Raw genomic sequence first — 72,089 nt, forward strand, 5'->3', positions numbered from 1 at the left:
CTACGCTAAGTGAGGAGCATACATGTGACAAACAGCATACTTCAAAGTAACCTAAAGGCTTTGGTATATGGATGTTAGGTCACCCTTGACAGGGGATCCGTGATGTAATGAATACTGCAACAGTGAAATGGAAGGACATCTACATTTATGCACTGATTAGGACTGGACTCCATTCCTGTCAAGGTATGTAAAAACCTAAGCACTGGTAGAAATTAAACCAACCCATTGATTCTAAAGACAACCACAAAGCATTCTATAGCTATGTCAAGAATCTCAATGGCAACACTCAGATCTGCTCTGAGTTACACCACAATGGCACTAGATATACAGAACCAACTGATATTGCCAACATCCTGGCAGATAGTTTCACTGCTAACTTTATCCCCCCTCACCCCCTAAAGGGCCCATCTCTATACCGGAAGAATGCAAAGTTCCTGTAATCCTGGCTGCACAGGTAAAAACCACACTCTCCAAAGCCATGAACACAGCATCCATGGGACCTGACAACATCCCAGGGTGCGTTCTACATGAACTACAAAACAAACTGGTACCCTGCCTAAGTACCATGTTCAATCATAACCTCACTTTAGGCTTTGTGCCCACTGAATGGTGCACAGTGACAGTTATCCCACTCCACATATGGGGAGCCACCACAGACCCCGGGAACTACCGCCCCATTAACCTGATGAGCCTGGTCTGCAAGGCTATGGAATGTATCATCATGGAACTTATAAACAATGACATTGGTAATCTCCAAACTGTGGACCCCACCCAGTCCAGGTTTGTAAAAGCAGATCATGTCTCCTAAACCTGATAGACTTCTTTGAAGTGGTCACCAAAGCCGTAGATGAGGGTAAGGTGGTTCACACAGCCTATCTAGATCTCGCCAAGGCTTTCAACACCATCCCCCACTCTGGAATTATAGATAAACTCACTAAACTAAGTATAAATCCCTATGTCATAAGATGGGTTGCCAACTGGCTCACAGAACCCACACTGTGAAAGTAGCAGACTCCAAATCTGACTTCAGACCAGTGACAAGTGGAGTACCACAGGGTTTAGTCCTGGGTTCTAGCCTGTTTGGTATCTACTTCTCAGAAGTACAGGCTAACACAGAAGGTCTTTGGCTAATGTAGTTCACAGATGACTAAAAACTAGGAGCCATAATCAAAACTCCTAATGATGTGGACATCCTACAAAAGGGCCTCACTGAGACAGATGCCTGGTGTCAAAGCCATGACCTCAAGCTCAATGCCAAAAAGTGCATTTTCATCCCCTTTGGTAGAAACTCTGTACCCATGAACTACCACATAGGTGGTAGTCTACTTAACACCGAAAGTCTGATAAGAGACTTTGGGACACAGATGGACAGTAGTCTCTCCTTGGATAATCACAATGCCACAGTAGTCAGGAAATCCTTCTATTTGGCACACCTCATCACAAAAGGTTTCTCATCCAGGAAAAAAGAGGTCATTGTTCCCCTCTACTCATCACTCATTGGACCCATTACAGAGTACACTGTCCCTTTTGGTATGTACCTCACAAGACATCTACAACAACTAGAAAGGCCATAGAAATACCTCACAAAGAGGATTACCGGACTCAAACAGATGCCCTACGCAGATGGTCTCAAAAGACTCCAGCTTTACTCTATCGCATATCGCCTACTCAGAGGCGATCTCTGCCTAACATACAAAGCTATGTCAAACCCAGAGCTGTTGGACATGCTCCACTTAAAGAAATCCCAATCCCTCCAAGCTACATGTTCTAGGGACCTAAACCTTGTCACCACAATGAACAGAACATGCTGGAGGGACAGATTCCTGTCCCAGAGACTTTCTATACTCTGGAATAAACTACCTATCTATATCAAACAAAGCTCCTCATTAGTACTCTTCAAGAAAAATCTTGATGATTGGAGGGTAGATAGGAAATTCACCTCGGGGATCACTTCTGTGGCTCTGCTTGACAGGGGCACAGGAAAATAAAAAAAAACTCCACTCCCTACAAGCTCTCCTCACACATCAGAATACTGACATCTGGTCACTGAGAGATGACTTAAAGCCACAGAAAGCATGCCAGCAGTGTAAGGCTATAATGCCTTCCACACAGCCCAGCTACTACACAGACAGGCACTAAAGATGGAGGTGTCTCAATTTATATGAAAAATGAATATACCTCAAGGCTAATCAATTAGAATGGTGCATTTAAACTTCTCCATATTCAAATCACTACAGGAAAAATTCAATACCACTTCCTTGCAAGTTATAGGTCCCCCTCTATGATCCAGGACACCCATAACATGTATATAAACTTTCTCAAAACACACACTATCCAACCCAATACCATTTTCATGGGTGACTTTAATTACCCTACTTTTAACTGGGAATCCCATGCAGCACCAAACTTGCAGGCACAGAGATTCCTGGATTTGTAAACACAAACTCCATGGACCAGACTGTCAATATGCTGACCAGGGCTGCAAACATATTGGATCTGGTCCTCACTAATATGGGAGAGTGCTGCACACACCTTAGTTTAATGTCCTCTCTGGTATGATCAGACTACAAAATGGTTACCTCTGAAGTAAAAAGGAAACCCAGAACCCCAGCTAATCCTGGAATGTTCAGGAACAACTTTGAAGCTAACTTACTACTATTAGGTAATAACCTGGAAAAAATTCAAACCCCTATAAACCCTGAGAACACTCCTTCCTATGTGGAACTGTTCACAGAAACTCTATACAAATATTTTAACAACTGGTAAAATCACAGCATCAAAAGGGTCTACGGAAGGAAGAAATTTATGGTAGAAATTAGGAGGTATACCACCCAGCAGGATAAAAGCACTCTCATCAAACTAAAACAACTGACAGGGAAAAATAACATCTACAAAAAACACATTTGAGGTAAAATTGGCCTCCCAAGTCAAGGACAATCAGAAGGCATTATTTAGCTATGTCTGCAGCCTCGAAGGCAATACACAGTTGTGTGCAGAGCTCACTGTTAATGGAGCCACCTAAAATGAGAGAGAAGATATATCTAACCTACTGACAGACAAATTCAAATCTAATTTTACCCCTCTATCCCCCTCAATCTCCCCTGAGAAAATACCATCAAATATAATTCATCCTACTATCTGTAGGGAACAGGTCCTCATCAGTATCTCTAAGGCCAAGAAGACAGCATGGATGGGCCCAGACAGTATCATAGGATGCCTTCTAAAGAGCGTGAAACCTGACCTACCAGGGTCTCTGAAATTGCTAATCTTAGCCTTCAAACAGGCTTCATACCTCATGAAAGAGAACAGCAACAGTCACCCTCTGCATGAAGGTGGGGCATCTGCCTTAGACCCTGGAAACTGCAGACTCACAAGTCTCACTAGTCTCACATGCAAAGCCATGGAAAGAATTATCATACAAATAATCAACAATAACTGAAGAAACCTCTAGACACTGGACCCAACCCAGTTTAGTTTTGTCAAGGGCAGGTCATGCCTCCTCAACCTGGTGGCCTTCTTTGAGAAAGTCACCAAAACAATGGATGAGGGCAAAATGGTTCATACTGCCTATCCTTGATCTGGCTAAGGAATTTGACATAATACCCACTTGGGCATTCTTAACAAACTCAAGAGGTTAGGTAGAAACCCTTATGTCAACTGATGCACAAAGTAAAAGTTGCCTTGTAGCAAAAGAGAAACAACCACCAGTATATCCAACAAATTTAATGAAACTCTAACATCTCAGCCAAAGCCTTCAAGAAGTATAACACAAAGTAAAAAACTTGCTCCATATATGCACATACAAATACATCAATTAAACAATCATACAATTAAAGAAGTACTCTCTAATTGCATTCTTCATTTAGTCCCCTTGGAGACAGGGTGTCAAATTTTAAAATGTAAGTAGATTCCTTTAAAAGCAACTGTTTCGTGATAAAAGAAAGATCAAATCTAGATATTTGTATATTTCCCAAAACAGTACCGTGTAGCCCTTTACTTTCTCCATCATGAAACGAACTAAAATGTTCAGCTATAGAACTCTCTGCTTTTTGTTAGCAATATCCCTCACATGCTCTAAAATTCTAGTTTTAAAAGATCTTTTTGTTTCTCCAATATAAAATTTGTTGCAAGGACCATACCTCTTAACCTGGAAACATCAAAAATCTGGATATGGCTCATGAAAAATAGGTACAAATCTTTACACTGATTAACATAAAATTTGCATACATAATTATATAACCCTGCCCACTCCAGTGGAATTGTGGGATACCAACATTCAAATGCAAACTGAAGAACAGACAACCAAAATATGGCCCCAGACCCTGTAGTAAATGGCAACCATTTATTTTAAATGTGTAGCAATGATGTTTGCTGTGAGGGGAAAAAATTATGAACCTTAGGATTTTGGTTTTGATGACTTGCAGTATGTGGGTTTTGTGGTAAAAGTAGGGCATTTCATGGTAGGCAATACTTTAATCTTAGCAAAAGAATATTATAGTTTGCTAGGACCTCAAAAAGTCATTCTCCACGACCAACTGATCAGTGGCATAGCTAGACTTTGTGCCACCCGGGGCTGTGTTTCTGTTTGCCACCCTTCCCTCCTCGCAAAATCATGGTCGAATGGGGACCCCATACACAGCCATCCCCCTGCAGCCATTCCAATGTCCCATTACTTGGCCATTTCATCCCATTTACCAAGCACTGTAATCTGCATACTGCTTTACTTCTACAATGACTATTTGGATTTCATTTAAAACTAGAAACACTAACATACATCTGCTAAACAAAGCAATACAGTGTCACAATGAAAATAGACTTAGCATCAAAACTTCTCTGCCCTTGAAACTCACATTTGTTGGAACAGCACTGAAATCCACATTCAAAGAAAATGCAAAAGCTATCTAAATAATTCCACATTAAAGAGATCTGTAACTAATGAAGAGGTTGCTGCTAGCATACAACTTTATATGTCATTGTTTCATCTACAAATAAAGTCCCTGTTGCTCTTGAAGAATAATTTGCCTGTGTTACATTAAAAATAATAAGCTAGTAAGATTTCATTAGGGAATGGATGGCAAACTGATAAGTTCATAGTTACTAGGTATCTCTTCCAAAGTAAAAAGTACAACACAGTACATTATTAGCAATCCATCTACATACTGTGGGAGTAGAACCCACAGCCTTCTGCATCAAAAGCAAGTATACTACCTGTAATAATACAAACAGACTTGGCAATCCACTATCACTTAAAACATGCCCAAAGTTGTTCTAAAACTTCAAAAACTGTACAAAGGATTCTTTGTTCCCCCCCATACATAAATAGCATAGGTAACACCTTTCACAATGTTAGCTCTACTTAGTGCAATACTGGCAAAAGATAAACCAAAGAAGAACAGCAGCTGATCACAGATTCAAGCCTACGTTTTTAATAATACTGAAAGCTCCACATTATACTTCCATATACAAAAACACCAATCAGATAAAAGCAAATGACTTCAATGCCAACTACTCTTGCTTGTTCATTTTATGCTGCAAAAAGAAATTCCAAGTAGCAAAGTACCCAGAAAGCAGTTCGGTACAGGTTTAAAATGCAGCTATTACTTATAAAAACTAAAATTACACAGTAGTACAATAACCACATTCTAAAGAACTGCAAACACATTTAACTACTTCATAAAATTTTAAAAAATTGTGAAACATATGCTAGAGGCTGTAAATATAAAGAATACAAAAAAAATCAAACAAGTCTCAACTCTAGTGCCTAAAGTGATACCTCTAGTAGGCAGTGCGAAAGTCAAGTTCAGTAAGCCCAGGTGTAACCAGGCATACACTGTCCACTCAGGTGAGTGCTGTTTTCTTCTTTAGCACCTCTCAGAAACATATGGGTCTCAGAATCATAATTGCCAGAATATCTATAACTCCCTACAGTCACAATGCAGTTCAACACGCATGTTTATAAACACACAAATGTTCCTCTAAAAACATTTTTCTGACTGTATAGAGGAGCAGCTGAGAATGATACATTTTTAAGTTCATAGGGTGCAATATTTGCAATGTGTACTGTCACATTACCCAGCATTTAGAAAAAACGTACATACTGTGTGTGGGTACAAAACAGAAATTCCTAAGAGAAAGGACATAGTATCAATCTTTGGGTATTGTTAAAACAGGACAATTAATATAAACAGACATTTTTACTTTCTTCATAATTTCATGCAAATTAACAGATGCTGTCATATATACACACTGATCACACACATGATTTTTTGCATCTCCCCCTCAAGTCTTATCTTCTGCCAAGTAAGGCTCCATTTCTAAGCAGGTGGTCTACAATCTTCTAACCTGGTATCCAGCCATATAAACTTAATCTTCTCCCCTTAAACCATGATGTTTCTGAAAGCTACTCTGAAAATATGCTCAACTGTTGCGTGAACAGACAGACTATGCTAGTGTCACAGTTAGTCCCTTGAAGAAAATGCACTAAATAGGACCCTGACCAATTGTATACCATTCCTAAACCTACTGTCTACAAAAACTAAAGGAGATGGGTGTAAACACTTCCCTGAAAGACAAGATACAGAGGTCAGTCCCAATGTGGAACAACTGTCACCGTGTTTTGGTTACATCTGCATTATAAACTTCACTAAGAAAAAATAGCGATCAAAATGTGTCTTAATATTTCTCACGATAACCCACAAAAATTAATCTTTATAGTCACCATGCTGATCCTTCTGGGTTGCCTACTTACTTCACTTTTAGACTTAAAATTCTTATTTTGGCACTTACTTGAAAATAAAAGGTTAAGACATTTCTCCTGAATGTGCGAGTACAACTTCTTAATCCCCGGTGTGGGCGCATTCAATAAAAAAAATAATAATACAGAATAAGAACTCAAAAATCAACTCTTGAAAGACAGCTTGGACTTTCAAAAAAGAGGATGGACAAAAGTTAGACAGAAAGGATTAAACAGTGCCAGGCACAGCACATCTTGCCCTTTTTGGAACCTGGACTTTATCTTGCTAACATAAATAAGAAACAGTTCAGTTCACTTAATGCAGTGAGAAATCATTTGCATTACCGGAGCCGAAAACACACTCCACTAGGTCTCGTAAGAACAAAAAGTAACTGAACTGACATACTCCAATTTAGCTAGGCAGTAGGCAAAGCTTGTAACAACATTCAAATTGCGGCAAAAGGAAACTGACACACTCCATTTCAAAAGAAAGTGGGCTAGGCCTCTGTCGTTTGAATTAGGTCTCTCTCATTTGCAAAGGAAAGTTAGCTAGACAGTACAGTACAGGCACTCCAATTCAGCTAGGCAGTAGGCATCATCACAATGTCTCTGAGATTTAAGTTTTCTATGGCAGTATAGTTTAAAGTTAGAGAACAGCATTTTATGTATGATACTCTTACACATCTCCAGGGTGACAACCACAGTGCAAATAATCTGACAAATAATTTTAGAATAGTAACACTGGTGGTGGCCTTTTTATTGACAAGTATAGCGGGATATAAAGCTTCATTGAAAGAACAAGGAAACATAAAAGAGTAATTAGAATATGGCATTATATCATTAGCATTAGGACAGTTAAGGCACTTGAGAGGAACAGTTAAAACTGATATTTACTTAGCTTGTATCAGTCTCACTCAAGTCTTTACTTTTAGCCATCTCTAAAACAACAGAATCAGCTGTTATTCCTTGAAAAGACATCAGGTACTGTAGGGCCCTTAACAAAATTCAAATTGCGGTCTCATAAAAACATGAGGAACTGACACACACACTCCAATCGTAACAACATTCAAATTGCAAAGTAACTAGCTACCAGTGCAGTATCAATGCATCTCCACTTTCTCTCATACAACAAGATGTACACTTCAATGCATCGATAAATCAGTGCCACACATTCAATGCTGCCCATGCATAAAAAAGAATTAGTAAAGTCAATCTGAGAAAAACACCGGGTCCGGTACTAAAAATTAAGTAAATAGTTAAAGCCTTTTTTTGCTTTACTGGAGCTGGGGGGAAGAAAAGTGCTGCCTGCACTGCCTGAATAAAACCGCGGACTTGTGATGATGTCAGGAACAGAAAAAAAAATTCAAAAAACCCTGGGAAATCGGAAATTAAAGGGGCCACTCGAGAATTCATGGCACCCCAATATTTTGCCCTCAAAACCAGTATCTACTAAGGAATTCGGTATGGTTGAGAGGTATGGCAAGGACATCTCAAAGCATATATATAACACCTTCAGTATTGCAAGAAAAATGGCCACAAGTTCTAAAAGAAACATTATTTATTCTAAGAAAAGTTTTTATTACCTACTTGCAAGCCTTGCACTTGCCTCAAGCAAATGTACCACATATTGTCAAACTATATGGTATATTGGGAGATGGATACTGAATTTATCTCTTACCAAAATATTCTGTATACTTTTTCCTGATCTTTGTTCAACCACTCTGAAGCATCCCTTAAAGATGTCATATATTTCCAGAAATATCTATCTTGATCTATTATTTTGGTACTAAGACACCTGTATGTTCTAACAAAAAATATATTTTCATTTGTCTCTTTCTTATGCACAGCCCTAGTGTATTGTTCATCCTGGTTACTTTTCTGGTGTCCATTAACTCTGTGTATGAATTTCTGCCAAATATCATGTATTGTCTTCCCATCATAGCCCCTAATTTTAAACATGTTTGTAGTTTTATCTAGTTCTTGTTTGAGATACTCTTCAGTATTACATAGCTTATACAAGCGAATAAATTCATGAAAGGGAATAGCTTGCATTATATGAGGTGGATGGCAGCTTTCACCATACAAGAATTGTGTGCCTTCACTAAATTTCCTGTGGACTGAAGTTTTTAAAACATTCTCATCTGAAATGTCTACTATGACTTCTAAAAAAGGGACGCAAGTCCCAATTTTCAGACTGTCAAATTTTAGTCCAAATCTGTTATTTTGTAAGTCACCTATAAATTCATCAACTATTTCTTTCCCTCCCTCAACCAGAAAAATTAGGTTGTCAATAAATCTGTAATATTTGACAACGTTTATGAAAAAAAGAATTTCTATATAAATGTGCCATTTCGAACAAGCCCATACTAAGGTTGGCAAACACAGGGGCAAAGGCTGCCCCCACGGCAGTGCCTTGTTTCTGATGGTATAACTCGTTATTAAATTCAAAAACATTTTTTGTTAAACAGAAATGGACAAGCTCTACAATATATTCTGTAGCAGGACTGTTTCCCAAAAAGCATCTTATTGCCTCAATACCAAAACTGTACTGGATGCTGGTGTACAAACTCTTTACATCTATTGTCACCCAAAACATGTTACAATTCCACTTAATAGTGCTTATTTTTTCCAGAAAATCAAACACAGCACGAATATATGAAGGCAAGGAGCAAACTTTGGGAAACAAGTAACTGTGAAAAAACTGTCCTACTTTGTTTAAGAAATAATTACATCCGGAAACTATAGACCTGCCTGGGGGCTGCCTAAGATCCTTATGTAACTTAGGAAGGCAACAGAAATAGGCCATTTTAAAATTTTCTGCATTAAACATTTTTATGTCTTCCTCAGAAAAGCAACCTAGTCTATAGCCCTTGTGCAACAAATTTTCATACTCCTTTAATGCATTTTCATACATAAGGTTATCAACTTTTTCATAAGCATTAGTATCCATCAAATGCTCCTGGCACATAGCTAAATATTGGATGTAAGACATGATCACCAGCTTATTGCCTTTGTCAGCCGGCTTAAAAATTAAATCACTTCTGTTACTTAATGCTTTCAGTGACTTTGATTCTAATAATGTTAAATTGTAATTAATGTTACACATTTCTTTTTTAAATTTTAAATACTCATTACTCACAGCAAAATTAAGCATTTCAGAGAAATATATAATACCTTCATTTAAAAAGGTGGAATGAATGTGCTACTCTGTTTAACATGACTTGTATCAAAGAAACAGTAACCATTAGACTCAATATAAGAATCACATGAATAGAAAGTGCTAGTGCTACTATCTAAAACATTGTCTTTAACCTCATTATTTACATCTCTAAAATAATATTTCAAATGTAACTTCCTGCAGAATTTAAAAATATCACACTTCAATTCATGCAACTGTGGAAAAACCATAGGTATAAATATTAAACCCCAGTTTAACACAGCAAATTCAGTCTCAGAAAGTAAATATCCAGGTAAATTCACAGCATAGCCACTTGAAACATTGCAAAAGGGAGATTTACCATTTACCTCACTTACAGCATTGTGGTTGAGTTGATGTTGTTCATGAAATCCCATGTTGCCTTATTCCCAGTATCGCTTGGTGCCTTGCCTCCCCCCCCATAACTTTGTTGTACATTACAAAATGTTTTTTTGAAATTGTTCTGTTTGCTGAGCCACTGGCAATGATGGAAATTCTCTGTTCTCCCCTTCATCCTCTTCAAATGATGTATACTGTCCATTTGACGCTGAATAAGAGGAGTCTTATGGTTTTAACTTGTTTCCTGGTTCTGAAAACCTGACACAATTGCACGTCTTCCTGCAATTATTCTTGCTTGTAAAAGCATTACCCCTCTCATAATCCCTGCCATCCCGAAGTAACTTGCCCTTCTTTCTATTAATGATTTCTGCTTCATATGTTTTTAATTTATCATTAATGTCCATTAAGAATTTGTCCAGTGTCTCAGCAGTACTGCTAGATGGCAGTGTGCAACATAATGCATGAATAGATTCTTTAAGTTGTTTGTGTTTCACTCTGTCTCGATCCAGCAAAATCTGGACCCATTCAATGGTACATTTATGGGTGGCTGCTACCCACAGCTTATGAAACACAACATCAGTCTCACTTTCTAAGTTGAAGTGCAAGGAGGGGTCTTTGTATGCTCTTAGACCCCTAGGGGGAATGTCTAAATCAATATACTTCTGCAAGCTTTGTAGATTAAAATAAGTTGCAGTCTCTTTTCAGATATCTTTCTTAAGTTGCTCAAAAAGTAACTTACTTTCTGCTGGCAAGGAAACAGGTAGCTGGCGACCCACATTGTTAAACGCATTAGAATGCCATTTACTTCTCTCCTCTTTCCATTTCTCCCAAGGATGATGTAAAATGTTACCATTGCCATTGTTTTGGGAGCTATTGTGTTTCACAGAGCGAATCACAAAACCATCCACTGACTGGGTAAAACCCATTTTCAGAGGAGGCCTGGGGAGAAAAGCTCCACATTTAAATTACACATGATGTACATTTATAATTGCAGGGTAAAAACATCTATACATGAGCTTATTTACATGATTTCAAAATATTTTTAAATATTTCTTACAATGACATAGCATTTTAACACAAAAAACAAGAGAGAAATTAACATAAATTGGCTTATTATTACATGGAGAAATAACATACAATAGCAAATGTATTTATAGCATGATGGCTGCAGGGAACAGATCAAACTGGGGTGTTTTTGAGTTTAGCGATAAGCAGTAGACTTGTAACCAGCAGCATACCCCAGGGTTCGGTCTTAGGACCTCTGTAATTTGGGAAATACTTTTCTGAGGTGCAGGCCAAAACCAGTAGGCTATGACTGACCAGGTTTGCAGATGACTGCAAGCTAGGCACTGTCATCAAGTCCCCTAGTGATGTGGACATCCTCTAAGATGGTCTCACCCAAATAAATGACAGGTGGCAGAAACATGGCCTCAAGCCGAATAACAAAAAATGCATCATCATTCCCTTTGGGGAAAGAGACATCCCAACAAATTATCACATTAATAACAACATCCTAAGCACGCAATAAGTCGTGAGGGATTTGGGCACCTAAGTTGATAGCAACCTGACTTTTGACCACCATGTTGCATCCACTGTACGGAAAGCTTTCTACATGGCCCACCTCATAAGTAAGGGTAACTCATCCAGGGACAAGGAGGTCCTAACATCCCTGCATTCTTCCGTTATTAGGCCCATTATTGAGTACAAAGTCCCGTTCTGCATATACCTCACAAAGCACATGCAGCAGATGGAGAGACCACAGAGGTTCTTCACCAGGAGAATCTGGGGCCTGAAAAATCTACCATACACAGATAGGCTAAAAGCTCTATCCCTCTACTTAGTTTCATGCAGACTCCTCAGAGGTGACCTCTGTCTGGCATACAAGGCGATCTCGGACCCCGCCTTGCTGGGCCTACTGCATATCCGCAAGTCAAGCTCCACTCAAGCAACCCACAAACGTGGCCTCAACCTCCTTTTTGGGGGGACAGATTTGTGTCCCAGAGACTCCCCCGTCTGTGGAACAGACTCCCTCTCCACGTCAAGGAGAGTACCTCTTTACCACTTTTTTAGCGCAACCTGTTTAACTGGATGGGAAACAGAAAATACATCCCTGGGATTCCACCTGTGTCCTTGCTGGACAAGGGCATTGGGTGCTGACTTGTCTAAACATGGGCTAAACTCTTGACCAGGCTTATAAGGGCCACAGGGCCAATAGCCTAGTAACTTCCTATGATCCTATTTACAGACAGACAAGTAGAATATAGCTTAAAAATGATGAGAGATATGAGAGTAGAAATTATGGAAATGAACAGGAAGATAAATGGACAGAGTAAGAGTTGTAGTTAGTGGTGGGGTGTGAGAGGAGGAGGAAGAGTAAGTGTTTAGGAAATAAGTGCAGGATGAGGAGGAGTGATAAGGTACAAAAAGACTGGGAAGCAAAGTCACTGTAAGAGATGGAGAAAAGTAATCTGAGTAAAGCTAGTCAGGTGAGCAGGAAGAACAAAGCTAGCTTTGGCAGAGGTGCTGTTTAATCAAAGTTTAGAAACTATTTACATGTTTTATCTGTTTTGACTGTGGGGATTTCATTTAAGAGTTTTGACACATAATGAAAGTAGAGAGAGTCTCTCCAGCTGTATTGCATGTCTTACAGATGCATAGAAAAAGTTTATTGCTGGAGCAAAGGTGTCTAGTGGGTGAATAATACAGTAGAGTGTTTTGTAATGCTGAGAGTATGATAGGTCACGGGCAATGATTAGTTGTGAGTATGTCAGCTGCTTTGGGAGTTCAGGTCGGATTAATTGTTTTAATGCAAGGCAGTGTTGTGTTTTATAAGGCTGGTTGGTTGAAATGTAGCTATTTTGTAGTAGCAGGAGGCTAGTTTACTTTTACATTTAGTGTTGATATTTGTATGAATAGGGGAAGCATATGACAGAGAAGGTAGGAGGTATATTGCTGCTAAGGTAATCCCTGCTTGATCTGTCAGGTGGTGTTTGGCCCTGTAGAGGGATATGAGTTTTTGGTGAGTTTTCTTAATGGAATGAAGTATGTGGTGATTAAGTTTGAGGTTGTCATCTACTGTGACTTAGAGTAGTATAGTTTGGCTTATGGTTTCTATTTTTGTTTTATTACTTGAGGTAATATGAAATTTGTTTTTCTGGTTAAAGTGTTTTGGAGTAAATAGTATAAGTTCTTTTGTGTTTGTTTTGTTTTCTTTTTCTTTTTCTTTTTTTTTTTTTTGCATTAAGCAGCAAGTTAAAATTTTTTGTCATATTTCAATGTCAGTGAAAGATTTTTTAGTGATTTCCTGTAATTTTGTTATGGATGGGGCAGAGCAGATAAGGGTTGAATAGTCGGTATATTGTACGAGTGGCAAGTGTTGTAGCGCTATGAAGTTTATTTATGAAAATATTAAATATAAGAGGATGAGTACTGACCCTTGAGAAGCACCAACAGAGATTGTTTGAAATGCTGACAAGTTGCTTTACCATTTAGTTGTCTGCTGATGGCTGCAAAAATAACTGTGAAACCAGGAGAGGGGAATGTAAGTGAGACTTATTGTTGCAAGTTCATAGAGGAACTTTTGGTGACACACTGTGTCAAATGCTTTGGAAAGATCAAGAAAAAGTGAAGAAACAAGGTTGCCCTAATTTCTGTATTAGTTTTCTATGCTGTGAAGCTCAGAAGGGCAGTAGTAGTACTGTGGTTGGGCCTGAAACTGTGCTTGGTGTTGGAGAGGAGATTGTGTTTGGTTATATGTTTCATAAGCTGAGCATGAATACATTTCTTGAGGATGTTAGAGAGGGGTATTAGGATAGCAATAGGTCTATAGTTTGTTATCTCTGTTGAAGTACCTCCTTTGTGAAGGGGTATAACAATGGGACAAAGTTTTCAGTTTTTGACTGGATGATTAGAATAGAGACAGGGAAGGCTATTGCTTCTGCACTGATTTTGAGGAATGTTACAGGCAGCTGAGATTGTTGCTTTTAATTTGGCTAGTTATTTTTTATGGTTGACATTGGGATAGGATGAACACTAAAAGACAGTGTGTTGCTTTTGAACAGATGGGAGTTGGAGGGGTGACGTGAAGTGAGGTGGTCATTGATTAGTGATAGAACTGACTGGATAAAATGAGTGTTGAAGTGAATGTCAATGGACTCGTTGTTATCTGAAGAAGAATAACAGGGTATAGTGGTATGGCCAGAGTATAATATAGCAATAACCCACGCCTGGGTGTGGGTAATGCTGGATTTACCCATGGTTGGTGTGGTTTGGTCACGAGGGTGAAGCCCGAGTGACCAAACAAAGCCAACCATGGGTAAATCCAGCATTACCCACACCCAGAAGTGGGTTATTGCTATTATACAATGACATTATTTAAGAAAAAAAATAATTAATTTTCTTAAATAATGGCATTGTATAATGCCTCCTTGCTGCCCTTCTGCAGCTGTCTGGTATTCTGCGGCAGTTCTGATGTACTGCACATGCGTATGCCTATGCAGTACATCAGAGCTGTGGGCAAAAGCAACGGAGAAAGCAAGATCTCCATTGCTTTTTACAAACTGTCTAGCTATGTTAAACTCATTTAACATAGCGAGACAGCATTAAAAAAAGCAACGGAGAATCTCGAGTTTAACATAGCGAGACAGTGTGAAACAACGGAGATCTTGCGTTCTCTGTTGTTGTAAAAAAAAAAAAAAAAGAGTTATAGTAATGGAAAAAGTCCGGGCGACCGGACATGTGTGTTTATAATGGAGGTGGGATATGATGAAGGGTGCTGGGTTATTATGGTGAATTAGCTATTGTTGTGAGTGTACAAGTCGTAGCTTGATTAGGTAACTTTTCCCAGTGATGGTGAGAGTATAGATGTTGCAGGTATAGATAGGAGGTTAAAGAAGATGGTAAGGGCATGTATTTATAATGTGGGATATAGATATGAGGAAAGAGAGTTGAGAAATGAAAACTAGAGAGGGGTGGTAAGATAATTTCATAAAGTTAAATAAGTGAGTAGTGTGTGTGTGTGTGTGTGTGTGTGTGTGTGTGTGTGTGTGTGTGTGTGTGGTGAATGGTGTCTGTGTGTGTGTGTGGGGGGGGGGGGGGGGGGGCAGTCATGAACATATCCTCAGGCTGAATTGATGCAGTTGCTTTTACAAACAATTAACTGAGAAGATGCAAGCCTTGCTAACAAGTAATTCAACAGGGACTGTTAGCTCCATTACTAAATACCAGTAAAGGCATATAGCAGAGTTAACCTGTATTTGCTACTTTACATGCCTTTTGCAAGCTGAAAAAAGAAAGTAGAATGCTATAATCAGAGGGTTCAGTAGATTCCCTCTTATCCGGTCTGTCTAGGACCAGACCTTAGGCTGGCTAAATGAATGGCTGGTTAATCAGAAAAAGCATACAAAATAATATTTATAGGTTATAAATCAGCTAGAATAACAGGGTTTGTGTTAGTATGCATTTTTCTAATGAATAAGAAGTCTAAAACTCAAACGTGTGTCATTATTTAGCCCAGAGGAGGTGGGAGTGCTGTTGTTCTCTGCTGTCTTTTGCTAGGACTATGCAGAAATGTGATGGCCGGTTAAAGAGAGCCTGGATAAGAGGGAGTCTACTGTAGATGGATAATGCCTTGCTGTGTTTTGCAAAACCCAAAACTGTAGCTCACAGTAACCAGACAGAAATGTGGTAAAAAAAGAGCAGTTAAAATGCTGGTTTGTAAAGTAGAGTCAAAGGCACAGCTATAAGCAGTGTGTTAGTGTAAAATGAAGGAGCAAGAAAAAACAGCTGCAAAACATTCATACACATGGGATCACTGAGGTAATAATATCAGATAATGATCCATGTTTCACGAATCAAGAATTTACATTTTGGTCTAAAAATGGGAATACAAAAACACAATGTCAAATCTACTGTATTTACAGGTAGCTGGCAGGTAAAAAGAACGGCGCAATCAATGAAAAATGTTACCAAAAAACCTGTGAAAGCCCACCTCAACAAAATTAACCCTCTAAACCTAACTACATGAATTCACTGGTTTGAAACATAAGGTTATAACCATCACAGTTATTTATGAGTAGAAGACTAAGAGCTAAGTCCCACACAATGCAGCCTGCCACACTAGCATACAGGGGTAATGTCCTGATTACAGTACAAGCAACCTGAGTGAGATTAGCCACCCAGGTGCTTAATGGAGCTGACAAGGAAGAATGAGAATGCCCATCCTGGGGGGAGAGCACATCAGTGCAGGAAGCATACAGCCAGAATCAGTTGGGGGGAGGGGTGGGATCACAGTGCTCATCCTGGAGGAGGACGTAAACTTTCGGCTCACCAAAACACCTGGTGGTAACCTGCATTAACAAGTGCATTTGAGCATGCACTCACAATGGGAAGGTGCTATAATTTACCACACTGTGGGTAGCTTATTCCCCCATCCAGGGCATTAGTAGCTCCCTCGTTATTGCCCATATGACAGCATTCGCCAACAGCATTTGCCCTTGAACTATACTGAGGTAATTCCCTAGTATGGGGTAATGAATCAGAAAAGCCTATTATGGGAGGCTTGATAATTGTAGGCATGGGATAAAACAGCAACTAGAAAAAAGGTTCCCTACAACTTCCTCATGGCTAATACTGAAGAATCAAATGAGTATGACATCTTCTGAAACAGAAGCCTCACTAACTGTATTAGAATGTTACCAGATGTACTTATTCTAAATGAACAGAAAGAGTAAGAATGTGCACTGACAGTGCATGAAATGCCTTGAGAAGGTGAATCACAGCAAATTACATTTATCAGACTGAATATACAGGATCAGACTATGCAAAAAGTCTGAGATTATTAAATACTTATGAAAAACAAGAAGCATTTGTATAGCATGCAGAATGAGAAAGCACTATGCATTTTCTCCAAGAGCATTGTTAGTCATCTGGGACAGTGGCAAAGCATCTAGCTATGATGCTCATGAGTGAGGTTACTAGTGATGATAGCCTTGAAAAACTGTCGTCCTGCATCTCTGCCATGAAAAGAGAGGATGGTTTGGATAACTACCAATAGGATCACCATGGGTTGCTCATAATTTGAGAGCAGTACAAAAGACACTCACACACACACACACACACACACACACACACACACACACACACACACACACACACACACACACACACACACTCACACTCACACACACACACACACACACACACACACACACACACACACACACACGTGCGCGTGCACGCACACATGTACACACTTGCACACACACGCACACGCATGCATGCATGCTCGCGCACACACACACATGCACACACGCACACACGCACACACACACAACACACACGTATGCAGACACACACAAAGCATTACCTTAAGAAACGACAGTGCAACAAGAATCAGTTTTACTATTTTTGTTGGGAAAAATACTGAACATTGCAAATGAGATTCAAAAGGCTGAGGATTCAAGTACTGATGATTCTATAGCTTCATGCTTCAGATAAAATGTTTAACCACAGAACTCTGCAATAAGACATTTTTTGTCAATGTAGTACATCAGATATGGTAGAGTGATCAGAAAACCGAACAGATTCAGTGAGTATGTATGACGCATTTCCTTGACTTATCCAAAGCTTTCAACACTGTATCACAGCAACATTTACTCACTGAATTTTCTTCTGTAGGACTCTTAATCCTCCCTTAAATAGTTCATTTGTTATCTACCTGGAAGATAACAAGCAGTCAAACGGCAACAGGACCTCTCTTCCAGGTACCATAGGTGTCCCGGCCTCAGGGCTCTATGCTAGGACCCCCTCTCTTTAATATTTCTATAAGTAAGTTTCAAACTGCCATACAGCAAGAAAATATATAGTACAATACACAGATGATTCACCTTTAATCTTTGCAACCCCCACAATATCCAGACTCCAAGAAATCACTCAAATGTTTTCCTCTTCAATTGAAACCTGGCTGAAACATTCAAACCTTCTCCTTAATCCCAATAAAACAAAACTGATGCTCTTCACCCCATAACATTAACTCCATCAAAAACAATCTTTCTTGGTTACATCTGCAGATAATGATAAAATGCACGTAGTACCACAGACTAAATTACTGGGCATTGTAATAGATGACAACCTTAAATTTGATTAACATATTCTTCAAACAATTAAAAACCCCACCAGAAATGTGGCTGCCTTTACAGGACAGAATAGTACTTTACAAACCCAGCAAGAAAAACTCTAGCCTCATCCTATTTGCTTCCAACCATCTTGTATGCCTTAGCTATCCTTACAAACCTAAGCTCTACACTAAAATCCAAACTTGCCTTTTGTTACAACAAAGTAGACAAATTAACTACCAACACTGCACATTGACCTCACCACTGCCAAGCCTTAAAACAGCTAAACTGGCTAGAGCTTAAAAACTACATAACACGCTCAGCTAGTTATATCATACAAACCAATATAATCATGAAAAATGCCTTGCATTAAAAAACATATTATTGCCCTACACCCACACAAGGGACCACTTTTCTGGTGATATATTTCCACTAAGCACTACTAAAGCAAGTAATTCTTTGGGGGACTCACTATACTCCTGTTACATCTCCAAACTCTGGAACACCATCTCTTACACATATAAAAATAATTAACAAACCCCAAGCTTCAAAATCCAGCTCAAACACTACCCTGCCCAGTCCCCGTCATGCTCATGGTCATCACCAGCTTCTGACCCCTAGTGAAAGCATAAACATCTTGTTTATCACTAACTTTCTGCCTCCCTTACTTGAATCATTACACCCCACCAACCTTCCCTCCTGTACTTAAATAAATACATCCTTTTTCACCCCCCTATTAATCAACACTTCTCATCTTTCTCTTTCTCTAACTGCCCCATCCACTTCTCATGCATCTCCTGTATACCCAAGTTATAAACCTAGATACAACAATTTGTAACAAACAGCCTAAACAGAACTTATCTTGTGCCATGCTCTCTCAGTCTTATGCTACTATCGCTATCATCCTATACGCAACTGCTGTCTCCCCTACATCATTTTATAACTTACTTCATTATATTTCTTGAACTCTCTACAAACGTGTGCAATACTAAAATGTCTCTTCCTACATAATTTTAGAACTTACTTCATTACATATCTTGAACTCCTTACAAACACTTCTTTACTGAAATGTAAGAACATTAACCCTCTTTACAACAATGTTTTGCATTCTGCACTATCAATCCATTTACTTACTGCAAGATGTTAGAGCTACAATAACTGAATAGACATAACTGTTGATATAAATTCTTTATTGTGTATATGTCTTGTAATTATGTTTGTTTTTATGAGAAATGTAACTGTTGTTTTTCTGAGAACTGTCTGAAATTCACTCATTATTATAAATGTACTGTGATGGAGTTTTTCTTCCTGGGTCTTCTCTGAAAATGGGCTCTGCCCAGTCAGATTTCCCAGTCAACAGAGACAAACAAACAACAAATAAATAAATACTGCTTAAAATACTGCAAACAGATCCAAAATGTAAAAAAAAAAAACATAAGTGCTTCTTACAGCTGAAGTTCAAATAAATGTCCTAAGATGTGAATTGCTGTAAATAAGCATACTATACAAATATATTTTTGGTATAGCACTGCAAGCTAATGTATGCAATTCTAAATTATATATTAATTTACTTATTAGAAAAAGGGATGTTATGTGTGTGTGTGTGTGTGTGTGTGTGTGTGTGTGTGTGTGTGTGTGTGCGCGTGTGTGTATAACATAAACCTTTAGGAGGAAGTTAAAAATGACAATGATGCACTTTTTTCTCAGTCTCTTCACTTCAGTCATTACTGGCAAACTGTTTCCTGTAACAGTATACATGTATTACACCATAGCCACTTTTTTAGCTAAGATCTAGTCAAAATACCAAAGGTACATATATAGTAAGAAATTTACAGTTAAATACCTATTACTACAAAAAGTAAAACAAAATTATAGAAAAGGTCATATAGCAGCACTACTTTGTTTTCTAGTCAGTAAAAAAAATCAATATGAATAGTCAATGCTCGACTAATAAGGGAAAACATCTCTAATAATTTGCACATTTGTATACTATATTTGTTAAAATAACTGCTAAATCTGCTTTTTATTTGCTGATATGTTGTAAAATTCCTGACACATAGTGGCATAGTATTTAAAGTTTTTGGACCCCTGAATGAAAAAGTTTTATGAAATATATTAAATATGACAGAAGTACCAATATAAAATTAACATATAAGAAAATTAAGGTGAAATCAAATTATACCTATCTTTGAACCTAATCAAAGCATTTAATATAGTTTCATATCCCATACTATTGTTTATTGTATTACAATAACATGGCAAACTGGTTTAAATGTTACCACATTTACCAAATACAGTGTGTACGCTGGACTGATGAGAGGCCTTCTCACCAAATAAGAGTGAGCGTACCACAAGGACCTTTACTTGTGAATATATTTATAAATACAATACACCAGCCTCTCATCCACAAATTTAATCTAATATGCAAATGACTCCAAATTAATATATGCAGCCTCTTCAGTTAAACATCTCCAAGCCGACCTACAACATTCCTTTCCAAAAATAGAAAACTGTCCTGAACAATCTAAACTGCTCCTGAATTTAAATAAAACAAAACTAATCGTGTTTTATCCTCCAGCCCAACAATCAAGTATAGTGACTTAGCAATAGTATTAGTCAATAATAACAAAACTGAGCTAGTAAAACCACAACACTAACTGGGAATAATTAACCACAGTGTAGGATTCACCACAACACTAAATGTGGATAACTAACCACAGTGTAGGATTCACCACAATACTAATTAGGGATAACTAACCACAGCGTAGGATTCACTACAACACTAACTGGGAATAACTAACCACAGTGTAGGATTCACCACAACACTAACTGGGGATAACTAACCACAGTGTAGGATTCACCACAAAACTAACTAGGGATAACTAACTATAGAGTAGGATTCACTACAACACTAAATGGGAATAACTAACCACAGTGTAGGATTCACCAGAACACTAACTGGGGATAACTAACCACAGTGTAGGATTCACCACAGCACTAACTGGAATAACTAACCACAGTGTGGGATTCAATCAGCACATTCAACATGCAGTTTAAAGAAAAAAACAGCAACCATAAATTAGGACTTCTTTTATAAAGTCAAACCTTTCCCACCAGAATATGCATGCAAGACCATAGCTCAGACCTATCAGCTCCCTAGTCTCTTATGTGCCTTATCAAATTTCAGTCATTTTGATTCCTCTTACCTAGCCAATCCAGAGCAATCTTCAAAAAATTGCAAAGTTTGCATGTAACCATACTATTCAGACTCATCACTGATTTGCACTTGAGTCCTTTAACTGTTTGGAGCTACCTAACCTACTAGCTTTCATTCATATTAAGATGGTCTACACTATCTTTTATCACCCGACAAATGCCTTGCCACCACTCCACTATTAAATAGATACACACCCCACAGAGAAATGAGCTCACTGAATCAATACCTAGTGTTCATCCGTAAATATAAAACTTGTAACAGTGATTGTTTATACTCTGCATTTGCTGGGAAACTTTGGAAATCAGTTCCAAAACATATCAGAAATATCTCTTCCCATATACAATTTAAAATCTCATCAAATTACAACTAGCAACAAAATGTTCATGCACCTGTAACAGCTGCATTTCAAAACCTACTTCTTATTCAAAATCCCACAATGTAAAATTTTAGCAAAAACATACCTATCAACAAAATAATCCTACCCTTTTTTCTATCCTTATTCCCATCCTATTTCGACGTCCCTTTCCCATGCAATCAGAGCTAACTAATATGAAAGTCTTCACAAACTTTTTCTTTTTGTTACTGTCCTCAACTAAATTTTAACTACGTACATAAATCATGCATCTGTCTCATTTGCTGCCTGTGTAATAAAACTAAAATGTGTGAAATAATGTTGAATGTTTCATTGATGTGACCAGTAACCAGGAAGGATCATTTGTTCTTTGAGAAATAGGCGTTACAGAAGGTTGATCAATGGTTGTCAAAAGCTTGGGCTTTGCATCATGAATCTGTCATTTTTAACTTCACCTGCAGTCTTTCATATCAGAATAAAAAAGGAGACACCAATGCCTAGTGGTAGGATTCTAATCCTTGAACCAAATACCTTTAGTCATAGCATCAATACATAAGAAATTAGGCATTTTAGAACAGCCTTCTAGTATTTTCTTAATTTTATTAAGCAGTTTTTTTTCCATGTGAGCCCCAGTAGTCAGGCTGGATACCAAGGCATTTGAAATAGTTCACAAGATGAAGCCACCCATTCCCTTTTGGTGAGGATACAGCCAAGGTTCAGATATTGGGAAGAAATATTTTACTGTGCTAAAATGCATAGCCTACAGTTATCACTATAACAGAGTCAAACCTTGACTATGATTCAGAAGGCCAAGGTTCAAGTAATTGGCCTTGGCACTGGAGAAACCAGGCAGGGAAGGTGGGAGTGAGTGGCCAATATAGTTTGCCCATTCTGGATGAAGAGAGTCAGTGCATTCAACTACAATACTGACTCCCAACAAAGGATAGGCATTTCAGAAAGGTATCAGAAAGAGTCAGGGATAAGCACCCAGGCAAGCAATGTGTTCATATGATGAGGCTGAATGGATGCAAACATGACAGAGTGAATGGGTCAGTAGCTGGCACTGATGGATTTTAATTTGTAGTGTTTGCCATAGGGCAACTGGAGCTAATATAAAGGGAAAATGGGTTCATCATGGATTATGCTACCAGTGAACCTTTCCTATGCAGTTCCCCAGTTTGGGGTTAAAATAGATAACATTCTGTACTTGGCCATCCACCAATCTAGGAGTGGCCCCTAGTCTGGGGTTAAGTTTCATCCTCAGATGGAGTGGATGAAAGGGTAACCCAATGGACTGGATGAAGATCAGAATGACAGCATGGAGAAAAATGTTCAGTAAAAACAGTATAGCTTCTATTTTGTTAAAGTTTATGAAGAGTTGCAAGGTGCTGAATAAGTCAAGGATCATGACATGGTCAATGAACCATGGGTCCTAAATGTCTGTATAGCAACTATAACCTGGCCAAATGACCACATAGAAGATTTCTACAACCCAGATAAAGAAGAAGACAATAGTAAGGGGTAAATGATGCATGGAAAATGAACAGATAAAGAATCACAAATTTTAAAGAATCAGGGTGTGTTAGCCAACCAGTTTGTGGAGAACTATAACTTCATAGTTTGCTTAGCTGCCTCCTTACATATCGGATGAATAAATGGACAGAGTTCATAATATGGAGAAATGTCTGTTCAGTAAGCCTTTCTGCTGACTGAATTTATAGTTTGTTATATGGCTGTATAACTGGGTAGTTGATTGAAATGAACAAGAAAATAGTGGTAGAATGAGAAATATCTGTCCATTGTGGTTGGTTTTGAATTGGTAGTTGACTTTTTTTTTTGCCTAGAAGACTGTTTACCTCATTCCAAAATTATATAGGTTTCCAAACAAGTCTAGTTAATGTGTTTCATATAATTCAGTTTTTAAACAGTTTCTAGATCTAAATAGATTTGACCAACCACAAAAAAAATCATAATTTTTATTTTTCATAAGAGAGCATCTTGGCCTTTGACAACTTCTAAATATCTGCAGTTAGCGAGGGTGGTGGGTCATAATGGGTTGCATGCTTTCTTCTTAGTTACTTGAGGGAAGTATTTTTTTTTGTAATGGTAGTAAAATGTTTAGTAGGAGTTCTAGTGCTGTGTTATAGTGAAGCAATGCAGGTCTAGTCAGTGGCTACTAACTGTGATGTAAGTGTTGGTTTACTGCTGCATATAAAGTATCTATACATTATAGTGGTACTGGTAACCCTTCCATACTTTGCAAATAATGTGTATCATGTAGTGGTCACTAAGCAAAGGTGGATAAACTCCTGCTTGGAATAGTCTTTGACATGAATTTGTGTTAATCCAGGTAATGAGCACATGGTTTGATGATTACTAGCTGGGTATGGTAGCAACGGAAATCACCTGTGTGAGGGAAGGCTTGCTATATGTGTCTTAAATGGATTTGCTGCAGCCTGGACACACACCTGATGCATGACTTCCTACTGCAAGGGAAGGTACAGGTCCACTCCAGCTTCTTTTGTTCTCTGCTGCCCCTCCAGTCCTATCTAGCAAGATAAACTATACCTATTAATTAACCGGGTAATCATGGTCAAAAAATTACAAACAGCTTTGGTAACAGTCAGAGAAGGAATGTAAAAGAGATCAGCTGGTTAGCCTGAGATGGTCACCAGTTAAGCAGGAGTAAATAGAGTTAAGGTCATGCTCAGTCTTATTTTGGGAGCATAGCACTAGTTCTGTCGGGATGTACCTATCTAGAAACAAACACATCCCAGTAGCCTTAGTTATTGGTCCTAAGAAATTAAAAGACTTGATATATTGAAATATTGCTTTGTGGCAATTTATTGTCTTGTTTTAGCTATGATTATAATATAGCTATGAGGGTAGTAATATTACTGAACCTAGCATACTACCTGCAGGTACTTGTTCCTGATATTGTCTGACTTGAACTGCATTTCAATAACTGGAACAAAAATGAAATGAGTCATAATTTATTGTATATTATGATGGAGATGAACATATGCTAGTTTAATAAAAGACACCACATGACCACTGTGTTTTTGTGCTTCAGTGGGCCAGCATGGAATTTCTTCCTTTTTTTTCCTGCATTAAAGAAAGTTACTGATATTCCCTTTAATATGGAGTGCATAACACTAGGAAATGGATATGGCTTGTTGCAACTTGCAATGAGCATTAGAATTATGCTGTTTAACAACCTTGATGGAATGCAATCAGAGTGACTTGTTAATTGAGAAAATAAATTTGTCTTTGGTATATTTAATTTTCAATTGAGAGATGTTCCTCTAGTTATTGCTAGGTGTTTTGGCCACCAAAAGTATACCTGTGGGGAAAAAAGAAAGGGAAAAAGAACAGATAAATTATCAGAAGATATGCAGTGGTGTGGACTAATATGACATATGTCTTGTCTTCCTGATGCAGGCTGTTAGCAGCAGTAAGAATGTACAATGCTTGGAAGGGTCTATATTATTTCATCGAATGGCTATTCAGTGAATAGCTATTTGTCAAACACCTATCCAGTGAAGCCACTCTTCATCGAATGGCAAATATTAACTATGGCAAACCAGCGGTTGGCCATCGTCTAGAATTTGCCCTTTTCCCCACTGTAGTGCAATCTTGGAGTCGTCATATTTAGTTAGGGGGGTATCCCTATGGGGTGTAGCCCCCCACCTTGGCAGGTTTTAAATGTTATTATTTTTTTTTTTTTGTGGTCGCTTGGTTGGCCAACCGCTTGTTTGCCCTACTTAAAATTTGCCGTTCGATGAAGACCAGTTTAGCTAAATACGTGTTCGCTCAATAGCCATTCGATGAAATCACATAGACCCTCTCGGGGGTGGGAAGGGGTTAGCATTCATCGTAAGAATTTTTTTTTCCATACACTTTTATTGAATTATCACTTGTGACATGGCAAATTTCCATTCATCTAGAAGTAATCAAACTATATTAACACCACAAACATTATTTGTCACATATATTGCTATATATCATATAACCTAACCAATATTACAATATGCCTTTTTTTAAACAAGAAACCTCTTTATTAAACCATCACTTACTACACAGGCAATTATACATTTTCATAACTGAAAACAAACCACACTGACACCATCTTAGTCACAAGCATTTTACATCACAAACCGTACTGACACACTCCCAGTTACAAACATTATACATCACTTATAATATACCTAATCTTTCTCATCAAATATTACATAGCTCATTTAAGTCCTGACAGCTTTGAGAACTCATTCCTCCCTTGTATGTATTGTTCCCACAGTTCCTATTTTTCCTATATAGTTTGCTCCTACCTTTTTCTAAAGATCTCAGTTCCATTTGTTTTATCTCTGTTATTATATTCACTGCTTCTAGTATAGTTGGTTTAGATTTTGATTTCTGTTTTCGAGTAATTGCTTTTTGGTAGCCACCATTATTAGACACAGCAAGTCTTACCAAGTCTAACAGCCGGTGATAAAGGAATGACTAGAGTATTTTAAAAATGGCCTCAGTATTTAAGTTTACTTGTTACTGCAGCTAATGGAATTAGAAAGACAAATGCAGAAAGTGGTAGTTGCACAAACTTGCAGAAATTCTACTTTTCTAAACCATCATTGGTGAAAGAAAATGTAAGCAATTAATCATTGATGTGCATAATGAAATAAATTAGAATTTAAAACCATGTGTGCTTTTATAGTGCATATGGGATATACCATGGTGTGATAAGGGCTGAAGCAGCTAGATAATTTAGCTCCCAACACTACACATGGTGTGGAACAACTAGGTTTCATGCATCAAACACAAACTGAGGACAGCACTCTGTGAATCCCTACAAAACAGGTAAAATGTGTCGATATTTACTATATAGACACATATTTACTATGATACTATCTTCATTTAAACAGATGTAATGCTATCATGTCTTTTGAAGTGACATTTGAAGTGTCACAGATCAGATTCATTCAGGTTTCATTAGCCCCTAAAGGGACTGTACTTAGCATCAATCCCCCATGAACAGTAGGTAAAGCAGTACAGATCCAACAGTCAGAGACATTGAGGGATGATGCATAGGCAAATTTAATAGATTGTTAGGTGTTGAAAGGTGGATGCCAAATAGCTCGCTTGGTGTGATGCGTCGATGGAGCAGGAAATAAAAATGGCCACATTAAAAATAACAGTACAACAAGAATGACCACCAAAATGGCTGTCCAATATTTTTGTGGAAATGGTTGTTGAGTCTGCGTAGTGTCAGGAGTTTGGAGTTTTCCAAAAGGGCAAATGTTAGGCATCGTCAGGTACTGGAACAGTTCTACTTCGAGTACGAGTAGCAATGGGAGGAGAATCTGGAGTTGAAAAAGGTAAAGGCTGTTGGTCTTTAGACGGCACAACTTTTTTGACATGTGAAATGTGGATTCAAGTTGGAGATCCTTGCAGTCACACAGCAGATGGCATTGTCAGAAGAACCAGGAAGGGCCCCTTCCAGCATGGCTGGAGTGCTATTTTTCTAGAGAAGGACTTAACGTAAACCCAATCACCTGGTTGTAGGGTGGGTGACAGGAAAGGATCTGGAAGATGTTGAGCAGCTGCTACTTGTCGGTGGTGAAACTGTAGGAAGGAAACAAGAGATTTGCAGTACAAGAGAATATCATTATCAAATGCATCATATTTAGAAAGGGGTGGTGGTGGTGTCATGGGCAGATGCAGAGGGCGACCCATGAGAATTTCATGTGGAGAAAGACCCTTACTAGGATGCGGTTGTGCTCGCATAGAAAGTAAGGCTAGTGGTAAGGCCTGCACCCAAGTTAGGCCTGTTTTTGAAGTGACTTTACAAGTCTAGTTTTTAAGGTCTGATTCATTTGTTCAATAATACCTGATGCCTGTGGTCTAGATGGGCAATGGGATTTTAAAGTAATGCCTAGCATGGTACACAATGATTCAACTAACTTAGCAGTAAAATGCGTTCTACGGTCAGAGTATATTTGACAAGAAACACCAAAACGAGGTATCAATTCATAACACAATTTTTTTGCAACTGAAATAGCATCATTTTTAGCACATGGGTAGGCTTCTAACCACCACGAAAAAATATCAACAACAGTCAAAACATATTTAAAATGAGTACAAGATGGGAGTTCAGTAAAGTCCCACTGTAAGGCACAAAATGGTCCCATTGGTTTTGGCACCGGTTGAGTGGGAGCCTATGCTGTAAACAAATGGAGCACGTGCTCAAAAAATGTTGCACAGAAGCAGAAAGTCCTGGGGTGAACCAATCCTTTTGGATTTGTTTGATTAATGCTTGTACCCCTACATGAGCTGGCAAATGATATGCTTTTATAAGAGAATTTAACATAGATATAGGGCAGGTTAATCTGCCATCAGGATGCTGCCAAATTGAATCAGAGCTTTTGAAACAGCTTTGGGCCAGCCATGTTTTTCTTTTTGATTTTGATGCTTTACTTTGTAAAGTTTTTAAAACAGTAGTGTCAAAAGTAACCATTTGTAAGATAGGCTGCAGAAATTGTCCCTGAACAGTATGTGAAAGAGCAGCTTGCTTGGCAGCCCAGTCAGACAGATTATTTCCCTTAGCTATTAAGGAGTCCTTAGACTGATGAGCTGCACACTTGGCAACAGCAATTTTAGAAGGTAATAATAAATCCTGTAAGAGGTAATCAATATACAGGTAATTTTTAATTGGTGCCCCAGAGGATGTCAAAAACCCCCTTTCCTTCTAAAAAGTACCAAAATCATGAACAACACCATGGGCATAACGTGAATCAGTATAAGTAGTAACAGATCTGTCTTTGGCCATTTTACATGCATGCAAAAGTGCCACTAATTCCGCGGCTTGTGCGGAAGAGCCAGGTGATAATTGTCCAGTTTGTAAAACTTCAGATGGCGAGCAGACTGACCATGCAGCCTGGAGTTCACCAAAACTATTTTGTAAACAGTATCCATCTACGAAAAAAACTAAATCACGATTAAGCAAAGGAACATCTTGCAAATCTAACCTAGGAGAAAGAACAGTGTTAACTACAAGTACACAGTCATGTGTTTTGCCCCCGTCACTAGTTGGAATCAATGAAGCAGGGTTTAGTGGTGGGCAACGTGTAATTTGAACAGCGGGATTACTTAATAAACTTAACTCATATTTAGTGAGGCGAGCATTAAAAAGATGCTGTGTTTTTGTTTTTAAGAGTAATGCTTGCACCGCATGAGGTACTGTTAGTATAGTGTCATGTCCTAAAGTCAATGGTGCTACCATATTGATCAAAACAGTAGTGGCTGCTACCGCTCGTAAACAGGGTGGATAGCCACAAGCAACAGGGTCTAACTGAGTGCTGTAATATGCTATAGGTCGATAGCCCCCTGTGCATGCTTGCGCCAGAAGGTCCAGGGCAGTCATGTTTCTTTCACAACAGAAGAAAACAAAGAGTTTAGAATAATCTGGGAACCCCAGGGCAGGTGGGTTTATCAATGCCATTTTAATAGCTTGAAAAACGTTTTCATGTTCAGGGGACCAAGGCAGAGGATCTGTAACTTCCTTTTTTAGAAGCTGTAACATAGAGGCTGAAATTTTTGAAAAATTGGGCACCCACTGTCTACAATAACCTGCTAGGCCGAGGAACCCCCTGAGTTGTCTCTGAGTTACAGGGCGGGGGCAGTCTGAATGGAGGTAATTCTACTTGGAAGTATTTGACGTGAATTCATAGAACTGATGTGTCCCACGTATTGTACCTTTTCTTGACAGAACTGCAGTTTAGATTTATTTACCTTAAAACCTCATTCAGCTAAAAACTTTAAAACTAGAAGTGAATCCTCTATACAAGACTTAATCTCTTGTGAAGCTATAAGAATATTGTCTACATATTGAACCAAAACTGAATGTGGTGGTAATTGTAAATCCTGTAGTTGTCTGTGCATCTCTCTAGAGAATAGGGTTAGAGATTTTATATATCCTTGGGGTAGTAGGGTCCAAGTATACTGTTGGCCCTTATAAGTGAATGCAAACAAATACTGACTATCTGAATGTACTGGGATAGAGAAGAAAGCTGATGAGATATTTATAACCATAAGACAACGTGCTGTAGGTGGGATACAGCTCAAAATCGTAGCTGGGTTTGGTACGATTGGGAAAACAGGCAAGACAGCTTTACTGACTTCTCGCAAGTCTTGCACAAATCTGTAAGCTTGTTTACCAGGTTTCCTTACCTGTAGAATTGGAGTATTACATGGACTTGTTGTAGGTACTATAATTCTTTGTTGTACCAAGGCAGAAATGACAGGGGTAATACCAGACGTAGCCTCTACCGTCAAAGGGTACTGTGGTACCCAAGGTAACTTTGCTCTGGGTTTTAAGGTTATCTTTACAGGAGTAGCTGAAATCAGGAACCCGACATCATTATCATGAGTGTGAATTTAGATGCTTATTTTTATCGAGGTCAGACTGCATACACATTGTTTGCAGAGTGACAGTTTCATCTAAAGTAGCCAAAATACTATCTTGTTTATCTGAAGGTACTTGTAAATATACTCCATCAGCTGTGCAGAAGATGGTTGCTCCCATCTTACAGAGCAAATCTCTCCCCAATAAATTTAAAGGTGCTGAAGGTCCTACTAAAAATGCATGATTGTCTTGTAATGGTCCCAAAGTTACTGGGACTGGGACGGTTTTAGAATATTCAACAGGAATACCAGAGACACCTACCCCTTGAATTGTGTTATTGGAGAGGGGGACATTTATTGCTGCTTCGCCAGCTAACATAGATTTAGTTGCTCCAGTGTCAATTAAAAATGGGCACAGTTTATTTCTGACAAGCAACATAACATGCGGTCCATCTTGATCCACAGGGATGAAAGGGCACAACTGCTGTTGTCTTTGTTCAGAGAACTTTCATTGTGATGGCTGCCAATTGGATGGGGTCCAATTAGAATTCCACTGAGGTGACGTATCAGTGGATGAGGCAGGTTGCTCAGCCAGATACGGACATTAATTTCTCCACTGGTCTACTTGGCCACAATTGAAACACTCCGTCTGATTATTATAGCTTTGGGGTGGGGCTGATCGTGTTTTCTGCCAGTTTTGTCTATTTTGGTTTCCTGCCCCTTGGCGTCCACCTCCCCCTCTTCCAGGTCCTCATCCTCCCTGTCCATGCTGCCCAAAGGCAGTACACATCTGAATCTGTGCTTTAACCAACTTTTCCTGTAAGATCTTTTTTTCCTGTGCTAAGTGGTCAGAGAGGTATTGCACTTGTGTCACTAATTCATGCAATCCAAGACTAGGCCAGTTTAAACATACTTCCTTTAGCTTATCCTGTACTTGTAGATGTAACCCATCTATGAAGGCAGCCAAGAATCTGCTCTGTGCCGGCCCTTCAGTGGGTTCTGGGTAACTAGAATAAGCCTCAAAGGCTTCAGTGAGATGATTTAAATACTCATCCATAGGTTTGTCTTCTTTTTGAAGAACTGACTTGATTTTGGACCAATTGGATGTGGGTGGGACTATTACCATAATAGCATCTACTATACGCTGTCTGACTGCTTTAAACCTATTATCTCCTTGTGCATCATGTTTTGGAATCAGAGTAGGGACATTAGCATGGTCCCAAATCTGTTTCATCAGATCAGCCGATATGGCATACTGAAGAACTGCCCTGACTTCTTCTATTGTAGGATTTTGTAAACAAATATGTCCTGCCAGCACACGCTGGAACTTAGCTGGATTGGTACGGATATGCGGTAGTGATTTGGTAATGGCTTGAAAATCAACCGCTGACCATGCCCTAGGTACTACAATGGTCGGTGGTTCCTGTGCACTTCTAGCATGAGCTGGGTTAGGTACCTCCCTCAAAGGTAACAATCTGTCATCATCTGATGAGTCCAATTCTGAATCTAGATTAAATAAATCTGGCCCAAAATATCCATCCCCCCTGTCAATTATAGTGGGGAAATGGCCAAAATGCCTTTGTCGGTGTAAATGTCACTTTCCTTTTCCTTTATAATAGGGTTTAGCTTTAAAGTACATTACAGCTTTTGTATCTTTATGAGTCTTACTAGGGGTTCTTGGTCCTTCTTTTTTATCGCTCATTTCTGGATCAGATTTACTAGACTCCGCAGCCTGTTCTCTCTCTCTAGTGGTGGAATCTTTAGTGGTGGAATGTGGCTGCTGTGTTTCGGCTCCTTGATGAGTGAGGGGGGGCTGATACTGCAGGGGTGCAACTGGTGGTGCAGTCGGTGGTGGGGGGAGCCAGGCATTATTGTCTTCTGAAGATTCAATTATTTGCAATTTAGCTAATTCCTTTACAGGATAAAGCCCCTTAAAGGGTGGGTCCTTTAAGCATTTACCATTTACTACATCTAAATTACTAGCAGTGTGTTGTAATTCCCTCAATTGCTCTTTTAATTTTTGCTGATTATCTTTTAGGCTACTAATAACCGAATCCTTTTCTCTTTTTTTTCACCTCTGTCATCCAATCATTAAATGCTGCCCAGCACAACCCTGGTATTCTTTTCCCTTTTTTCCTTAAATTCCCTTGGAGATTAAGCAAAATATTTTTATTAAAAGTACCATTTTCTGGAAAGGCGAGTTTACCATCATCCTCAATGAGGGTGACCCACTGACTTATAAACATACAACTGTCCCAGGACACACGAAAATACATATAACCAGCTGGTGTACTTCTTTCTGGCTCCTTTATAGTTCCCACGCTCGCTCCAATTTTCACACAAGCTATGCTGTATTTTACAGATTTAGCTGTGACGTTTTGTAAACGTCGTTTCCCCACTCTCGTATCTCTTTTCACTCTTATGTCGCCAGTTCTTCATTTTAACCCACTCTCATACTGCACAATCAATAGCAGAAAAAGAAGTGCATGCCACTTACCTCAAAACAACTGAACGAGAGGAATTATTACATTTCTATAAAGTTATCAGTACCAAATTTTAAAGCAGGCGAGTTACAGGAAATGAAAGAAACACTGCCAGAACAGAAAATTCTGTCATGGGCCCTTTCACTATCAGTATTTCGTTCAATCTCCAACTGCCGCAGCTGTTGTCAATTCAGATCCGAGTCACGGCACCAATTGTTGCATTTAGCATTTTACCTTAAATGAAGACAAGACAATTCTTCCTCTCTTTCAGTGGTATTTATTACACACGTGTGAGAGCCTCATGGAAAGTACCAGGGAGACTCTCCGAACAAAGGAATGCATAAGGAATGCATAAGCTTATATGCTGGTGATACTGCTGACAGTACAAAAATATAAACTAGACCAATTAAATTAGTACAAAATACAATTAACCAATCAATGGTTTACCCATGGGCTCAACACAGTTCAAATTACTACATCTCTAGGCAAAAAAGGAAAATCAGATGCACTTCCATATAAGGCACATTTCCTGCTTTCAAGCAGGCTCTTGGTTTTCAGTACTTTTCCACTATTCACAGTTTACTCAGAGTTCGCAGTACAAAGTCCATCTTAATGCATGCAGATTATCACATACTCAATTTCCTTAAACACATACTTTGGCCATTCATATTCTACAATACCTAGACTCAAAGTTGAGCATTAAGCTCTCGGTTATCTGATTTTTTAATAACATCTCTGAATTTCCCTCATATTTGTGTCCTAACCCTCATAAAATGTTGGATGTTCTAGTAATTCACAAAGGGTTACAGTCAGTCAATAATGACAAGCATTACAGCTTCATACCTCTTAGTCTTCAAAAATGCATGCTGATGCAAAATCATTTGTTTTGTTTTGTTGACTTGAGCTATATTTAAAACTTTCCTTGATTTTGGGCTTTTATCTCTTATTATTTTTGGGTTTGCCATTATTTTTGAGAAAGAAGTTGAAAGCTAGTTGCAAAGTATAATATATTAAAATGTAATGTATAGTATAATAAAAACATGGGTGCATGACAGACTGACATAATGACTATATTAACTGTATGGTAAATACACATTTGCAAGTAAAATAGAAGGGGTTTTCTTATAAAAGATAGATAAATGTAATATGGCAAAAATATAGGAACATATATAATGTGAGAAAATCCAGTGATAATAAAAGAAAAAATAACTAAAGTTGCAATACTCCTATATTTCTGTACATCTGAACTTAGACCAGAAAGTTTTGATACCTCACCCCCAAAAAACAGGTATGGAGCTTATATTATCTGATAAAAACACTCTTAAACCTAAAGGACTTATTTATTCAAAAGTATACATACTCAACATAATGCCAACAATGCTTAAAGCTAGCAATATAAATAAACTGTCTGTAATAAATGCAACTCAGAAAGGCAGCACTGTCTCATGAGAAGGTTATATAAGGCTTGTCAGTGTCACAGCTGTAGCAGATGCTTACAATTTTTAATAAAGAATAGTAGAACAATGAAAATGTAGCTTACAAGGAAAGTAAGTTGCAAAAACTGCCAGTACAAAGCAATCACCTTTAGCAGTTCATAATGCTTTTGTCTGTAGATTCACAAGTGTATACTAGGCTAACAGCCACTAGGGTTTTTATAAGCCTAGGCATGCAAACCAAATATATCCCATGAGTTATTATGCCTTATAGCTTATTTTAAGGGGTGTGTGTTAGTTAGAGTGTAATTTAACAGCTGCCTCTGTCCATCAGAAATGTACATGTCAGACCAGGGTTAAATTTCTGATTTCCCATCCACTGGTCCAGGGTGCACTTGAATAAGGTTAGGGAAGTGTTCTGTTTCATGTGAATGGGAATCCTATTCCAGAGAATGTGGATTCTCTGAGATGCATACCTGGCGTCCAACATGTCCTAGATAAGTCGCAAGCAAACTTCAAATCCTTCGAGCTTGTAGTTCAGGTGATCTTCACTTCTTAGACAATACAAAAAGATCCATCACAGCAAGATCCACAGATGCCACGTATGTCAGGCATAAATTGCCGGCTCTCAGCAGTCTTTGGAAAAAGAGTATAGAGATAGGGCTTCAGGTGATCTGCATAGGACATTGTGTTTACACCCTGTATTCTTCCTGTGAGGAACCTCCGTGGTTGCTCCAGTTGTTGCATGTGGCTGGTCAGGTACATACTGAAGGTGGAATTATACTAGAAGAGTCTGACAAGAGCTGACTACAGTGGCACAATGACTTCCTTGGACCCAGATGCAATATCCTTAATTAAAGTTGAGTGGCATAGAATGATTTTCTTACTACCTTAGACACATGTTGGTTGAAAGCCAACTTTCTATCCAGATAAATACCCAATGCTCTGTCTATTGTGTCTACTTTTAGGGGTGTTTTACCAATTAGGTAGTTTCCCTGGGTGGCTGACTTCCCAAAATGTACTATTATGCATTTCCTGGCACTGGGTTTTAAGCGGTGGCTTTGACAGCAGTCATTTGTCTGTTAGACTTCCTGTAAAATATTAGTATCTTGGGTGGGAGGGTTCTATGAATCTGCAAACTTGGTAAGTGAAATGCCATTGACATTGGCCTTGATGTCCAAAAAAGAGGTGCCAAAGAAGAGTGGACTAAGAATATAGCCCTTGGGGGACTCCACAGATTCCCTGCCTCTTTGGGGAGGTAGTCTATCCAATACTAAGTTCCTGGATTGTGTCTGTGAGCCAGCTGGCTATCCAGTGAGTTACACAGGGGTTTACTCCTAACTCCATGAATTTGTTTACAATGCTAAAGTAGGGTGTTCTATCAAATGACTTAGCCAGGTCAAGGTAAGCAGTATGCACCATTTTAACCTCATCCATTGCCTAGGTGACCTTCTCAAAGAAGTCCACCAGGTTCAGTAGTAATGACCTGCCTTTGACTAAACCAAACTGGGTTGGGTTCAGTGTCTGAAGGTTTCCTATATCGCTGTTAATTATTCCATAATAATTCTTTCCTTGGCCTTACATATGAGATTAGTCAGACTAATGTGTCTGTAGTTTCCAGGATCCATTGATGGTTTTCCCTTGAGCAGAGGGATTAGAGTTGCAGTCTTCCATTCACATGGCATGAAGACTTTGTGGAGATTATGGTTGAATGGTGATTCCAGTGACCCCCAATACCCTAAAATATAACCTATTTAGAAGGAGTCCTGAGATATTATTGGGGCCCATTGAGGATGTATTCTTGGCTTTAGCGAGAGCATCTAAGACCTGCTCCCTACTAATAGTTGGAGAGATTATGTTAGATGGCATTTCCTGGGGGACAGCTGGCAGTGAGAGGGATAAAGCTGGAGCTGAATTGTCAGACAGAAGATTTGCTATATCTCTTAGTTCAGATAATGTGGCTGCACTTACCAACAGTTATGCATACTATTGTGTGTCGCCTTTGAGGTATTGGACATAGCTAAAGAAGTCCACAGGAAGTCTTTTTTCCTATCACATTCCATTTGCCTAAGAAAAAAATAGGACTAATCCCATGTTCCAGTCAGCTAATGGCCCTTTTAGCCCCTTAGAAATAAAACTCAAAGCAGCTGCCACTAAACAACAAATTAACAGAGTCCTTCTCCCTGATAATCTAATCTTACTACTTCTCCATCCCAACAACCTCTGAAAGGAAGTATCTGAAAGGTCTGGTGATGACTTCCCTGTGATAATGCAACCAAGTGATATATAGCTGGTCAGACTGGCTTTACCTCTTGGTGTTCCCAACCCATATGAAAATAGTCTGCCCTGGCGTCTTTGCATATATAGCATTGGGGCTTTTGCTTCCAGCCTCTTTGCCACATCCTTAACGGTAGATGTTACCATTTGTGCAAAAGTTTTAAAAAAGTTATATATGACAGGGGATTTAAATGAATTAGTAAGCTTGAATGTATCATTTCATCCCACCCAGGCACTACCATTTCCTTTCCTAACCATTTCCCCCCATGTATTGACAATACCCTTGTTGCTAATCTTATGTGTGCTACCTATCCTCCTGACCTCTTCCACATACCACTTTGCAGACACTCAGGCCACCCTACTTTCCTGTAACTCCCCATTCAAAGACACATACTCCTTGGAAAACCCTTCCATATAAATCTGCCACTACTAATCCAAGAATCCCAGTGCAGTATTTTCTCATTTATTGTAAATGTCTTATTAAACAACAATCTCTCTGACATAGCCCTGAATCCATATTTCAGAGTCCTGGCATTTAATGTAAACCACTGCTCTTACAGTCCTTTAGGACCCCAACCCATGACGGTATCTTTAAGACTTAACAGTACTGACCTTTTATACATAACACCCAACTCAACCCCAAAACTAGACTGGTCATGGCTTGCTTCTTGCATACACCATCTGCCATTCCACTGCTACTTTGGCATATAACCCCACATACGAGACTCCTAGACCCCCCCCCCCCATGTCCCTATGATAACATCAACTTTTTTCTGCTTACTCTTGGTGGCTTTTTATACCATATGAAACCAGTGAGTACCCTTTGAATCAGATTCATTCATTTTGATCTGGCTATATGTGAGCAGAGTCTAATAAGGAAAGGCTCTTAAGTAGCAGCACCATCTTAGCTGTTTGTATTTTGTATTCTATGCAAAAAGGAAAGCTTTAGTTTTGACCAGTCACTCACCTTATCTTTTAAGTTTGCAGTCAACTTCCTGCAATTCTTTCCTAACACATCCTTAGAGGGGAACATCATATTAATGCCTAGGTAGACTGTTTGTGGAACCATCTTCAACCCTTGTATCCTGTTCTCCTCATCACTGCATTTTAAGCAGGCTTTATTTAGAGAGAAAACCACTGTTTAGTCTTGATTTAAAGTCAGCCCAGAGAGAATGATAAACTGCCAAAGTATCTCCAAAAGCTTAGGGATGGTTCTGTCTGGATGGCTTATCCAAATTATCCTATCATCTGCAAACCAAAAACCGTGCATGACTTCCCCAAATGTTGTTGATACAAGGAACTGTTTAAGCTCTACCTCCAGCTCACCAGCTAAAACTTCAATCACTGGGGCAAAATGTAGAGGCAAGAGGGGGCATCCCTATCTCATTCCTCTCTGTAGCTCAAATGGCTCAGAATAGACTCTAATTGTAGTAGCCGTAGCTGTGGGGGTGTGGTACAGCAGTTTTACTTTCTGTATGAAACTCTCTCATGTCCTCAGTCTATACAAAACCTCCCAGATAAATGGCCAATCTACTGACTCAATGGCATTTTTACAATCCCACAAGAGTGACACTCTGATTTCTGACAGGGATTCACTGCCTCTTTGAACATTTAACTAGAAATTCACTAAAATTCAGCCCACCTGTCCACCACAAAATAAAGTCCTGCTGCTTACTCTGAACCAACTTCGGTATTATTTTTTCTAATGTCACAGTCAAAATCTTTGCATAAATGTTATGATGTTCTTCATGTTTCACTGTTGCAGTCATTACATTTGGGGTAAGCTGCTGGCAGTTTGCCCTCAGTCGGCCTGAATTCCAAAGTCTTGGGTCCTGCATCGGTTGCTGTCTCCTCTTCCATGACGTCAGGTCATCAGGGGTATAAAACATGCAGCCGATACCATTTTCTCCAGTCCTTCTTGCCGTGCGGTGCCCGAAGCAGAAGCATTTCGCAAGTGCCGGTCGGCTGACTACTGAAATATTCAAGTTTGAGTTTCAGAACCGAAATCTTCACTAAAGCTAAGTACCCCGCTGGGGAAACTTTTTTCTTGCATTTTACTGATGTCAGAAAAAGTTAATAATTGTATTACTTGTAGGAAGCAAATACCTCATAAGGATTTCCATTTATACTGTATTCCTTGCCTAGGCCCTGATCACAATGTGCCTGGCTGTCGGTTTTGTGCTAGATTTAACCAACGCACTATTAAGCGTCGGTATATTTTTGCATCAAAGTATTTTGGAAACAGATGTAACTACCCAGAAATGTCATCGGATAGCAATCCAACTACCAGAGTACATAAAAAACGCAAAGAAAAGGACAGAGAAAGGCAGTCAAGATCCAAAACCAATGACAAAGCTTCTCCTAAGCCAGTCGCCGGTTCACTGGTACTCGGTGATGCACTTTCGCAGCCCCTGATACCCACTACCTTTGAGTCGCAGGCCTCTACCAGCACCCATGTGGAGTCCGGCATGATGCAAGATACTCAAGGTATTGGACAGACGGATGCATCTCCCTCGGATGAGTCCGGAGCCGCTGAGCAGGCACCAGCTTCTGAGGGTGTATTCAGACCTTAACATTTGTATATCAAACCGACGACAGCTGCAAAACCAAAGACAAAAGCAACTTCTAAAACTAAAAAACCGACGCATGAGCCACATGCACAGGCCTCTATGCCTAAAAAACAGATGATCAAAATGGCTGAAGACCTTATTACCTTGATCAGGGGTACCCATCCCCCTCCTGATAAGAGGCCTAGGCAAGACATTGATTATGACTCTTCAGATCAGGTTTCTATTTCTTCTGATTCCACTTCTGATCAGGATTTATCTATACCTCCCTATGAGGATTCTGATGCTGAGGAGTCTATTCCATCTGCATCTCCTCCTGAGGATTATTTATTTGGAGAAACCTTGCATACTTTGAGGGAGCATTTTCACTGGGAGAGTCAAGACTTCTCAGAATCAAAAAGAGGCTCAGGGATTTCCTTCTTCTCCCTCAGCACAGGCCTTTAGCCATTCTCCCTGTTTTAGATTGTGGATGATGTGTTTTCGGAGTCAAGCTTGTCCCCTGACTCTTTACCTCCAGCTCCCAGTAAGCCTGGCAGATATTACAGGGTCCCTGACTCACATAAACTTTTATTTAGAAACCCTGCTGCTGATCCTGAAACTATTTCACAGGGTCCAAAGGGAGTTAAGGCCTCAACAGCAAAAAATCCTACCCCCTCTGACAGAGATTCAAGGGCACTGGAAAGATGGGGAAAAAAGGTTTATACTTCTGCAACCTTGGCAATCAGGGCTTTAAACTGTCAATTTCACATGCTTAAGTACCAACAACATGTTATGGAATTGCTGAAACAGAAAATTATGTTGATTTCAGAATGTGCAGAAAATAAAGAATTGCAGGAATTATTGCATGCAGGTGGACAAGTAGGAAAGCATAATTTTCAATGTGGTTTTGATTCCTTAGTGGCCTCCTGCAGGGTCGCAGTTACTGGTTCTGTGATTAGGAGGCATGCCTGGTTAAAGGAACAAAATTTACCTGATCATGTTAAAGCTAAATTGCTAGATGCACCTTTACAGCATGATTCTCTGTTTGGTATTAAGGCAGAAGAGGTTTTAAAGAAAATAGAAGACAAAGCTAAGTCTATGCAAACTGTTAAAGACTTCTTACAAGTGCAGCCACCAAGATTCAGTAGACACTGGCCTACCAAAAATTGTTCCTTTCCTGTGTCAGACAGAGCTCAAAGGGGCAAATCCAGACACCCTAAGGGTTCCAGATACCAGGCACAAGATTCATACAGGTCAAAGCAATGGGGCGCTTCCACCTCCAAAACTAGAGGAGATAAAGCACAAACCTACAGAAAACAGTCCCAATGACTTCCCTCTGCCTTCACCAAGCACTTATCTTTTGGCAGCACCCATAGGGGGAAAATTAGCACTTTTTGCTCAAAATTGGCAGTTAATAATCCAGGATAAGTGGGTACTAAACATCATATCACAGGGATACAGATTCCATTTCCACACTCTGCCAATGGCAAATGGTTGGCCAGATCTGCTAAAAAATCAATGGGCAGAGGCACAGAAACAGGTTACGTCCCTCATGGATATGGGGCCTTTCAGACAGTACCAGAACAGGAAAAAGGACAAGGTTTTTACTCGACTGTTCTTGGAACCCAGAAAGGACAAGGCCTGGCGGCCAATACTGGATTTATCGATTTTGAACACATAGCTGGACATTCCAAAATTCAAAATGCTGACTTTGCAGCAGCTTCTGCCCATGCTGGGCAAGAATGCTTGGCTGGTGACTTTAGACCTAAAAGAGGCATACCTGCATGTCCCAATAAGACAGTTGTGCAGAAGATACCTCAGATTCAAGGCTGGCTTAATGCATTACCAATTCTCTGCACTGCCCTTTGGCTTATCTACTGCACCAAGGGTCTTTACAAAGTGCCTGGCACCAGTAATTGCATTTTACAGACAAAGTATACAGATATATCCTTACTTGGACAACTGTCTCATTCAAGCAGAGAGCAAGGACACTCTTCTTCGACACCTGGTGTTTGTGAAAAGGCTTCTAACATGCCTAGGGTACACAATAAACGAAAAGATATCAAAACTGGTACCCTCTCAAAAGATAACATTCCTGGGTGCAAGCTTGAATACAACTGCCCAGATGGCTTACCTCACGCTAGACAAGCAAAGGCAACTGACTACTTACTTCAAACTGATGGCAACAAAAACCCAGTCTTCTGCAAGACAAATTCTGCAGGCTCTGGGCTTCATGGCATCCTGCATACTACTGATTCCATATGCAAGACTGCATATGAGGAAACTTCAATGGTACCTAAAACATTTATGGAGTCAACATTCTCACAGTCTGGAAACAATGATTCCTCTCATTCCCTGCCTGAACAGGAGTTTTTATGATGGGCAAAGGCATGTCACCAAAACATGGGACGGCCATTCACTCTACCCCCTGCCAGCCAAACCATGACAACAGACACATCAGATTATGCCTGGGGGGCCCACATGGCAGAAAGATGCATTCAGGGCATATGGTCACCAAAACAAATGCATCTGCATATCATGCAGAAAGAGATGCTAGCTGTTCAAAATGCCCTAACAGCCTTCAAGGACTTACTTCATCCAGGACAACTACTGATAAAGATGGACAACACCACAGTCATGTGGTATATAAACAAGCAAGGGGGCACACACTCATACCCCCTCCGCAGATTAGCCATGGCACTGTGGAACACAGCTTTGACCTACCAAATACATCTTCAAGCTCAATTCCTGCCAGGAAAACAAAACACTCTGGCAGACGATTTAAGCAGAAACCTTATCGACCCTCACAAGTGGAAACTAAACCCACAAGTCTTCAGCATGATAACAGAGAAATGGGGGAGCCCAGACATAGATCTATTTGCCTCTCCTCAAAATGATCAATTGAAAAGATTCTGCACAAGGACTTATCACAGACAAGCATGGAAAGTGGATGCCCTATCCTTCAGTTGGAAAAACCTATCAGTTTACGCCTTTCCTCCTCTGCCTCTTCTCCCCAAGGTCCTCCTAAAAGTCAGACAAGAGAAACCAAAGATGATACTAATTGCCCCAGACTGGCCCCACCAATACTGGTACCCAATCCTAAGGAACGTCTCAATACCCAGCTTGGACCTTGCCTCAAAGACCACAACTACTGTCCCAGCAAAACAATCAGATCCTGCACAATCAACTACAGACTCTGAACCTGGCAGCATGGCTGATCATGTAGTCATACAAACAACACCTCTCAGTAAAGCTGTGATGGATGTCATTTTGGAAGCCAGAAGGCCTAGTACTAGAAAATCTTATGCTGACAAATGGAAGAGATTCTGTGCTTGGAATCAAGCACAAGGAACTGATACAGCAGAACCAAATATTCCTCAGATATTGCAATACTTAACTGAGATTCTTGACAAAGGCCTATCTTTCTCATCAATTAAAATCCATGCCTCTGCCATTTCGGCTCCTTACAATACAGAGCCACCATTTTTTTTCTCATCCTTTACTAAAGCAGTATCTTAGAGGAGCCAAAAATGTAAGGCCTCCTAGAAGATTCATTGCCTGCATGGGTCCTCAATTATGTGTTGGAACAGCTCACCCTGCCTCCATTTGAACCAGCTGCTACTGCTGATATAAAGTTCTTATCATGGAAAACAGCTCTGCTATTAGCAATTACTTCAGCAAGAAGGTTTCAGAGCTACAGGCCCTCATGGCTATAGAGCCTTTTATCATATTTTACCCAGACAGGGTATCTCTGAGGACAAATCCTACTTTTATGCCTAAGGTGGTTTCCAGTGTGGCTCTTAACCAAACAATTCATCTGCCAACCTTTTATCCAAAGCCACAGAACAAGAGGGACAGAATTCTGCATTCCTTGGACGTACATAGACAACTAAGATTCTACTTAAGCAGGACTAAAGCTCTAAGAAAAACTGAGCAATTATTAGTGACATATGCTGCAGGTTCAGCGGGCAAGGCTATTTCAAAGCAGACAATTTCAAAGTGGATAAGCCACTGCATCCATTTCTGCTACTTACACCATGGTAAACCTGTGCCCAAGGGCATTAGGTCTCATTCCACCAGAGCTGCAGCTACTTCAGCAGCCTTTCTCAGAGGGGTACCAACCAAAGACATTCTAGAGGCTGCTACTTGGAGTTTTGTTTACTCCTTTACAAAGCATTATCATCTGCCTCTTTACTCTAAATCCAGAGCAGTCTCTGCCACTGCAGTTCTGCAGGGCCTTATAGCCGCTCCTAATGCTGTTTAGCTCCAGCCCCCTAACCATAGCTTTGGGATTCCACTGAAATGTAATGACTACAACAGTGAAACACGAAGAACATAGTACAGTTGTGTACACTTACCATAAATGTAGATGTTCGAGTGTATTCACTGTTGCAGTCCAGGTTACCCTCCCGCCATCCCCCTGTCATTCTGGAGTTTATCTTTCCTTCTCTATCTTCTACAACCTATGTGGTGTATTTGCTTGTAGATGAAGTTAAAGTTTATATTGATGCATGTATATAAATATATATATATTTTTTTTGCTACCTTTTTGGGGGCACCTGACATTGGGGGCAAGAAAAACTAAAGAAAATGGTGTCGTCTGCATGTTTTATACCCCTGAGGACCTGACGTCATGGAAGAGGAGACAGCAACCGATGCATGACCCAAGACTTTGGAATTCAGGCCAACTGAGGGCAACCTGCCAGCAGATTACCCCATATGTAATGACTGCAACAGTGAATACACTCGAACATCTACATTTATGGTAAGTGTACACAACTGTACTTTTTATATTTAACAGCAAATCTGTGTACAAGAATCTGGACTTGTGAGGTCTCTGCCAGGTTTAGGCAGAAGAATTACTACTGCCCTAATGCTAAAATTCAGTTACCTGTTAATCTTCTTGACTTAATACTTCTAACAATATCAGTGCTAGTTGCTGCTTACATTTTTTTTAATATAATTCCAGTGTGAGACTATCCATTCCCAGAACTTTCCCCAACTTCAGAGACCCTTTTGCTGTCCAAATTTCTTGAAAACTAATTGGTCTTTCCAAGGTATTCCTATCTTCTTCTGCCACCTGTATAAGCATGGACCCTTCTAAGAAGGCTTGAATCTGGACACTGTCACTCCTCATACCACTATATAGCGTCTCTGGTTTCTCTTTCATGATTTCTTTAATCTTGCTGATGTTGTGCGCTAATGAATTATCCTTGCCCTTGAGTGCAACAATTTGGGTTCTCTTTTCCTTTCTGGTAACCTCCTTGCTAGTAGTGTTGTTGATCTAACATCCTTTGTCAAGGAGAATGGCCATATCTTAACCCATTTCTCCTGACTCCAGGTATATATTAGATCGCTTTATATTCTTGAATCTTTTGCTTCTTATTCTCCTTTAGAGTTGCTCGACAGTACTACCCCCCCCCCCCATTATATTCCCTTTCCATTTTCTCAGTGTCCACTTCTATGGTCTCTATTTTCCTTGTTATTTAACACACTCTTCCATCTGTTTCCCAATCAAAAATCCTGTCATCTTCTAAAAAGCCACCAGTTATGCTTCCAGTTCCCTATCTCTGGCTTATGTCTACTTCATAACTGGTTTACTCACTGTATTAAATCCTTCACTTTTACATCATTTTGGAAAAACAAGATGCTGTCTACAGTGCCAGTTACCTATATGCCACTAACCATTGTAGTTCCATCACATCCATTTTATGGTTTGAAAAGATGTCCACTTGGAGGCTGACATCTACCAAAACTAGAATTTAACACCTCCCTATCAGCCAGTAATCCAGCATACTTGCAATTTTCCCTATATGGCCAGTAAACATAAAGTCACATTCCAGTGGTTGGCTAGCATGCCAGAAGTCCACTAACCCTAGGTCAGTCATGTAATGCCTTAAGCAAGCCTATAGTCTTGGTAACCTTACTCTCCCAAATGGTAACTTATTCACCTTCAGGTCCATTACTGCATTGAAATCTCCCCCAGTGACTATCCTTACCCCAGTTTTCTTTAACAATTTCACTAATATATAAAGAAATATACATTTCTAAACACTAATCCCAATCCGTAATGGGACTACAGAAGCTTCCAGGAATAACTTTCTTTATCCCCGAACTAACTTTCAGTATTGACTGTCTCCCCTCTGCATCCTTCTTTTGCTTGACTACTGCTAAAGAGATTAAGCTCTCTTGAAGAGGTGCTTATTCCAACATTGGACTTGTCAACTTGTAGCAGAGCAGAGACGATAGAGTCTGTTGATGCTCTCTATGTGAATCAGAGATCACCTCTCAGTACCAGAAATAATGCTGAAAAGGGAGACAAGGTCTTGAGATAGTCAGTTTTAAGCATCTCTGTTAAGACTGCATCTGTTATAGGGAGACCTGGTGGCAGTTTAAGTTGAATGCTTTCACTGCCCCAGGATTGAATGATTATGTTTCAATCAAAACAGTTTTAAAGTTCAGGGCAGCAAAATTATGAGAGTGGGTTGTACCTTTTTATATAATGTACATATATACATACATACATTACATAATATCTATATATATGCAAGCATATACATTTTTTAGTGTATTTACTCAGTTTGAAGATGTTAAGATTTGCACTGGGTGTGACGAGGATGGACAGGATTAGGAATAAGTATATTAGAGGGTCAGCCCAGGTTGGAAGGTTTGGAGACAAAGCCAGAGAGGCAAGATTACGTTGGTTTCGACATGTGCTGAGGAGGGATGCAGAGTATATTGGGAAAAAGATGCTAAGGATGAAGCTGCCAGGTAACAGGAAAAGAGGAAGGCCTAAGATAAGGTTTATGGATGTGGTGAGAGAGTACATGCAGGCGGCTGGTGTGACAGAGCAAGATGCAGAGGACAGGAAGAAATGGAAACAGTTGATCTGCTGTGGTGACCCCTAACGGGAGCAGCCGAAAGAAGAAGAAGAAGACTCAGTTTTTATGATATTCACAAAGCATGGCTAGTCACTTCATAATCTATTTATTACTTTTTTATATCATGTGGATACCCCCATTATTTTACACTGTCCCTGTGGTAGCAGTTTTACTTTACATTTTTTTATATTATTTTTGATATTCTTTTTTCTACTTAGTACTTTAGGGTAGGACTGGAATACGAAGAATAGGTTTAGATTTGTATTCCATAGGAGGTTAGTTTCTTTTAAAAAAAATCTGTTGTCTTTTTGGCGCCAGTTTTAAGGTATTTAAAGCACTGGTGTATGTTCATTTTGTTACTCTGAAGAAGTCCTGATTGTAGCAGGATGAAAGCGCTTAATTTTACGTTTTGTTCCAATAAATTTTTCATTGTGGTTACTAACGTGGTTTCCTCCACAGTGTGTGCTTTCAGCTGAAACCACGTGTTTCTTTAAGACTGAATCTGTTACTAAAACTGACAGCACTCATCAGTAAACAGCAGCAGTAGTAGAACGTAAAACAGCTTAGTTTCAACTCTGTTTCTGTCTGCTACATTACAGCCACTATTTTGGATCAAACAGATTCCCATAGACAGGGAATACACATGGACATAAACTAAACACTTTTGGAAAGAGGTTAACCAGCTCACGGGAAGAAAACCTCCTCATGATACCCTGTCTAAAAACACTATTCAATGTAGTACAGCAACACTTTCTCTGGAAGACTTCCTTAAAGAATTTAGCAAAAGCTATTTATGGATCAGAGTAGGTACCCCCTCTCTTTGAGGAGCTTGACCCATTAGTGCATGTCTAACGTTGCCATTGCTTTAACAGATTATGCTCTTTCCCCCTTTTAATTTTAGTTCCTTGCAGGAAAATGACTTTTGCTTTGGACCTCTAAATCCTATCCATTACTGCTTTCCATTTAAAGGGGGTACAGAATCCCCTAGCATTCAAAGTCAAACATTTCAATAACTGTGGCCTATTCAAGTCGTCCTTACCTTGTGCATCCTTTTTCCTCACATCTCTCTTGTACTCCTCCTCTGCTGACAGCCCCATGAGTTCTTATATCCCTCCTGTTTTGGTGGTCTGATGCCGAAGCTGCAGGGAAAAGAGAGAAGGAAAGAATAAATCACCGCTAAAGCCTGCCAATGACTGAAGCAATTAACATTATTTATTTATTTATTTTACATTTGTTGACTGGGCTAGTCTAGCTGGATACATGTCCATTTTCAATAGAGGCCCGGGGAGAAAAGCTCCACAAAACACAGTAATATAGAACAAAACTTGTTATACAAAAAAGAAATATTTTACAAATGGAAAGTAGTACATAAACTATTTCATAAGCATAGCCAAGAAAATACATCAGGTGATAAAATTGCTTAATGCAAAAAGGGATAGAAATCTTGTTTATCACATGACAGAACATGTTGATTGACCTGCATGGAGGAATTACAATGCAGGTGATTTTTTTTTTTTTTTTTTAGTTCAGTGGAAATGATAAATAGAAAGTAGAAAAATAGTACTGTAGAAACCTAGTAAAGAATTTGAAGTGATCAAGAACAGGTAGAGGCAATAAAAGGTTCAGTCAGGGTTAGTACAAGGACAGAGACATTTGGAATTAAGCAAAGTTTTTAGATGCTTCTTGAAAGATGGGTAAAGAAGTAAGTGCAGTAAGTTCACTTGGAAGCTTGTTCCAGATAGGTCTAGTACAGTTGGAGAACAAACAGTCCCCAGCTTTGTTGTTGGATTTATAGAAGGCTGCTAGGAGCTAGGTGGCAGAGCACAAGGAAGAGAGGTTTTTATAAGGAGTGATAAGGGTACAAAGTATCATAGTATTTGAAAGCTGGAAGATTTTGTGGGTGATAGCAAGTTGCTGTAGTAATATTTGATTTTGTAGTTCCAGCCAGCCTAGTTGTTTAAGATGTGAGCAATGATGGGTACGAAAAGGGGCTCCTGTCGCAAATCTGGCAGTATTGTTATATGATGTTGCTAGTTTATTGAAATTAGATTTAGATAAGTTTGTAAAAATCGGTGAGGCATAGAGAAGGGTAGAGGGCAGGTGTGTTTGTGCGATGGTACTTCTGGCTGAGGTAGTAAGGAAGGGTTTCAGCCTATAAAGAGATCCAAGTTTTCTATTGACTGACTTGATGGTTAAGTTAATATGTGAATCAAAGTTGAGGTTATGGTCTATTGTAACCCCTAGAAGTTTGGTAGTAGGGTCAGGGGTTATTATTGTGCCATTGTTAGAAGTTATATTGAATGTAAAAGTAGATGACTTCAGTGTATGTGTGAACAGTAATAATTTAGTCTTTTTGGGATTCAGTAAGAGACAATATTGATAGAACCAGTTTTCAGCTGCTGTGAAAACTTTTTGTGTAGTAGTCTGAAGCTCAATTGGGGAGGATGCTGAACATATCAGTGTTGAGTGATCGGCATATTGAATACAGATGGATTGTGGAAGGGACTTATTTAGATTGTTAATAAAAATAGAAAAGAGGAGAGGTCCCAGTATTGAGCCTTGAGGCACTCCTATTTTGATGGGAAGGGGAGATGATATGTGATTGTCCCAAAGAACTGCTTGCTGTCTATTTTTTAAGTAGGAATTAAACCCTGGATAGCCTGGGTGTCCAAAGCAAAAGATTTAAGGATGTTTAGTAAGAGAGTATGGTTTACTATATCAAAGGCCTTAGAGAGGTCTAAGAAGAGAGCTGAGGACAGCAAGTTGTTATTCATAACATTAACCAAGTTTAAATAGAAAAACAAACAATAACAAGGGCAGGAAATATAGTTATTTGTCGCCAACTATAGTTTGCACAGTACAACTGATTAAGGTTAGAAACATGCTGCTGAGCTGAAACAATAAGCAGAATAAGCATGAAAAAACTTACTCTCCTGCTAAGCAACGTTGAACATCTCCCCTCCCCCCAGCAACACAAATATGAAAAAACATCTGGCGTAACAACATTAAACTGAATGTTGTCTAAGAGATTACTTCCCCACTTGGGGTCACAGGGAGCTGTTTAGGGTATGTACAAATCAAAACAGCACTTATCTAACTACAGCCACCCTGCTACAGCACTTATCTAATTACAGTTACCCTGCTGCCATGGTGGCCCCATTATATTCCCTTTCTTGTGCCAATGAGCTTTGAATTGTCCATTCGATCTGTGATGATTCCATTATGAAAGGGTCTGGAGTCTCAAATTCATCTTCTTCCATGTTGTCTTCTACTGTAAAAGGCTCAAAACGATTAGCACAGATTAATCTTGTTTTGTTCCCCACATTCATAGCTTGGAAAGCCTCTCCAGTGAGTAAGTTAGTAGTCTCCCCACCAACCCACTACCCTTTTTGCTCATAGGTAATTTCACAGATGATGAGACTGGGGTCCACTCACGGTTCATGGAATCAGACACTGCCACCATAGTTCTCAACCTCTTAACACAAGAAATCTGGGCAAAGCCAAAAATAACGGGGAGTCAAAGCCCCAAAACTGTGGACACATGCTTAATATTGTACTTATAAACTTAGAATGTTGCTAGAATAAAAGGTCTTGTGTTATCATGCATTTTCTGAAGGATATGAAGTCTGAAACTCAAATGCCTATCAGTATTTAGTTAATTCAGTCCTCACTGACTTGCCACAGAAATCCAGAAAAATTACAAAATTTATGTGGAACAGACCAAAAATATGAGACAAAAGTCTGGACATTCTGCAAAAATCTGGACATTTCAGAGGTATAACTGCCACATCTCTAACTAGAACCATTATCTGACTTTGCTGAAAACATTTGGATTGTCAGTTTCCCATTTGATGATTTTTGCTTTGGCTGAGAGGTGGAAAATATTGCTTGTGCTTACAGTCACAGTGTGGCAAGAAACTTCAGTTGTACTGTCAAGCAAAAATCTCTGCATTTCCTAATTGGTAAAAATGCCTTCCTGTTAAAGTAGAATGTTGTACCCAAGTCCTGCAAATCCTTTCATGATTATTTGTAATCTAAACAGGGTATAACGTAATTTCTTGACAAGTTTGAATTTCTTACCTTAGGATTTATTCTGTGGGCATGATCTATAGCAACAGGTCATGGATTGCTCAGATACTTGCCCATTTCAACTGAAATAAACTTGACCAGATCATCTCCTTCCAGATCTTCAGAAACACCAATCAGTCTCAGGTTGTTGCTCCTTGCCTGATTTTCTATGTCATTCAGCTTATTTTCTAGTCTAAAGAAATTGGATGGCAAGTTTTGAATCTCCTGGGAATGTGAGACAATCACATTGCAAAGCGATTCCACCTCCACTTGGCTCTGTGAAATTTCCTCTTCAATTTTTAAAGGTTTGTGCACATTGCTGGATGCTTTCTTTATATGCTTCACATTCTGCATAACAAACTGAATCGTTGACATGGGGTCATATATACTCTTTTTCAATGCCCGTAACTCTTCTTCTTATGCAGTTTCAATCTCCATCATCTCCCTTCAGGGAACCCAGTCTATGACATACTTTGTGTTTCCCTCACATGTGTCCACTCGATCTGCAGCATTTAAGGTCCTTGACTTAAAAACAAAACTTCTCCAATGCAATTAGCTATTTTTACTTCAGCCCTCTGATGCAATGCTTTCTAGTTACACTTTTCCTAGTCTTATCCCCATTAGAAACATTAACACATACTAAACAATTATATAAAAGCTACTGGGGAGGACAAAGCAAACTGGATTAGATGCTCATCATTGCTCATTCCATACGTGCTCCTGTATTTTCACCCCTTTTGAACTGAAGAAAATTTAAGTTGACCAAGAGAGGCCTCTGTAAACTTAAAATGAGCAAAGACCATAGTCATTTTTTTAAAAACAACTTTTATGCTTTCACAAACTTATAGCACTGTCTCTAAGTAAATGGAAGAAAATGCACATTTATAATGTCTAGGCCCATTCTGGAAAGAGGGCAGAAAGACTGAATAAAGTCACATAAACATGGTCATTCTGAGATATAACAAATTAATATATATCAAGAAATACTTAGAATCATTCTTATGCATCATTAGTACACAGAATATGCAGATAGGATGAAAATATATATTTTTCATTTTTAGGATAGAGTTTTCCATTAAAGCAGGTATGAAAGAAATGGTTGGCCCTTAGCAAATATATATGATTTTATAATAAATGGTCAGTATATTAAATGCTTGATTTACAAAATATTGAACAAAACATGTCAATCATTCATAATTCTGACAAACCAAATAAGTGAAACTGAGTAGATCAGAAAAGGAAACAAATTTCCATTTCTGATATACAAACTATAACCTTACAAACATTCAGATCAATTTTTTTTCTGAACAGTGGCAGTATTGTGGATTTTATTTTTGTAAGATAAGGTGTACAGTTAGGACTAGGAGCAGGGTTGGGGTTAGCATGTATTATTAAGGTAATTCTTTAGTAACACATGCTAATCCTAACCCCTCCCCTATTTGTAATGCTACCTGTGAACCTTACATTAGAAGGAAAAAAACTTTTTATAAAATTACCACCAGACAAGACAGCTCAGACACTAACAATGCATGCATAGACACATACACATGTAACACTAGCTATCCCACCTTTCCTTAAGCTTACTCTCATACTAACCTTCAAATATCTTTGCCAGGTCTATAAACAGGGCACCTGTAAGGAGACCACTATCAGAGTTTAGCAATATGTCATCAATTAGGGGCCAAAGTGCTATCATAGTGCTTCATCCAGCCAGAATCAATCCATGTTGTTTGGAGAAAAAACAGGTGGCACTGTTGGATATAGGGGGAGAGTTAGGTGTAGACTATCTTTTCAAGATGTTTGCCCAGAACTGGGAGAACAGATTTTGGATAGAAGTGAGTGGTATCCTTTGGGTTGGCTTGCTTTGGGAAGGGTTTAATTAGAGCAGTTTTCCAGATATGTGGCATGATGTTTTGTGTGAAACATAGATTATATATGGGGGTGAGAGGAAGACACAGATGCTGTCTGCAGTGATATATGAACCACGGGTTTATCTAGTCAGATCCAGGAGGGGTGCAAGTGGAAATATTTTCAAGTAGAACAGAAACTTTTGCAGTATGTACATATTTGAAGTGGAAGAAGGGGTTGAATGGTGGAGCGGAGAGCAATGCATAATTTATCAGAGTTGTGGAGCCTATTGATAAGAGAAGTCTACTGAAGAAAGTTTTGTTGTACCATACTGAATGGTGTTTGTATACAGAGTATTATGAGGAGGTTTTCTTCCTGTAAGTAGGTTAACCTCTTTCCAAAAGTGTTTGGTTATGTCCCTGTGTATTCCCTGTCTATGGGAAACTGTTAGATCCAAAATAGTGGCTGTAATGTATCAGACAGCAGGCAGAAAAAGAGCTGACACTAAGCTGTTTCATGTTCTGCTGCTGCTGTTCACTGGTCATCACTGTCAACTTTTAGCATCAGATGAAATCTTAATGGAGATACTTAACAGTGACCATCTCAGACCCTTGTCCTCCTCCTCAGCATTATTTATGCTACTGAGAAGTGATCTCTGCTTCATATACAGAGAATCAACAAGCCCTATCCTCTCTGCTCTACTGAAAATCCGCAAGTCCATTGGTGGAATAAAGACCTGCTCAAGACAGCTTAATCTCTTGTGTAACATAGAAAGAACATGTTGAGGGATTTATTTATTGACATTTGTTGACCGGGAAAGTCCACTGGGTCAGGAACCCATTTTCAGTGGAGGCCTGGGGAGAAAAGCTCTACAATTAATACAGTCAAATAAAAATATAGACACCTGACAAAAAAGTTTTTAAAAGCGTAAATATGCAAAAATTTTAAAAAGTTATAAAATTAGAATACATAGACAATATAAAACTTATCAGTATGTATCAGAACTTATATAAACTTAGATAACAATTGGTAGTATAGTACAAAGCTCGAGTCGTTTCTTTTTGGCATTGCATGAAAAAACATGGCAGTTCTTGCTGACCAGTCATAGTGGTAATAGAGCTGTATTGCTGTGAGGGTAAAAGTTATTTTGAACTATGGAACTGGGTTAGAAATAAGTGGTGAAGGTCTTATGGTGGTTTGTTTGATTTGCATTGGCATTTGAGGTTATGTAGGAAGGAAGGAAGATACATATGAATCACAGAAAATACCATTTATTCGGAACAGTCTTCCTATGCACATAAACCAAAGTACATCCCTTATGCTCTTCAAATTTAATCTGAATGAATGGATGGGAAACCACAAACTCACCCCTGGTTTAGCACCCTTGTCTCTTATACATAGGGGTAACATGTAAATGTTCTATCCAACTCTGGTTTATTTGTACTTACATTATAAGAACAAAAATACTTTTAAGAATGTTAGACTAGGCTTCTCAAGATCATCATGGCTCTATAGCCTAGTAAATACTTATGAACCTATGAAGCCAAGTGAAGATGAACCAGTAAAAAAAGTTCTGAAATTAAATCTATTTTTTAAAAAGATAAGTAATTTATTTATTTAAATAAAGGTGCTACATTAATAGCAATAATCTGCTTCATTGGCATGTGCAATTCCATTTTTACCCATTGAAGGCTTTTTTTAATGGATTTGTCATCGTCTTCACCCTTATGATTAAATAATGCCAGTCATGGCATGGATTACTGCTGAATCATGCAGTACAGATATATATATATATATATATATATATATATATATATATATATATATATATATATATATATGTATATATAAAATGGCAAACCAAACACTATTCAAACCCAGTCATGAATTACTGATGAACCATGCAGTCCATATAATGGTAAACCAAACATTACTCACACCCGGTCATGGATTACTGCTGAAGCATGCAGTCCATATAATGGTAAACCAAACATTACTCACACAGTTGTAGATTACTGCTGAAGCATGCAGTAAGTATATAAGAAGGGAGGACGTATTCCACCATACTACAGTGAGTTTAAATAATTATTTCAATGCTTTGTGCATTGGAATAGAGGAATGCATCCTGTATACCCAGAAAGAATGTCTGCTTTTTATGAGGGTCACAAAAGTGACTGCACCTTTTTTATCCAGGAATTTTACACAACATGCAGGCATTAAGAGATAATTTCAAAATATCACTCATATTCTGTGTCTTTTAAGGCATCTGAAAGAACCTGCAGTAAGAACCCAGGCTTTTAGTGTAAAGAGACATTTCAGCTTCTCACTGTTAACAGATAGTGTATCTGTTACTGATAAAGACATTGTCCTACAGGAAACTGAACCATTGATAAAGGTGGATTAGTTGGACAATGCTTTGGAAAAGCCATCATCAATCCTCGGGTATATATAGCATCCAAACATTAAAGGGTTCACATGTCTGACTTAATGGCTAATGGAAGCAAGACATGGGCTGGTAAGGAATCACACTACTGACATGTAAGTTACTCCTAGAAAAAGGCAGTCTTGCTATGGGTCATCTTCTGCTTAGCATTGGTCCATTGATTTATTTATTTATTTATTTTGTTTCTGGCCATATGGAGACATAGTGTTCTGTTGATCTGAGACCAAAATGACTGTGTGACAAGGCTCACAGATATACTGCATATCTTTGAATGCTGTCATTCAGGTATATGAGCGCCTTCCTAAATCAGCAATGGCCCAATCATGCTGAGGTGGGAAGGAGCCAGACTAAGAAAAGCTGATTTAATATAGGATATATTTTTTGCCTTTTTTTCACAGACTGTTGACATTTTTGTAAACTGTAATTGAACTCTGTTTTACTCTGCAAAATGTGTAATACTTTCCAAAATGGCATTGGAATGCATGACATTTTCTCTTTTTGAATATAAAAGGTGAATGTAAGTACAAGAAATGTCTTTGAAGTGCAATTTGTGGTGGTCTCTTAAGAAGGACTTAATTGCTTGAATATCATTAAACCACAAAAGGATGGAGAAAGGAAGAGCCAAGAATCATACAAAGTAAGTAAAGTGCACTTCAAAAAGAAGTATTCCTTAGTGCATAAAGGCATTGTTTCTGAAAATCATGCTGGTCTAGTCATCTAAGGTAGGATGACTTTCTCTCTAATATAGTCTGAAGTAATCTACAGGACCTGCCTTTCTGTGTAAAATGAAATGATGTAATGGGATCTGAGGAATGGAATTAAGGAACCTAACTGTTTTATTTTCAAATTTAACAAGCCCTCATGTGGTCAATTTATACAAAAAAAATTTACAACAGAAAGAAGTAACTGTTTAGATTATCTTGTAAGATCAGAACCTCTCATCATAATGGGAATATAAAACACCTCACCAAGAAAATGAAGGAAGCTGTTAAGACCAGTAAACCCCCCCCCCCCAACAAATATAGGGTCACTTCTGAGGCTAATGTTACTTATAAGTATTTCTTTGGCTATGTTAAAAAATGAAGGAATACTTCATATCACTGCTCAGAACTTATCTATTAATGGCATCTTCTATTTAAATCCTAACATTGCTAACATATGTGCTGACAAGTTTGTTGCAAATTTTCCCCCTGAACCTATAATCTTCACCATAAACATACTGGAGTCATCCCCCCATCTCCAGGGACCCATATCCTTAAAGTGCTCTCCAAGACCAGAAAAACTTCTTCAGTGGGGCCCAACAACATTCCAAGTTGACATACAAACAGTGACAAGCGTACCCTTGTTGATCCATTCCTTAAGTTGTTCAACCTAGGCCTGGCCATAGGGTAAGTTCCCAATCAATACCACACTGCTTTGGTCATTTCTCTACTTAAGGGTGGCAACACCACTAACCTAAGCAATTATAAACCCATTAGCCTTACTATTCCTGTCTGCAAAGCCATGTAATGCATCATCACTGACTTTGTAAACCAAGATATTAGGAATTTAATCAGGTTAACCCCCCCCCCTCAAAATTTGGATTTGTTAAGGGCAGGTCATGCCTCCTCAATCTTGTGAACTTCTTTGAAAACGTCACACAAGCCATAGATAATGGTCACACCACTCACACTACCTACCTGGATCTAGCAAAAGTTTAATATATAATCACCATGTGTTAAGATGGATTGCAAACTGCCTCAAAGACGAAACGTATTGTGAGGTTGGTGATGCCTCCTCAGTTAAGAAAAAAGTGACTAGCAGCATTCCCAAGGGACCATATTTGGCCCCTCCTTTTTAGCATTTATTTCTCTGACCACAACACTGACAACAAGGATCTCTGAATGACAACATTCACCAATGATTGCAAGTTGGTTATACTTGTCAAATCAATAAATACTATAATTTCCTTCAAGGGGAAGTATCGTGCATTAAAAAATTGTGCACTGAGAAAGAGCTCAAACTAAATGATAAGAAATGCAGTATTATATCCTTTGGAAAAAAACTGCTACTAGCTACTACACCAATGACATCCCTCTTTCCACCGAGTTTATATTCAGAGACCTAGGTAGATGAATCACAACTCCATTGACCACTATGTAGCAACTATAGTAAAGAAGTCCCTCTATACATCATAATTAATTAATTACCAAGGACATCTCTTTCAAAATCAAGGATGTTATTGTTCCCCTGTATGCTTGCCTGGTTAAATTAATTTTAGACAACAATACAGACTTTGGCATGTATCTCACTAGATTTATCAAAAAACATAAAAGAACACAGAGATTCCTAGTATAAAAAATATTGGGCCACAAATATCTTCGCTATCAGGAAAGGCTAGAGTTCTTGATGGGAAACCGATGCTTTGCTTACCATGCTTTCAGGTATCCTATTACATGAGACCTCCTTATCCTCGATGTTTCAAAAAGGACAGCCAGCACTAGAAAGTGCAGATGTATAAATAAACTTACCATAACAGTGAATGTTCAAATGATCACTGATGCAGTGGCCTTAACTATATGGGTTACATCCTGCCAAGGAGTAAACAGACACAGCTTCCAAAGCTTCAGGGTGCCTTTCATGGTCTGAAATTATTAGAGAGCTCAAGCTGAGCTGATTAAATGACAAGTTTGCATGCCAAGCCCTTCAAAGCTTTCCTTCCAACAGAGCAAATGAGGCTGATCCCTGAAAAGACAATGCTAGGAAAAACAAAAAATAAGTGTCCATATCCTGGCATAAAAAACACACACCAAAAAACAAGGGGGGGTGGCGAGAGGGAGTGGATACTGCAGCAGTGATCATTTGAACATCAAGTGTTAAGGTAAGGTTACTTACACAACTATACTATGCATATCATATTGGTCACTGCTGCAGTAGCCTTAGCTATATGAGTAGATTACCTCAGCTTACCTCATTTGAAAGGTGTAAGGAAAAGAGTCCAGTAGCCCCTGGAGAGTGGTGCTAGCAAAGCAGGACCCAGACCTTGAGAAGGAATCAAGTTTGTAGTGTTTTGTAAAACTGTACAGAGGACCAAGAAGCAACATCTAGAATACATCTTGAATCCACCCCTTTCCAAAACACCATAGATGTAGCCTTGACCTTTGACCCTTCTTGGAATAGTTTTGTGATAGTGAGTAGACAACTATTTGGAAATAGTCCATTTTGACACAGGTTGTCCCATTCTACCTTTACAAGAAATTAAAAAAAAATGTTAGTTCTGCCAAGATAGTACCAGATTTGTCAGTGGACACCCAAGGTATGGAGTATCATTTCTCCACCATTGCTAGGTTCAGAAAAGAAAACAGGGAGATGGATAGTCTGGTTTAAAGTATATTTGGTTGCCAGTTTAGGGTTAAAAGAAGGATAAACAAATATTGCCCCCGTGGAAAATGAGGTAGGGTTGACTCACTATAAGGGCTGCAACTCAGATACCCTTCTTGCAGAGGTCAGAGTGATCAATAAAACTGATTTCCTTGTTAAGAACCTTGTCAACCAGGTTAGCTGGTTCAAATGGAGCAAATATTAGCTTCTCTAACACAAAATTAAGATCATAAGGAGGTGCCACTGGTTTACATGAAAGCCTCTTGTGCAAAACCCCTTTCAAAAATATTTTGACATGAGACTACACTGAAAGAGAAGGATCCATAGGCAGACATGCTAAAATGGCCGATGAATGAACCTTGATAGAGGAATCAGAAAGGTCATAGGATAGTAACACACACAAATATTATAAAAAACAGAAAGCAATTAGCTCTGAATAGGTGCTAGTAATGTTGTTGTTACCAGCTAGAAAACCTTCTCCATTTTCTAATAGACAGCTTTCTTGCCTCCCTTAGTACCTGCTGCACATTCTCAGAAAACAAGTGCCTAAAAGGAATTAAAGCCCTATCATTTAGACAGTCAACTGAAGTTGCCTGATGTGCTGTATTAAATATCCCTGCTCTTTTGTGATTAGATCTAATCTCTGAGGAAGCTTGTGGTAGTTGCCCCTGGCTATTTCCAAAAGAAGGGAGAACCACGGTTCCCTGAGCCAGAAGGGGTCACCACAATAATCATGTGGGATTCCTTCTGAATGTTCAGAAGTACCCTGGATCTTTGTGGAAAAGTATAGAGGAACATTCCTGTCCAAGAAAAATAAAAGACATCTGTCTTCCAAACCTTCTTGCATGAAGTCTTGAAACAGAAACTTACTAGTTCATTGTTCAAAATGGAGGCAAAAGGGTCTACTTCAGGAACTCCCCACAGATAGATCACATTTTGGTAGACCCCCCTGATGTAATTTCCATTCCTGTAAATCCAAGAAAGGAAGGTGCAACTCTAAATCACAAATAATGCACAGAATACCAAAAGGAATTTTAATTGAGTGCTTTCATCATAAACAGACTTCTTCAGAATGGTAAAACATCAGCAACGATTTCTATTCAAAAACAACTCTAATAATTCATTGATCAAAATATTAAAGGTTAACTAATAGCTAAAGACATCATTTCTCCTAACCACTTTGCAGTATAAAAGTCTTAAAAACCTCAATCAACTAAAGAAACAAATACATACACAATAAAATAATCTGTGTATACATGTATATATGTGTATGTGTATATCCAAGAATATGCATAAATCTTTCTATTTGCCAACAATGTCTATAATATTAAAAACAATACATGGATTTTAATCTTAGTAAAGAACTAATAGACAACCTGTCATTAAGCCCAGCCATTTGACAGGCATTACTCCTAATTTGCCACTTTAACTCTAAAAATTCAAGATGTTCATCAAGTGCCCCCCCCCCCCCTGAGTACCCAGGTCAACACCATCTATTGCACCAATTTTAAAAGAGTGTGTAGGAAACATCCTAATGTGTTTATACAGTGCATTCCTCTCATTATGCTGTTTGATGTCATATAAATGCTGGTAGATTCTTTGTTTGAGAGCTCTCTTGGTTTTACCTATGTAAAAACCATCACATGAATCGCATAATGCGATATAAACAATTCCCTTAGAGTAGCAACAATACTTTTTCTGAGACAAAATGGTCCCAAAACATTTACGTGCCATTTTGCCATTGTCAAAAATAAAGGGACATTGTGCACATCTCCCACATCTAAAGTTACCAAAGTCACTTGAATTGCATATTTTCTTCTCAACCATTCCCTTCAGGGAGATATCCATTTTATAAACCACCAGGAGTTGTATACCTACTCTGTTGAGCACATCATTGTCTAGATTGAAAATGGACCAAAATTTTGATATTACCTGTATGATGTCAAAAAAATGTATGGTGTAAGGTAGAGTGAAGGCCATGTTAAATCTACTCTGCCCAGACAGGTCAGTCCCATCCCTTTTAGGTAACAAGTCGACAACAGGACAGTGTAAATCCCCTGCTCCCTTTTTGTTCTAACTTCTTCAGCAATATTGATGATAATGGTAGTAGTATAACCCCTTTTCTCCAACATAACTTGCAGTGTACCACATTCAGTCAAAAAGTCAACATTGTCAGATACCATTCAGGCCAATCTGATATATTGCCCTTTGACTAGGGATTTCTTTTGGTCTAAAGGATGCCAACTCTGAAAATGTAGCAAAGAGTTGGAGTAAGTTGGCTTCCTGTACAAATGAGATGTAAAACTCTTTCCTATCATAGTCCTTCTTGATCGTAATGTCAAGGTAGTGCAAAAAATTGTTGTTTTTGACCATGGTAAATTTCAAAAATTCAGTGGTGTTATTGATGTAGGTAAAAAATCTATCCAGGTCATTATCACTACCTTTCCAAAAAATGACTAAATCATCAAGATATCGACCATAAAGTACACAAGAATGTTTAAAATTCAATTCCAGGATGTACAAATCTTCCCACTGGGCAAGGACGATGTTAGTGAAAGCTGGGGCATAACAAGCTCCCATAGCGACCCCCTGTGTCTGCTTAAAAATCGGTCCCTCAAAAATAATAAAATTGTTGTCAAGCACTAACTCCATGCAACTATGGAGTGTAAGAATGGTATTGTGGTCCATCACCCCTGAGGAGATCAGAGAGATTACAGAACCAGAACAACCAGGGTCAAACAAACTGTAGCTCTGGTCACCAATCTCATCAGGGGCAGTGGAGAGGGAGAAGGGGATCCTATCAGAGATAAGCTTAGATGGTGTTATTGGAGAAGAAAATGATGATGTCACTATTGTTATAAATTGTGCTGGTGATTTTACTCTGTATAATTACAGTCAGGTTAATGTGAGTTCCAAATGGGCTGATTTGTTTTTTAAAGGGTTAAATTTTGTGCCAGCAAGGAAAGCTAATATTATTGACAGAATTTTACAGCTCAAAATGTTTTGTAGGAAGTTGAACTTGGCTTTGTACTTCTTAGATGAAACTTTCATTACGAACCCATTATGGTTATCTAGGCCTAGTACTTTCATTCCACTGGCTCACCCTATGGTTCAAATTTTTGAGCTCTTATGTGAGTTAGAGATTAGGGAAGTCCTGACGGAGGATAGGCACCATGACGCAACCAACCTTACACAGGCTGAAAGAATGTTACTACATAGCATTTTGGATAGAGGTGACTTAAGACTCATGAAACCTGACAAAGGTAGGGGGTTGGAAGTCACGGACAATGATGCTTATAACAAAAAAATCTTTGACTTGTTGTACAGTGACACATACATTGAGGTGTCTAGAATCGAGCTGAATATAGCCTTTAGGAACATTGACCTGACAATAGAAGAATTACTTCTCAATGGTCAAATTAGTCTTGACCTTCATGAGTTTCGCGATGTAAAATACCCAAGGATTCCCACCATTTTTGGAATCCCTAAGGTCCATAAATCCATAGCCAAACCACCCCTTCGTCCAATTGTGGATGCAAAAGCTTCAAAAACTTTTTGTTTAGCTAAGTTTATTGATAGCAAAGTGAAGCATGTGTTGGATGATAGACAATGGGTGATCAAGGACTCATGGGATTTCTTGTGGAAAATCAAGCCAGAAATGTATGCAGACAACCTACTCATGGTTACCATTGACATTTGCGACCTTTGTTCAGTAATTCCTCATGATATAGGTCTTAAATGGTTTTATGACTACCTTTGCTTCAACACCAGTATGGACCACAATACCATTCTTACAGTCCGTAGTTGTATGGAGTTAGTGCTTGGCAACAATTTTATTATTTTTAAGGGACAGGTTTTTAAGCAGACACAGGGGGTCGCTATGGAAGCTTGTTGTGCCTCAGCTTTTGCTAACATTGTTCTTGCCCAGTGGGAGGATTTGTACATCCTGGACTTGGATTTTAAACATTCTTGGGTACTTTATGGTTGATATCTTGATGATTTAGTCCATTTTTGGAAAGATAGTGATTATGACCTGGATAGATTTTTTACCTGCATCAATAACACCACTGAATTTTTGAAATTTACCATGGTCAAAAACAACACTTTTTTGCAATAACTTGACATTACAATCAAGAAGGACTATGATAGGAAAGTGTTTACATCTCATTTATACAGGAAGCTAACTTACTCCAACTCTTTGCTACATTTTCAGAGTTGGCATCCTTTACACCAAAAGAAATCCCTAGTCGAAGGGCAGTTCGTCAGACTGGCCAGAATGGTATCTGACAATGTTGAATTTTTGACTAAATGTGGTACACTGCAAGTTATGTTGGAGAGAAGGGGTTACTCTACTACCTTTATCATCAATATTGCTGAAGAGGTTAGAACAAAAAGGGAGCAGGGGATTTACACTGTCCTGTTGTTGACTTGTGTACCTAAAAGGGATGGGACTGATCTGTCTGGGCAGAGCAAATTTAACATGGCCTTCACTCTACCTTACACCATACATTTTTTTAACATCAAACAGGTCATATCAAAATTTTGGTCCATTTTCAATCTAAACAATGATGTGCTCAACAGAGTAGGTATACAACCCCTGGTGGTGTATAAAAAGGATATCTCCCTGAAGGGACTGGTGAGAAGAAAGCATGTTATTCAAGTGACTTTGGTAACTTTAGATGTGAGAGATGTGCACAATGTCCCTTTATTTTTGACAATGGCAAAATGGCACGTAAATGTTTTGTGACCATTTTGCCTTGGAAAAAGTATTATTGCTACTCTAAGGGAATAGTTTACATTGCATTATGCGATTCATGTGATGGTTTTTACATAGGTAAAACCAAGAGAGCTCTCAAACAGAGACTCTACCAGCATTTATATGACATCAAACAGCATAATGAGAGGAATGCACTGTATAAATACATTATGATGTACCCTATACACTCTTTTAAATTTGGTGCAATAGATCATGTTGGCCTGGGTACTCGGGGGGGGGGACCACTTGATGAATATCTTGAATTTTTAGAGTTAAAGTGGTAAATTAGGACTAATGCCTGTCAAATTCCTGGGCTTAATGACAGGTTGTCTATTAGTTCTTTACTAAGATAAAAATCCATGTATTGTTTTTAATATTCTAGACATTGTGGCAAATAGATAGATTTATGTATAGTCTTGGATATACGCATACACATATATACATGTATACACAGATTATTTTATTGTGTATGTATTTGTTTCTTTAGTTGACTGAGGTTTTTAAGACTTTTATACTACAAAGTGGTTAGGGGAAATGATGTCTTTTGCTATTAATTAACCTTTTATTTTTTGACCAATGAACTGTTAGAGTTGTGTTTAAATAGAAATCTGTGCTGATGTTTTACCATTCTGAAGAAGTCTGTTTATGATGAAAGCACTCAATTAAAATTCCTTTTGGTATTGTGTGTGATTTGTGATTTAGAGCTGCACCTTCCTTTCTTGGATTTACATTTTTGGTTTTGACTGGTTTTAAGTGTTTTGTCATTTCCGTTCCTGTACGTCTGCCCTGGTCCTGCTCAGCTTGCCTGCCACACAATTTTGCTCTGACAATAATGTGGGATTCCTGTAGAGTGAGATTGTGCTGCAAGGCTATATCCCAAGCTAACATGGCTAGTCTGTAGAGAAGGTACAACCTGGTTCTCACTTTTTGTTGATATATCACATGGCTATGGTATTGTCTGTAGCAACCTAAAGAGGTCCCAGGGACTAAAGATGATTCAAAGAGTTGAGTGCCTTGATCAGAGCAAGCGTCTCCTTGATATGTATGTGCTAGTGTCTGTCCTTGGTGTCCCACACAAACTGTACTTTTATCCCTCGAGAAACTGCTCCTTAACAAAGTCCAAGGAGTCTGTGGTGAGTGGCTGTTTTGAAACAGGGAGGAAGAAAGAGAGAGATGGATTTAAGGATATCTCCTGTCTCCACTAAATTATTTCTCAGCAGCTTTAAAGGTCTCAATGGAATATGTAACTTGAAACCTATTCTAAAATCACATCCTTTAAAATAGTTGTATGTTGCCCTTTAAGGTTTAACTTTATCAATGTAGTTGCTTTAATGAGTTGATAAGGAGTTTATTTAAATGTATGGATTGAACTAGTTTATTTGATTTTAATCCGATGAAGCACAATGTGTGAAAGCATCCAAGGTTTTTCTTATTAAATATAATATAGAAATACAAATACGCTCCTGAAGTCCTTTTCAGCTGTTTTTTTTTCTTCTCTTTTATGAGAAACCCCATCACTGGAATTTGTGAAGAAAAGGGGTTTTGGTGCAGGGACCAAACAGATTTGAGATACCACTGTATCCTTCTTGTGTGGAGTCTTGCCAGGGCCATCATGAGGATCACAGAAGCCATGACACCCAAAATCCTGAGATACTCCCTTGCAGTGACCAAAGTTTGAGTGGAAACCCTTAGAAACAGACCTAGATATTGATCTATTTTTTCCTGTGGAAGCAACATTCTTTAAACTGAGTGTCTAGCTGACATCCCAGTAAACACAGTTCAGTATTAAGGATCCAAGAAAGACTTTTGAATGTTCTCTTGGAATTCCAGCTTGTGTAAGAGAACTCTCACCCAACAGAGAGATTCCTGACCATTTGAGAAAAGCTCTGCAAAGATAAGCAATTCATCTAATTATTGAAAAATGTGGATACCATGTCACCTGCAATGAGCTACAACTGGATTTAAACACTTTGTGAATGCTCTTGTTTGTTGGATAGTCCAAGGGGTAAGGCAGAGAACAGATAATGTGATCAAGACACACAAAACCTTAAGAACTGTTTGGAGTCTGGATGAAAAGGGATATGATGATAAGTGTCATTCAAATACAGTGTTACTAGGAAACCTGAAAAAGGAGGAAGCAGTAACAGATTGTGTAGTGACATCATTTTGAATTTGGGCACTATCACAAACAGGTTTCGGAAAGAAGGATCCAGAACTAATTTCCAAGCATTTTCTTTCTTTGGCACTAAGAACATCTATGAATAAAAACCCTTCCCCATCTGCGAAGGAGGAACTGGTTCTGTCACTCCTTGGACAGCATATGACAAAAGAGCCTGAGGAAACAAAAAATCTCTGATCTGAAGGATGAGGGATGACCCATTGGGAAGGAGATATTTTCTCTCACTGCCATCTGCATCTTTAAAGATTTATTGGCTCAGTTTACCCCTTTCATTACACTTTTTGTTAGCCTCTGCAGCAGAGATGCCAAAATCTAAATCTATCTAGAGAATAATTTAAAATCTCATTTTTAACATCATCTAGGAGATTCTGAAAATGCAGCCATGCAAACCTCCTCAAAACAGTACCAAAAGTGGCCATAGTTCTGGAAGTAGTATTAACAGAGTCTCTCACACACACACACACATTGTAACAATGAGTAGTGACTTGTGCAAGATAAGGAACTAAATTATTCAAAGCAGAATTTTCCTCACAAGAAGAACTGCAAATAAAACATTTCTCATACTTCCGCAGTTAGTCAGAACAAACATTAACTTATGAGCCTGAAAATTAAAAATTCTGAAAATCAGCTTTACAGTAGTATACATTTTCCATACTTATCAATACTTTTCCCATCCTTATAAAACTAACAAAGGTGGTAGTGTACACAACACAAACACCAAGATCCAAATTCAGTGTGTGCCAGAAATGTCAGATCCAAGAGAGAAAACAATCCAGAATAGTAGTAATCCAGCCAAAAATCAAAACAAAGCAGCCTTTATTAAAAACAAGTAATAAAAACACTCCCAAAAAAATAGAAATACATGTAAATACACTAGTTTAGCACCAAAGTGTCGTTAAGCACTTTTGTCCCACCATAGACTTCATCTGAACAAAACAGAGCAGGCAAGCCTAATACATTTAAATCGTTAATTAGTAGATTGGGTTGAGTCACATGATTAAATAATTTCAAATAACAATTAACCTAAAAATCCACCAAAACCAAGTAAACAGTCATTGATGTGAAGTTGTTTTAAAATTCATATAAGACACAAGAAAAATGTACTCAAACCTGAATAGTTTAAGCCAAAGATTATGAGAAAAATGTTTGTAAAAAATGATAATAAATAATACAGCTTAAAGTTAAAATATAAAGTAGTAATATAAAACAGTCACCTAAAAAATTCTTTCTGTAAAAACCATACTTTTGCTGAATGTAACTTCAAGGCTGAGGTAATGCTAACTATTATCATTTAGGCATGGCTATTATATTGTGCTCAATCTAATTTTCCATACTAACACTTGGTATGCCGGGGTGGACTCCCAAGCACCACCTCTTGGGTTAAGGGGAACCTTCTCCAAAATGCCAAACTGAAACTTCTGAAAACTGGGGTATACACAAGAATGTCTATAGACAGCATTCTTAGAATTGCCCTTATTTATATAATAATAGTGTTCATAAATTATTTTTTTTCAAAAAACTTTCAGTCTTACCCATATAAAATACAGGGCATTGGCTACAGTTAGAAATGTATACCAAACCCTGAGTGTTACACTTACCAGTCTATAAATTAAGTTTGGTATTAAACATGTAATCCAATGTCATGTCAGTGCCAAAGTAAATATAAGCACAGTGACAACATGCACCACATTTAGTAGTCCCACCTGTAGACCTTTTGACATCTTTTCTAACCTGTTCAAAATTCTTTTTCATATTGGGTGGTACTTTAAACACAAACTGCGAATGGTCACCTAATATTTGATGTAGTTGGTCATTCTCCTGAATGCCAACCATTTTTTATAATAATCTCCTTCACTTGGCTAGAACACATTATATTGAAGGACCAGAGCTCTAAAGAAATTGTCATCAAATTCATTAATCGTTTTAGGTACTGAATTGTGTGAGTTATTGCAACTCTTACACAACAAAGGTTTGTACTTTGTGCCCCAATTGTCACAAACCTCTTGACACACCTGTTGAATAAATGTTATCGGGTATCCGCTTTCTATAACATGTCCATTACAATTTTTGTTCTCTCATTCAAAAACATCCTAGTCCTAAACCAGTCTCACTGGTCTAACAAACTGGCCTTTAATTAACTTTTTTTTTTCTATGTAATTGGATGGAAACTGTTAAAATGCAAAACCCAAAAGTGTTACTGATCAAAGAAATTCTGATATCCATATAATTAATGTGGTCCCCACTGTATTGAAAAGTAAACCTCAAGAAACTAGTTGAACTGTTTAAGTATTCAATAAATGCAGGGATTGTTTCATTATCACCTTCCCACAAAATAAAAATGTCACCCAAAAATCTTAAATAAAGTTTGCAGTTTCTAAAAAAGTCTGAGTTAAAAACATATTTTTTCTCCCAGGATAACATGACTAAATTTGCAAATACTGGGGCACATGCCCCCCCCCCCATAGTTACCTTACTAACCTGTTTATAAATTTCACATGAAAATATATACAATTGTTTCCAAGAATAATACCCATACAGTTAAGTAAAAATTTGATATCAGTGGATGATAAGTAATCGCAGTCCAAAATGGCTGCACTGAGCAATTCCATTCCTGTCTTTAAAAAATCTCTGAAACATCATCTCTCCACCCAGTGGCTATGCTCTTATGATAGTTTTTGTGATAGTTCCTCACAACCTATAACCTGACTGTCTCCCTCCTACCACTATTCCAACCTTCCTACCTCCATCCTTCCACCTTCCACTTTTTCACCCTATCCCTAAATGATAATCTACATCCACATGTACTGTCAGTAGAAAGATGTATGTACAGTTGCATTGCCTTCTTAATGTAACAAAATGTTAATTCCATTTGAAACATTGTTAATAACTTTGTTTACTTGTTATTGTAACAAACTGAGTTTGTTATTCAAAATGTATTGTATATTCTCTGTGGAGTTTTCTCCCCGGACCTCCAATGAAAATGGGTACTTTTTGGCCCAGTGGACCATCCCGGTAAACAAATCCAAATAAATAAATAAAATAATTCTCCTTGAGGAATAAAAGTAGAGAAGTCAGATACATCAGTTGTAAGAAAAACTAACTTAGAAACAATTACATAATTTTGTAATCTTCCTGGGAAATTCCAGGAATCTTTTAAAATGTGTCAAATCATGCTCAGGTAGGGTTTTAAAATTTTATCCATGTACCCTGCCAAAGGATGGGTAGCAGAACCCTGAGTTGCTACTATAGATCTCAAGAGCTTTAAAAACACATTTGTTGACCTTGGGAATCCCCAAAATAGTAGGACTCACTAGCAGGTGTTGTACAAAAATTGATGAATGGCAGGTGTAATAGTGCCTTCAGAAAGGCTGTCATCAAGTAACAAATGAATGTTCCTACAACCTAGGTTGAATTAATTCCTAGACAGAATGAAATGCACAACTCTGCTCTATAAAATAAGGAACATTTGTGAAATTTAAATCAATATGGTCAAACATATCACTGCCTTTATTAGGCTTGATAATTCTAATACTTTTTTTGTTCCAAAACAAATTACTAAGAAGTAAATATTCATCACCTGATAGGTTGTGGTTAAAATTTTATGCCTCCTTGAAGCCAGTTCGTACAATTTGTTCTCAAATAACTTCTCAAATATAGAAATACTGGGGTGTAATACTGGCTGAAATGTACTCCTACATCTCAACACATCAGTATTAAAGACAAATCCATCATTTTGTTGTGGAAGAAAAATTTTAGGTTTAATGTTCTAGTAAAAAGCTTTAACTCCAAAGTAGAATCTACAACATCAAAATTCTTCGTAGGAATAAATGTAAACTCCTTGGAAAAAAAAGAACAATAACACTCAGTCACTTGCAAACTGCTGTAACTAAAAATGTTATAACCCTGGTATTTTAAAAATATACCAGTGTGTTTGAATGAAATAACTTTATGCCAAAAATTGAAACTATGGGCCGTGATGGTTGCAAAAAAATAGTGCACTTTGGACCCCTTTTCTTCTTCCCTGCCTTGAAAGTTGTTCCCTCTTTTCCCATCATGTGTGTAACTGCATTGGGGTAAGGGGTAGTCCTATATAACTCATGTTCCATGGTAGATTTTGTTTGCCAATCACTCTTTTCTTGCATCTTATATGAATTTTAAAACAACTGAACATCAATGACTGTTTACTTGGTTTTGGTAAATTTTTAGGTTAATTGTTACTTATTAAGACAATTGAAGCTATCTAATCACATGACTCTACCCAATATACTAATTAACTATTTAAATGTATTAGGCTTGCTTGCTCTGTTTGGTTCTGATATATTCTATGGAGGACAAAGTGCCTAACAACACTTTGGTGCTAAAACAGTTTTTTTTACATGTATTCTAATTTTTGGAGTGTTTTTACTACTTGATTTTTAACAAATTCTGCTTTGTTTTGTTTCTTGATTGGATTACTACTATTCTGGATTGTGTTCTCCCCTGGTTTCTGCATTTCTGATACACACATTGACTTTAAAGTGTCCTTATTGGAAAGAGGAGGACTGGAATTAATTAAGTGTTTAGCAGCAGTGGGGTCAACTAAAGCTATAGCTACTGGATCAAATTTGGGAATAGTGTATAAAAATGTAAAAGACTAAGGACCTTTATATATCTTACCTGCCTTTTTAGTGGCAGCTAGCTGACTATTAGGAAAATTTCAGGCAGTAACACACACATCCTCTAAAGCAGACATAACAGGAGGAAGGTTCTGGAAATTCTGTAACCATTCATGGTATTTTCTGAGGGACTGAGAAACCTCAGTCTTATTCGACTAAAAACACTAAAACATTCCAGCAAAAGTCTCAGAGAAGGAGAAATCCCTACCGTTGGAATTGGAAACTGAGCTCTCCTCTGAGTCTGAATCAGAAATCTGAGGAGAAAGCCTTTTATCTGTCTCTTCTTCTTAATGATCAGATTCAGAATCCTGAATCTAAACAGGAAAAGAGGAATCCTAGTTTCTTTTATGAGAAACAACTTTATAAGAAGGATCAATAGCCTGAATTAAACCCTGAGCCAGACCAGGTAAACAACTCCCGCCTAAGGAAATATGAGGAGGAATAGACACATGCTTAGTTTTCATTTTCTTTTTTTAATGACATTCCCTATGGTAGTTAGTCAAAGAGAGAAATATGACCAGAATAAGTTGGAGGCCATCTCTCTAAATGTCTGTAAATCCAGCATTATTACCATTAAATATAAAGGCATCAAATGCGGCATTCAAAGAAGAAGCTAAAGAGAGAGGATTTTTGCAGGTAGAATAACTTTAGCACAATAGTGAATATTTCAGCCTTATCTGAGCACTATGTTATCATATAAACAGTTAAAAATGACACACTGAAAGGTAATAAGATACATTAAATAGGTACAATTTGAAGAAATTAATATATATATATATATATATATATATATATATATATATATATATATATATATAAAAAGTCCCATATTTCATGAATGACAAAGTAAGAATTTTGAAAAGAGCTGGTGATAATAGCATCTAAGAGAAACACTGTGCATAACGTTCAAGAGAAAACAGTAAAACATCTACATTTGATATTATTCTTTATGTATATGAAACATTCATCCATGAAATGGGGCAAACAGGGCCTATCCCAGAGCCAGTGTCCACAAGGTTTTTAAAGTTCATTCTGGACAAGTTGCCAGTCTATCACAAAATACACACACACACACACACACACACACACACACACACACACACACACACACACACACACGCACGCACGCACACACGCACGCACACACACACACACACACACACACACACACACACACTGTCATAGAATACAAGCACATGGCAATTTAGAATATTGCCACTTATCCAACTGTATGTTTTGGAAAGTAAGAGGCTCGCAAGACACAGATAGGAAACCCTTACAGAGACAGAGAGCACATGCAGACTCAACACAGATGACATCCCAGCCAAGAATCAAACTGGAAAATCTATTGCTGGAAAGTGGCAATACTATTCTTATGTGAAATAATTACCTGCAAATAAAATGATGAAATAACTACTTTCAAATATAAGAATGGTAGTCAGACTCATACATAATAATTACATTTAAAAATATGGCAGATTCCTATTTGAAAATTCAAAGTGCAGATTACAAATCAGTTGACAAAACTATTTTATTTCTTGACAGCCAAATAACTCATGAAACACAATTCTTCAAAGCATTACAGACAGCTTTAAACAGATTCAGAAAAAGAGTCACAATGTTTCTAGTTATTTTGCTTTCTGCCTTGTTGGTTTATTCTTCATTGTATGTTTTACTGAGTCAGCATTATCTCTCTTCTTTGGTGCTGCGTGATGGCTGAAAGCTATGACTCGATTGAACTGGGATATGAACCATGGAATAGTACATCTAAACATCCAATGCATGCAGAGGTAACGAGTGAAAAATATGTCTAGAATACTCATCTAGATGTCAATCCACCTCTAAAGATTCAATGTTTCTGAATCTAATGAAGACATAAGTAATCTCAAATATAATGCTGAAACTCTTAGACTCTCTATAAAAGATTTTGAGAACAAGCTGTATAAATTCAAATGTATGCAATGGCAGCGTTTACACTTTGAAACCTGCCTGCATCATCGGGTCATACCCGGTGGTTTTCGAAACTGGAAAATGCCTACCTACAGGAATCAATATCCTGACCTGCTTGTGGGTTGGCAGAAATTGAATTTAGATGTTAATTTTGGTTACATGAAATTAATGAATGAGTATATTCAACCTATGGAAAACTCATTGTTGAATGAAATAGTGACTTTGTTACGGGAGCTTAAAAATCAGTATCTGAGTGAGATTGTTCATCCTGCTTTGGATGAACTATTTGCTAATGCATCCATCTATGACAACAAGTTGATGTTTCAGAAGAGAAACTCTCCTGTGATATGGCTGACTTTCAGAATGGTAAAGATTTTTTTTCCTTGGCCAAAAGAACAATCTCAATCTGTAACATGTGCAGAGGTTTCCAGTGCTAGGGCTCTGGGAGGTTTGTCCCACGGCAATTTAAATCAAGTGAATTGTCCCAATCAAGCAACAATAACAGAAATATCTGTTACCACTGTACTATATACAAACAATGCTGCATCTGTTACCTCTTTAAATGCAACATTGAATAACTGTGATAGTGTGACTGTAATGGACAAGAACATCAACAGAGATGTGGGAAGGAAGATATCATCTGCTGATTTTAAGCAAGTGGTTTTTCCCACTCTTCCTTTACCAATAAGGGATTCGTCACTCAATCGTCATTCAAACAGTTGTGGCAGGAAGAAACGCAAGAATTCTAGGGAAGAAGAGAATTTTGTGTCAATAAATTGGATGTGAGCTCCGCAAAAGAATCATTAGTGTGGAATATTTCATTTACACCCCGTACTGATGGGCAAGTTTCTTTTTACAGAAA

The sequence above is a fragment of the Protopterus annectens genome, chromosome 15.part0, assembly GCF_019279795.1.
Source record: "Protopterus annectens isolate FY-2018-M chromosome 15.part0, PAN1.0, whole genome shotgun sequence".
NCBI classification, from domain to species: Eukaryota; Metazoa; Chordata; order Ceratodontiformes; family Protopteridae; genus Protopterus; species Protopterus annectens.